Source organism: Lissotriton vulgaris, chromosome 2_1 (genome assembly GCF_964263255.1).
Source record: "Lissotriton vulgaris chromosome 2_1, aLisVul1.2, whole genome shotgun sequence".
NCBI classification, from domain to species: Eukaryota; Metazoa; Chordata; class Amphibia; order Caudata; family Salamandridae; genus Lissotriton; species Lissotriton vulgaris.
In genome coordinates, this window is record NC_141687.1 from 1,370,393,836 (window position 1) to 1,370,465,924 (window position 72,089).

Consider the following 72,089-nt stretch of genomic DNA (forward strand, 5'->3'; position numbering starts at 1 on the left):
GCTCTTATTCTACATGTCCTCTTTCAGGGAATAGCCCACGCTCCTTTATACACATACTATGATGGTGTTACTCTTTCTATGGGTTTCCCCAAAAAAGGATTGATTTATTCTTAAATCAGCTTTAATAATCTTCGACATTTAGGTGTAAAGAATTTGTTCCCACGTCAACCAATGAAAGGGACCATCATCAGGACCGAAGTACTGAATTAGGACTCGTGTATGAAGGAAGGTTTAATACTTTGTGATATGGCTAAAGGCCAATTAATATCTTGGGAATGGGGAAGCAGAACACTGTCCACTTCCAATCATACAGAGTCAAGCAATGACGCTGTGGCTGCATGATTCTTTCTCGCTCAACCCGAGCAAACACAGTCTCAGGTGCGGCCGGTGGGGGGTCAGGTCCGGTTATGGATACCGCGTTCCAGCAGCTCTCTGCCATATTACAGGGGCAGAAGTGTGTGCCACTGCAGGTAAGCAAAAGGCCACGGGGTTGAGTCTGTGACGTCGAAGGATACTATGGCTTGGCGAGAGCTGGTTTTCATTCCCCTTCAGCACTTACACCAGTGCAGACTATAAAAAAATTACGCCGCCCGACCCCACTCGTATCTCAGGAGGCAGGAGGTATCTCAGGAGGCAGTAGTTTAACTAAATTAAAGAGTGCCTGGCTCAACTCACAATGTAGTCACTAGTAACTTTCTAGCCACGTGGTTTTGGGTGCCTAACGCACAGATCACACCACAGCAGGCCTGTCACAGAGTCATCCAATGCTGCTCTGCTGAGTTATGCTGCTGACCAGTGTGAACTTCTGTTACAGGGCACAGGCACCATAGCTGCCAAGGTTTCAGATTGCTTATGTGTTACATTTTCCTGTCAGTGTACTTATGAGTGACATTCAATAACTGGGAGTGACACTTTCTCGTGAACAAAACCAAGCAATGAATGGAATGGAAGGGATTATTTACTGCAGAAGTTCAGTTTGCGTCCATTAGCTTTTCAAAAATTAAAACAAAAGAGCACATCTCAGACACCTGTATGCAACTATCTGCTCCTTAAGGCTTCCCAGTCAGCCCCACTATTCCTGCTTGATGACGCAAACTAGGGCGTATCATTCTTTAAACAGTCATCCACTGTAAGATGGTAAAGGAAGCACTACCACGTTCATAGCGTAAGTGAAACAACTTCTATCATGTAGTGAGAGGAGTTTCACAAATTTTCACAAATAACCCACCAAAGTTGTTGTAGTGAATATTTCTCCATCTTTGGCCCAACCACTGCTAGAGAAATGTTCTATTCTGACATCAAAACTATTACGAATGGTCTTTAAACTTATGAATAGTTTGAGCCCTCTGCATTTTAGTAAAAGAACACCAAATCATGTAGAATTGCTACTGGTTGTTTACTGCGTAGTTCCCATTGGGAGGGATGAAGGGGGGCAATCATGACCGACTACCATTTTGTGTGTGTAAAAGGCCGCTTTATTTGAAACAGGTAAACATCACATATATAAAAACTGGAACCGCCTCACAAAACTAACACCTCTCTAAACATCGAGTTACCTGACCCCTTAGGTTTTGTCTCCCCCCACCCCTACGATCCCCACATGATACATTCCCCCCACCCTGCATATACAAATATACAATTCCATTACATCCTCATGCATCCACTTTTCTCCCCTACATCCTAACTCCAAAACTTGTCAATACCTACAGACCTATCTGCCTTATTGCAACTGTAACTAAGCCCCTCTAATGTAACTCCAAAACTGTTTACCCTCACCGCTCCCGTTCCCCACATCCCCAAACATAATGATAAAGACCCAAACTTGGCCAACATCAACCCAAACTCCGCCACCCAGGGAAAGTGGGGTAGATGATTACACCTCGCCTCCCCCCTTTTCCTGCCCCCCCAGCCCCCCTTTGTTGATGCAGAAATTGAGACGCCAACCGCCTGCCCCCACTCACGGCGCACCCCCCAACAAACGGGCCTCCCTGACCCATGCAACCTGAAACCATTCAGGATTGAGACCAGCTTACCACCAAATAAGCTATCCCGTGCTTGCCACTCGGCCCCCTTTAGAAACGAGTGCTCCGCCATCCAAATCAACAACGTCCCGAGCTAAGAAACCATTCCCGACCTGCACGAGCAACACTTGTCAATAACTATGCCCACTCATCGACCCATTGCACGTTCAACAGCCTCCACTGCACTCTTAACGCCGATACCACTGCAGATCATCGCCACCAACGTGTAATGTCCCCCCGGCCCACCACTGTCAACGCGCTTCCGACGCCGCCCCACTCTGAAACCGGCACGTACCCTACCGACTGCTATCCGCCCCCCGCCCTTGCCTGATGCTTCCACCCCGCTAACCTCCCTGACACGTACCGCCCTGCCCGCAAAAACCGCTGTGTCCCCCCAGCACATGAATTTCCGACACTACCCCCATGTGCTTTGCCACCAGAAACTCTAGCAGCCCCGATCTCCGCTGCTGCTTGTCTGCCGGCAACCATGCCTCCAGCAAAACCGCGTCCACCAATACCCAAATATTGACCGCGCCATGCCGGCCCCCTGTCTTTGAATTTCCAACCCTGGCACTCTGTGCCATGCCTCAATCACCTCGAGCCGCTCAACATCCGCCGCTGCTTGCCTGCCGGCAACCGTGCTTCCAGTAAACACCGATACCAGCTCAATACCCAGAATTGACCGCGCCGTGCATGGCCCCATTGTCTTTTGACGTTCCAACATTGGCACCTCGTGCCTCGCCTCCCTCCCCTCGAGACGCCTCAACATCCGCCGCCGCTTGTCTGCCAGCAACCGTGTCTCCAGCAACACCAAGCCCAGCTCCATACCCAATTTTGACAGTGCCATGCCGTCCCCACTGTCTTTTTACTTTCCAACACCAGCACTTTGTGCCTCGCTTCCATCACCTCAAGTAAGCACCGAGACCCGCTCAAATCCAAAATTGACAGCACCGTGCCTGGCCCCACTTGTCATTTGAAGTTCCAACACTGGCACCTTGTTCCTTGCTTCCCTCACCCCTAGCCGCCTCCACATCCGCTGCTGCCTGTCTGCCGGCAAACGTGTCTCCAGCAACACCGAGCCCAGCTCAATACCCAAAAATTGACAGCGCCGTGCCTGGCCCCACTTGTCTTTTGAATTTCCCCACACTAGCCTTTGTGGTTTGGCTCCATCACCTCGAGCCGCCCACATCCTCGCTGCTCGCTTGCCGGCAACCGTGCCTCCAGCAACATCAAGACCAGCTTCTTACACAAAGGTGACAGCGCCGTGCATGGCCCCCACTGCCTTACCCGACACCAATGGCACCCCAAGGACCTCCGTGATCTCCTAAAACCTGTACAGACCACCTGGCAGTTCGTGGAGTCTGGGGCCCCGCCCCGAAAAAGAGTCATCCAGGTAGGGCTGAAACTCCTCAGTGTCCCGTTTGTTCCGTAAAACCATTGCTGGAATCTACGAAACCTTCAACAACGCGCAGGACCTCGCGCAGGCCATCGGCAATCCGTGTCCACCTCCCTAATGAACAGACATATGGCAAGACAATATTCCCCAGGAACTGGGCCTAGTCACAAACCATAATATAAAGAGGTCCTTAGGGAATTATTTTAAAGTTATTTTTACCTTCCACTGTGTCACCATAGTGAACAACATTCCACAACGCTCCAGGGATTATTATCAAATCAAATTATTGCAGTTTGCATAAGATACCTACGAGCATATTTGTGACCCCTAGTGAACCACATTCCATAACGCCCTCGGGATTATTATCAAATCAAAATGTTGCCGTTTCCATAAGCTACCTAAGAGCCTATCTTATGTGTATCCCCATATTAAGCCATATTTCATTCATGTCTGGCGACTAAAATATTTACAGCTGCCAGGTTTACCATGTGCGGTGTTGTTCGACCCTTACCCCACCCTATATGGTCAATATGTGCACATTCGCCATATAACATTATTCCTCCCTTATATACCTAATCCCAATACCATGCTCAGTAGTCTTGTATATGGAAGAGTGTCATAGCGTTGACGGTTCGGTCCCACACACCATTATCTCCGATACCCTCGTCAGGACAAGTGTTGCACCATGAATCTATTGTAAAATCACACATGTACCACCACAACATATTTACGACCAATCCCCTAAGAACATGTATATGTATCGTCTGCCCACCACATACATAATGCCCCCAAGCGCATAATCATAATGTCCCTGCACCTCTTCCACTCCCAACGTGTCCCGCGTGTACGAAACCCCACTACACCATTACAGATTCGTGGAGTCAAACGTAACCCAGGTCTCATACAGCTGTCCAATCAGTGGTGCCGCACCACCCTACTATGTGAAATGCCCACTCCTCTAACATCCATGTTAGCTCCTCATTACTCACCATCACGGCCGGCAACTAAGACCTAAACGTCTGTTCCTAAAAAGGAACCAAAGTCCTCACCGCAACCACATGAAGTTATACATAGCATCCTACTGCTGTGTAACCATGCACCACTCCGATTATCCTACCTTCCGCCTCTCTTTGAGCCGAAACTAAAATTGAACACATGTACTCAACAGTACCGATATTCTATCATGGTATGAGACCTTAGCGCCCCCCTGAACGAATCCAACTGTACTTACATCCCCTGTACTTGCCCGTGCAACCTCGCAAGGAAACGTAACGTGACAAACTAAAGTAATGACCGAGCTCCGTGCGTAGCGCTGTACAACCCCACAAAAAAAACCCCAGCCACGGTAGAAACTTACAGACGCATTGTTGCCTAAATCAGTCCCGCCCTCACTAAACTCGCTTACAACAGTCCAGTCTTCGCTGATGCGGTGCAGCTACGCTATGGTCGCTCCTGCGATTACGTGACCACTGCACAGCAAACGTGTCGGCCATAATGGTATGGAGTTTAACGCCTGACTTTGCCTCTAACCAAACGGGCACGTGGCTAATAGCCCCCATATCCCCAACTTCTCTGCAACAACTTTGGACCACCTTAAAGGCATAGAATTACTGTTGCCTTTTACCCTGTCTAATGTCTCTCTTCCCACCCGCAATAGAGATCTCTTATGTGGCTACATGACCAGACCTCGCACAGGCGATTAACACAACCTCTTGCCCGACCATGCGAGCCACCACCTCGGTATAACAACCTACCCACTGCTACCCCTCAGGGGTACTCCTGATCCCCGAAACCCCCTTTTTCTGTCCCTTAATGGCCGCTTGTCTGAAAAAAGACAATAACCATAACGCCGCGTCCTTCATCTGTAGATCTTGCGATATCTTATTCTTTAAAAAATATTGGAACTAATGTGTTGGGAAAGAAATATACCACAAACTCCTGTCCAATGTATTTCAACATCCACAAACTCCTGTCCAATGTATTGCAACATCCGACCATAGCTTTGCATAACCACAGGACTCCTCCATTATTTCCACAACTAGACAAATATTGTCCAGCTAACACCACCTCCTCGTTCTATCTAAGAGTGACTTAAGCTTACCCTTGCTGCCTGCGTAAGGACCACCCCATCCTCCCGGTAGACTGCTTGTTGCAGGTTGCCAATCTCTCCTACCCTACTAGCCGAATACAGTGAGGTTCCCAGAAAACCTGATGTGGTAATGACGAACTCCTATGGTAGAGATAGTACAAGTGTGATTAAGCGTGTATAATGAAAAGCACATGACAATGAAATGAATATCCTTGGCCCCAAGGACGTGTAAAGCTTGCCCGCGAGCATTCCACAATTGTAGCCCCCAATGTCATCCGCATTGTCTTATAAAAGGAGACGAAGCCCTCACCAAGTCCCCAGCTGAGTTGATTGGTAAATGTGCAACGATTTCATTTGCGGACCACTATTTTATCTTTGAATACCAAGTCTAGTCAAGTATTCCTCCGTGCCGTTGCTCCCTGGCTGCTGACGATCCCCAAGCCGCTGGGGGCCCTGTGGGTGGGAGGGACTGGCGAGCCCACCTGGGGCTTTCGTAACCAGCCGCGTCGAGACCCTCGCCTACTCCGGGCCTGCTGCAGGAAGCACAGCTCTCCCTTCTCCTCGGTACCGTCGGGCCGCCCCAAGCCATACCAAGTCTGGAGCCCCACGCCGGCCGACCCCCTGCCAAAGAAAAGGTACTGCTGGTGTACTGGGACCCTGAACCGCGTGCCCCCCCTCCCCGCCCCCCCATCCCCCCGACCTCCTCGTACCCTCCCCATATTAACCCCCCCTACTCCCGGTCCCCTCCCCCGGCGAGCTCCCCCCCGCCTACCCATCCCCTCCACCGGCACCCCTTGACCCGAACCCTCTAAACCCTTTCCGCTCCCTTTCCCTGCCCTCCTGGGTCTTATCAATGCCGCAATGCGGGGGAGAACCCCCCGCATGCCCCCCATTACCGCCCTTCGGTTCCCCTCCCCCCACCCGACCACGTGGGAACACCCCCCCTCTTTCCCGGCCCCCCAGGACCATCCCACCTTGCGCCCCCTAAGCACCCTCCCTGCCAGCCCCCCTGTCCCCCTCTCATGCCAGGCAGGTGAAGTGCTCTCCTGGCTCCCCTTCTGTGGTGGGCTGCCTCCCCTTGTCGACATCCCCTTTTTCCCCCCTCTCCGCCCCAGTTCCCTGCACGCTCTCCCTCCCGCCCCCCGATCCTGAGGCGTGCGCTCCCATCCCTCCCGCCCCCTTTCCCGCCCAGTGCTCCAAACGCCCGGGAGGCCCCGCTCACCAGCAGAGCCTCTGCGACCTCTCCAGCCGCGCCAGGGCGGCCGCAACACCCCTCCGCCTCGCTACCTGCCCACGGTCTCCTGCCGCCCCGCCCTCCCCGCCGATTCCATTCCTATGGACGGCGAGGCGCCACTAGCAGCACGCCTCCTCCGCCCTCCCTGCATCATTGTTTTTCCCCACACCGCCTGTCACAAAACAGGGCTGCGCTCCTGGCATCCGCGCAGCCCTGACCCCTACCTGGAAATTCGCAAACTTCCGTGGCGGCACGCAGGCGATGGCCGCCGCCGCCACGCCGCGAAAGCACGCCGCGCCGGGCGCCCACCTCGCCCAGCCGGGTAGTGCCTCGAGGACTCGCCCCTCGCCAAGCCCCCCGCCCTAAAACTAGCGAAAGCTGCCCCAGAAAAGCCTAACAAAAAGCTCCTGACTAAAACGTTCCCAACAAGCTGCTAACTACGCTCCCAGCCACCAGGTTCCAATACCTAAAATGGTGGCTGGGCGGAAGTGTAAACCCCCTATATAGCCCCTTTGGGCTTGTTAGTATTATTTGGGCTGCCTTTGGGCTATCCCAGGCAGCCCAAAACCGCGGCAAAATGGCCGCCCCCATGATTCCCACTTCCCCCTCCCAAACCTGCCCGGGGGGCAGACCTCGCGGCTCGGCTGCCCCCCAAGTCCCCCTTTTGCACCATTTAGAAATTTGTGACTTATCAAAAGAAGGATTTCGCGTCTCTCCGATGACTCATTTTTGTACATAGATCTCCGAATGACAATCACCCCATTTTATTTGCATATGGTGTTCCAATTCAGAAAGCAGTGTAATCTATTGTGTCATAATACGGCTACGTTGTAAAAGAAAAGAAAAGTCTAAGGGCAAACTAGGTAGGTTTACGTTTAAAGTCTTAAATGACATTTTATTTCACATATATACTTGTACAAGAAAACACCTCGAGAGCGTGACGCTACAGCAGTTTCTGAGCTGCAGTGTGGTTAACCTTGAAATCTCTGAAGCCGGTGTACAGAAAATACATTTTCGTGCCTCCCAGATAATTAACACGTAGTTGTATCAAAAGCTCTGTTTGTCTTTCCACGCAGCGATTCTGTAGGCAGAATCCCTCTCCTTCCACTGAACAGAGGGAGGGCAGGCCGCAGAAAACCCTTCCCTCGTTCAATCCACATAGATACAGCTGCCTTTAGGGTCTGGAAGTAAGGCCCGCTATCCTGCATTGCTCGTTATTTCTATTGTTGTTTCTATCCTAAAGCAGCACACATTTGAGTCAGTAGTAAGTTAACACATCACACTGCATGTACTTATCTTTACATCGGCAACACTGCACACTTGCTGGCAGCTGCAGCCCGCAACTCGGAATCAAGGCAGCCCGGCATGATTGAATCTGAGGGTTGCTGGTGTGATCTGGGCTGGCTGTAGCTGAGGCAGCTGAGGAAGCACAGAGCACTCCCAGCGACCAGGTGGCGGACTTTTAATAGAGCGAGCAGTGCCAGTCAACTTTCTCAGGACTATGCCTCGGGCGGCAGGAGGACGCGCCTATAAAGAAGACCACACTAAATTCAGGCACACTTACTTTGCTGACGCTCACTTGCAGACAGCAATTCTGTTCCTCGTGGCCGCAACAACTCCTGCTGCAAGTCAAGCCTGGTGTGGGGGCTGGCCAAAAATGGTGCCCAGGGCAGTCATTGGCATCGCTTACGCGCACTACAAGATTGACGGCCCTGGGACCCACAGGAACACTAAAACTACTGTCCCCAAATACATTTTAAAGACCGCCCGATGAACGGGCTACCAGTGCAGTTAGGCCGCCGCCCCCAAAGTAGTGCCGCCTGGCACCCCCCCAGCTACGCCAGTGGACTTAAGCCCTGCGAGTAGAAACCACTCAGTTGCAGATTTTGAGGTTGATGCTCCTGGTCTTGTTGTTGATAGTGTTCTTAATGTTGATTTTGGCTGCTGTGAGCCAACAGCACTACCCTAAGGTTGTGAACTTGAAGGCTTCCCCGCAGTACCTGCGAGCCGGTGCAGTGGGCCACTAATTCCCTGTCGCTCTTTTTTTAGCACACTGTCTTGCTCAGCTATCCATGTTTTCAATTTTCTAATATCTCTGCCTGAAAAAGGAATGAAAGTGGAAAGTAATGGTTTGTACCAAGGATCAAGAATTGTGGCACAGATATAATGTTTGGAGGACACAATGTCCCTTTGCACCCTATATTAGCAGACAAGCGAAGGACTAAGCTCTCCATTGAGCCAGACACATGTTTTGTTTCCTCTAAACATGTGTACATTGCAGACACCTCCATTAGCTGTTCCTGTAGAATGTGCAACAACTGGATAGCTTGGCCCATGGTATTGTCCTCTTTGCTGACTACCCATGTGAACAACTCACAAGGAATCAGCCTCTCTGTCAGGCATTTGACTAGGCCCCATCTCAATCATCATGCCTTTCAGAGTTGCATCCCCTCTTTGCATGACATATTCATTGATAGGTTTGTACTGCTTAAACAGGTGTTCAATCATGTAATAGGTGGGGTTCCAATGTGTTCGCACTTTCGGTATAAGTGCTTTAACTGGAATTCTATTATCATGTAGAATGACCCTCAGCTGTTTCCGGCCTTTAACTGAATTAATGAAATGAGTGCAGACTCTTCAGCAGGTGGACAGTAAGTTACTTAATTGGTCTTTCTTTTGTGCGAAAGTCCTTCACAAGGATGTTGATGCAGTGTGCCAAACAGAGGACCCTGATATAACCGACATGGCCTTAACTATATTACAGCTATTGTCCATGGCAACAATTCCAATCCTAGGCACTCTTGGTCACAGGCATTCAAATACCTTGTTGCTAATGTCTTCCAAAATATTTGCAGCTGTATGAGATTTCACCATGGCAAACGTCGCTACTGTTGCATGCTTCAAAGCAGCGTTAAAAATCTCAGCAGTGTCAACACCTTCGCATATTTCTTCTCTAGGCCGAAACAAAAGAGATCCATTGCACAGTGATACACATGTAATCAGTCGCTTGGCAACTCTGGGAAAATAGGTCTAGCTGGGAACCTTCAGTTTTGGGGAAATGGCTGCCACAAATTCAAGAAAAACCACCCCTTCAACAAAAGAAAAAGGAAGAAGGTCCAACATTAACAATATAGCCACCTTTACATTGTAAAAACGGGCCACTGGTTGGCTGCGTTCATATTGCCCCTCCGGCCTAAACATGGCAGGAAGAGTAGCCTGAATTTCTTTTTTTTCCTTATGCTACTGATACAGGTAACTTCTTGAAAGCAGGCATTGGTAGTCTCAATACGCTTTTCAGTGCAGCAGTCACTGTCCTCTGTTGCCTTGGTGTCTCAACCTTGTGCCATTGCGATGTTGTTGATATGGGAGATACTACTGCATTGCTAGGGAGAGGGCAACTGTGTGTAATGAAGATGTCTTCCTCTTCTTTACCTTCCACTGAGACCGGATCAGATTCGAATTCCCTGCTCAGACAGTTTTTACCCCCTTCACCAACAGCACTAGCAGTATTTAACTATTAAGTGTGTCTCCCATCGGATTGTATGGTGATTTCTCAAATGGGTTGTTTGGCCCCGGTAAAATAGTTTGTACCAAGCTTACCCCGACTAACACTTGCTCCACAAAGGGAGCATAAGGCAATGTTTACCTCCTTCTGGCTAACTGAAAAGAAGTTCAAAACATGGGAGCTCAATTTTTCGACACTGGTGCCAATGTTGGATGAACTGGCGGAAGGTGGGCATTTTGACGTTCGACTTTCTGCATGGTGACTGCCTTGTCATCATCCTCCTCTTCTACATCTGCCTCCATAACTCTAAGGCTTTCTGGAGCCTTCCTTTGCCCAAGCCAAATTTCATGGCGTGTCTCGCTCTCAGACTGAGACAGGATCCAAGTGGTGTCTAGATCATCAGAAGGGGTATTTAAAGAAGATGATGCACCACTAATCCGCCTTTTTCTAGATGGAGATCTTGAAGACAATGCATCTTATGGAGCAGATTGCTCTACTTCCTCAGCAAGATGCTCAATCTCCGGACTGTGCCTACTTTGGGATGGACTACTATTGGCATTGTGGATGTTGTTGTTATCCACTTCCCTGAGTATCCTGCAAAGATTGGGTAATACTTTGTGATAGCGATAAGTCAGTTTTAACATCACTACTCATAAGCGTTGGCATGATTAGGCTGGCTGCCTCTGTGACAGACATGGGCTTGGGCCTAGACTGAGTGTGTCCACTGATTTGGAGGTGCTGTTCCCAGCTTGCTCACAGAGACCAATGTGGCAGGCACAGTTTTTTGTTTCCCAAAAAAATATCTGAGGCGACATACCAGTGGTGGTGATGGTAAGCTCATTCTTCTTCTAACTGGTGACTTTCTTGGTAGCCATTTAAGCACCTTTATTTGGGGCCATCTTAAAGCTGTCAGTTAGCAGTGGCACTTAGCTTCACAAGTTGATGAGATGTCTGTAGTAGATGAAGGACCGCAGGAGACAGCAGGAAAGTTCAGGAGTCCTTTTATTTCAAGTGCAGGAGGAGAAACAAGAGCGGACTCTTTTAAGCAGAGGTTACAAGTAACTGCCGGGGAACCGTGGAGTGCTGACGTTTCATGTGGGAGTTAAGTGCGTCAGTGATGCGGTGTCTAGGCATTGCTGGGCCATGGGCCGTAGGTGTTGCTGAAGGCATACGTGACCTGAAGCAGCTGGCTGTGACGTCACTGATGGGCCGAGGTGCTCAAAGTCAGCCCTTCTTCAAAAATGGATCAAGAGGCTGGAAACGGAAACGGATCCTGTCCGCTCTTGTCACAGAGGAAATGCTCGGAACCTCAGCATCATCCTCGACTCCTCCCTCTCCATGAACCGCCAGATCAACGCTGTCACCTGCACTAGTTTCAACGGCCTCCGCATCCTCCACAATACCTTTAAGTGTATCCCCTCCAACTGCAGAAAGACTGTCACCCACACACTCATCACCAGCAGACTAGACTGCTGCAATGCCCTTAATGCCAGAATCAACAAAACTCTCCTGCACAGATGCCAGACCATCCAGAACGCTGCAGCAAGACTCATCCTCGAGACACCACGCCATGAGCACATGACCCAACACCTATGAGGCCTCCACTGGCTCCCCGTCGAGAAGAGGGTCACTTTCGAACTACTCACCCACGCTTACATATCCTTTCACAACATCGGACCCACATACCTGAATGAGAGAGTATCCTTCCATGTACCCAAGAGGAACATCTGCTCTGCTGACCTTGCCCTGGCAGAGGTCCCCTGCATCTGCAGACACAGAACAGGTGGGAGAGCCTTCTCCTACATCACAGCCAAAATATGGAATGACTCCCTGTGAACATCAGACGCTCACCGACCCTGCACACATTCAGGAAGGACTTCAAGACCTGGCTCTTCAACTGATCTGAGGCTGCCCCCCCCCCCCCCCAGTGCCTTAAGACCCTCATGGGTGAGTAGCGAGCTTTACAAACCCCTGATTGATTGATTGAAGAAGACTTTGCAAACTTCACCTGGAGAGAGAGATCATACCACATCAACATAGCATTTGCAGTACTCATACACTAAAACATCAGTAATATTCACAAGATTAGCAGATGATGCAATGCCAGAAATTCCCATGGCTCTTCCCATAGGCATTTCATGTGATCTCAAACCCATCTTGCTCTTCAGAGTGGTTCTCATGCTAAGTAAAAATAAAGGAAGAACATCTGGCCATTTCAATGATGAAGAAGAATACACCTTGGATAATTTTGCTTTCATCATCTCTTCAGCCCTTTCCACACTACTGATGCTTTTGGGTGATAACTATAATGGAACCTTTATGCTATCTTTACTGCTGTACAACTCTTCTTTCATTCTTAAATTGTGTGCAATTGTCTGTCTCTCATAAAGTTGACAAATCAAATCTTGGGATCAACTCCCTAAGTAAAACTTTAACAACTGCCATAGCAATGCATATACTCTTTAGATATGTTGTAATTCATTTTCGGAATAAACAGACCCTAATATATACTTAAACCTGTTGGAAGGTGGAATTCACTTACATATATCTCGCCAGCTGCAGTAGCAATGAGTCTGATAAAACAAACCTCTCATCTGTTTATTTCTATAATTTCTGTTCTGCTCATCTTGTTTACACCCTGATTTTTCCACCAAGGCATCTTTTTCTCATGTGATGCCTCATTCTGAAACTGACTCAATTAATCAGTTATCTGAATTGTCACTGAATGAAAGGCATCTGCAACTTCCAACATCTTTCTCACCTGCTTCTGAACTGTCATCTGGAATTGGTATTGTGCCCGACATAAAAGCCCAGCATTTAGCAGTATCCTCCGAAAAATTATTACTAAATGTAACTATTTCATTGTTTCTCTTATATGCAGCAAATTTCACAATAGCAAACCTTTTGGCAATTTTAAGACATTTAATAAATCAAAAATAGGTGGGCCATTCTTAATCGAGGTGCCAGCAGACAACATAAACCCCTAGTGGGGCTGTGACTACATGGAATAATGGACCACTCCAAAACCATATTGCCTATTTGTGTAGATAGTACAATTCAATTCATTGGCTATTCAGCATGCACTTGTAGGGACAATCAATTCAGCTATCTGTGGTTTCATTACACAAGGATGATGCTTCCACAATGCAAGTCAATGTCCAAACTGCATTTATTTTTCGAAGGATTCTATGATGGTCTTTCAAACATGAACCTCTCACAAATAAAATAAAATCAGCCAACTCCAAAGGCCCATCTTGAATGTTTGGTCTTGGCTGGGTACATACTTTTGTTATATCGATGAAATCATGGTCGACATCATTATTTTTTTCCTTATTAATTTAATCTTTTCAAATTGGCAAAAAGAAGGGCAGATTGTAGTATAGTATACAATCTTGTAGACACGTCTTCTGCAGCTCAAAATTATTTGTTAATATTTAGTGAACTGGCTTCTTATTAGGTGCTGAGTGTATGTGTGAATCAGCAGTGTTTCAACTGAGTGTGGTACACATATAATCATTGTTTGACCCATTATGATTATTTTGCTCAGTGGAATGATCAATACTGTTGCAGTAATGTTCCTCATACACCAAGGCAGATTTGGCACCTCTGGGTATAGTGTTGAAGAAAAATGTACAGTTGGCCTCTTTACATCACCATATTGTGGTGTGAGAACAGAAAGTGTGCACCCTTCTTTTTCAGGACAAAATAGATAAAACTCCCCATGGCAGATACGATAGACAAAGAATGGCTCAGCTTTAGGAAGGGTTGTATGCATTCATCATCCCAGGGTAATGGATCAGTCAATGTGCAAACCAGGTGGGTTCACAGCTCTACTGGACTCAACCCACTAGGTTGGCAAAACCCAGGAAAATAACCCTACTCTTAATGCTCTTACACATTTGTGGAAAGTCCAGAAAATGAAGACATAACACTATTCGAATTAAAGAACAATTACATTTAATTGTTGAACGTCTCAATACAATATTAATTTAAGTAGTTCTTAATTTTCATTTTGCAAGTTTGTATCTTCACATACGTAAATTTACTTTAAAAATTCAGTATTGCTGTTTTAAATGTTATTGATACAGTACAGTTATCCATTCATAACAAGTGCTATATTTCGTTTCTTTGATGTTGTACAGCTAACATGTGTTTTGCGGCTTAAAGTGAACTGCCACTTCTTCAAGGCCTTATCAAATCTCACCATAAGCTAATTCCGAAGCAATAACCTACAACAAACTGCAAATATTCTCTTTGCGTTCCACAATCACAGCAATCCCTCCAAAATGCGCCCATTATAAAAAAGAGTCTATATACCACTTTTAAGAGTATCCAATGCTTTTAAAAAAAATTTTACACCAATTATCTGAACGGTCAAAGATTCACCAATTTGTGATCCTAAATTTCAACATTAGATTAAATACCTCATGTGTCTTTAGTAGTAACAAGAAGAAATAACAAGGCAAAATCAAGATATTCTCCTCGGTAATCCAATCTTGGGCAGGCATGCCATTTTGGCACAAACATGTGTTTATTAATTCTGGATTTGCATCAAAATAATTAGGTGGATGCATGGGACTGCTTATGCTCCACCCATATAAAGCATACCACACAGTGGAACCTGGAGCTATATATTATTCATCAGACAACTTTATCTGTAACCATATTTCTCTATAAATCTTTGCACAAACCTCATATAATCATCAATATTCTCATTAAACATAAACCCATGATGCATTACAACAATGCACATTTATATTGCATTTAAATATATCACAATTTCACTTGTCACTTGCAAATTCAACATGACCTGATTTAAATCTTCATCTCAATGTAACATATGTAGCATGACATCTCACAACGTGTAAAAATCATATTAATAATTACCAAGTCCACTCATTAGATGTCACGCCCTTGCAATAATCCAATAATCCAAAAATCTCCAATATTTCTCCAGATTCCTGCTAAACCAAAAATTTCATTAATCCGCTTAATCAGTGTAAATTAGCTTAATTAACCCCTTCAATGCTCATGGTGGAGCGGTTCCGTCATACGCATCGGTTGGGCTGTGCTGATAACGCAACCGCTCCGTCATGAGCACAGCCCCTGGGGGGAGCACTGGCGCTCCCCCCAGGGGCATCGATTTTGCCCCCACTAACAGGGATGACAGCGGAAGAGTTTCCGCTGCCACCCCGACCCCCCCACGCTTCCCCATGATGTCAGCCTGCACAACGAGCGCCAACGTCATCAGAAAGCGCTGGATGCGCTGGAAACCATTTGTGTCAGCATGTTCAGAGGAGAGTAGGTAGGTTTGAGCCTTCGGTGGGGCGGTGGGGGCCATTTCTTGGTGCCTTGAGGCATCGGGTGGGGAGGAACCAGTGTTTTTTCTCCCCTGATGTCCCAATGCCGGGCATTCCTGGTGCACGATCGCGCACAGCGTTGCAATCGTGTACCGGGAATGCCCCACTAGACACCAGGGATTTGTTTTCTGGGACTTTTTGTGTGCACATGAAGCGACCCTTTGGGCAAGGGTCTCTTCCTAAGGGGGAGAGATAATTTTAGACTTTTCTGACCTACCTGGGGATCGACTGCTGATTTTTGGCAGTTTGTGGACCGGGGGGGGGGGGCAGAAAAGCCCACTAGACACCAGAGATTAGTGATTTATTTTTTTGCGCACAGGATGCGACCCCTTGGGCAAGGGTCTGGGGTACAAATAATTTTAGACTTTTCTGCCCCCCTGGGGACCGATCAACCGATTTTTGTCCGTTTGTGGACCGGGAGGGCAGAAAAACCCACTAGACACCATGGATTTCTTTTTCTAGTGAAATCGGAAGCGTCCCCTTGGGCAAGGGTTGCTTCCTAGGGGATAAATTTAAATCAGACTTTTCTGCCCTCCCAGGGACATATTTTGGCTGAAACTGGACCAGTGGGGAGGCAGAAAATCCTGCTAGAGCCAGGGATTTATTTTGGGACAAAATCAGAAGCGACCCCTTGGGCAAGGGTCACTTCAAAGGCCTCTAAAAATGGTAGAAGTATATTATGCCCCCTCTTGGGGCAGATCGTTTTTTTTATTTGGCATCTGCTAGACACCAGGCATTATTATTTTTTTAAATAGAAGCGACCCCTTTGGCAAGGGTAACTTCCAGGGGGCCAAATTTATTTAAAAATTACATTCTGCCCCCCCCCCCCCGGGGACAGATAGCCTGATAAGCCCGCTAGAGCCAGGAAATTGTTTTTTTAAAAATTGGAAGTGCCCTTTTGGGCAAGGGTCGCCTCCAGGGGCCATATTTTTTTTTAAAGTATATTCTGCTCCCCCTGAGGGCAGATCAGTTTGTTTAATTGGCCTTTCTGCCCCCAGGGGGGTGGGCAGAAAACCCCACTGGACACCAGGGAATGTTTAAAATTGTAAATGGAAGCGACCCCTTGGGCAAGGGTTGCTTCCTTATGGGCCTAATTAATTTGTAAGTCTTCCCCCCGCCCCCCGGGGATAGATCACCTATATTTTTGGCGTTTCTGGCCCGGGGGGGCAGAAAAAGCCAACTAGCGCCAGGGATTTAAAAATAAATAATTGGTTGCTACATTAGTTTATGTATATTCAGCCCGTTTATTTAGCCTTCCCCCCCCATTTGTGTAGTGACATAGCCTGTTATAATGTGTATTGTTTTTATTTCTTGTGAACTTTAAAGTTTTATTTCCCCCTTTTTGTTCTAGTTCAAGGCTTTTGCTCTTTAGACTGTTGCAGGTTGCGGTTTTGTTACTGGTGGTTCTGCTGTTTGTGTAGTTGCATGTGTTTGGTAAGATACTTTTTTTGTACAATGTAAATGTTTGTTTTGTGAGCATGGGCGAAATTTGCGAATTCGCAGTCCGAGAATTCACGCGAAAGCGAATTCGCGATCCGTAAAATTCGTGAATTTGTGCGAATTTGCGGATTTTTTTGGCGTGTTCGTGGGTTTTTTGCGTATTCGCGGGCCACTTGCAGCGCACCGACCGCGAACTTACCCATGCGGTCATACATGGGCGTGGCCATCTTGTGCGCGTTGCGTATTTCCGTTTCCGGGCGCTATTGGCAATCTCGCGTTGTGTGCTGCGTGGTATTACGAGTTCACGTGTGTTTTTTCATACTCGTGGGGGAAATATCGCTCAAACTTTCCCACGCGGTCCTCAATGGGCGCGGCCATAATGTTTTTCGTTCATTGCTATGGTTCTGGGCATTTTTTTTCTATCCAGCTTCAATCTTTGCCATCCTTTGTTTGTTTGAAGTTTTTTTGGATCTTTTTTACTTATTATCGATCCCTCTATTTCTCTAGATCTATATTTTGTGTTTTCTTCTACTTTTGGTTACTTTAAAACTACTTTTTTTACCTCTTCTTTTATTTACTTTTTCCCTATTTTCTTTCCTATTTATTATTTCAATTCCTGTCCAGGACCATGGCAAAGGGAACCGGGAAGGAGAAGGGGAAGGGTCCCGCACCCTGTACCCGGCTCCCATGCGGGCGATTGAGGGGGGAGCAAGTCACAGTGTTGTGTTTTATCTAGGACCCCGATCAATATTGTGACCTTATGCCCCTATACGGCTATAATCAATGCATATCCCTATAATGGCATAAACGATCAGAGCCATATTTCAGTAACTCGTCTCTGCAGCTCATTAAAAAGTACATGACACAGCAGAAGCCACTTCCTTAGATTCCTAGATAACACTCCGAGTTCTTTCAACAGATAAAACCCCCAGCAACCTGGGAAAGCCCCGCTTGCTTTGTTTTCATTTGTAATAGAACTCTAACGAGCACTGTAAGAACGACCAGTTCTTAGTGACATCTTTATTGACGTCTTATGTCCAAAAACTTACGTCAAACAAGGCACCTTTCAGGTATAAATAATACCAACGTTGCCTTAAGCAAACGCGATGGTGGTGGTGAAGCTGTCCCTTGCAGAGCCCAGCAGATGCGATAAGCCCACGGACGCTGCCCCTCCTCCTCCTTGACGGGCAGAGAGAGACACTGTCTTTTCTCCTGCCGAGAAAATACAGCTCTGGCGTTTCCAGCCTACCCTCGCGGGTAACTGGAATATCGAGTCCTGAGAGGAGATACCAGACCTCCAACATTCTATTCCAGAGGTACGGTGTTGACTAAACCCTTAGAGAGAATTCTTGAAGCAAACCCTTGACAAAACCAACTTAACTTAAACTGTTACTTACTCCCTCCCAAGTATTAGGCTTAGGTCAGGTACACCGGGGTAAGCGTAGTTAGAAGCACCAGTTGAGGTTGTTAGCCAAATGTATATATGAATGTATATATTGTATTCATTTTAACTATCGTATGGCTAAGAAACCATATCAATGCTTTTACAGTATTATTTCGCAATACTCCTTTTACTGTACGCACTCTTTATAATAACAAGTCTTGCAATTGTGGCAATTCATTTCTCTTGCATGAGAAGAAAGACTGTTCAATAAGTAATACCTTTTATTGAAAACGCCCGTCTCTCTATTCTCTGCATACTGGTGAAAGTAATTCCTGCACAACTGACTGAGTGAAATAGCTGTCTATTGTTTCACACGACTCTAGAGATTGACTCTTATTCTGAGGAGCAAAGTTGTCATGTTTATGCAGTTGTTGGAAAACTGAATCCCTTCTTGTCTGAGCCAGGGAAGCTGATCACTTCCTATTCAGTCAAGAAAGTTTCCAGTGACCTCTGAGCTAGTTGGTACAAACCCAATTAAGTCTAACATAGTCAGTAGAGACATAGAAGACCGCACTTCTACGTCTACACTGCTGTTTATGTTATTCCAATGCGTAGGGCCTATAGGGAAAATAGGAACTACACTACAACAGCCCGGGAGATCTTCAGCATGGAGGAGGTGGCTGCACTGGTTTATTATGTGCAGTGCCGCCTCCCCAAGACCAACGCGGCAGGCGGCAGGATCGCTAGCGGGTACGGGCTGAGGGAGCGTGGAAAGCTGTGGGAAAAGGTGTGCCGGACCATGTATAAACACTCTCGGGTCCGGCGCACCTACAACCAGGCCACGCACTGGTGGCCCGACCTCCTGTACCGCAAACACGACCTGCTCGACCCTCTAGGTGTCGAGATCCCCGGGCTTGGTGAGTAGTAGTAGCTATTTAATCACTACTCTGTTTTCTCCTGCTCTATGTGTTATCATATTGCAAATTTTTGTTTTTTCCGAAGAGCAATAATGCTGCCGATTACATTGTAGGTAAATTATGTTTCAAAATCTTCTGTGATTGCAGTTCAGGTGCACTGCTCTCCTGCTCAGTGGCGGTGCTACTATGCTTATTTGTTTTCGATTTTGTGCTCATTTCATTGGCCTGAGTAACTATGTATTAGTGTACTTTACAGAACTGCGTAAAGCTAGACACTAGGGGGCAGATTTACAATTACTGGCGCATCCCTGCAAATTAGCAGGAATTCACCAGTAATTGTGCGTCACGCCTTCACCACCCATGGTGCGCCGCATTTACAATGCGGCGCACCATGGGGCAAAAACAACACAGAAGCGTCACGCATCTGTGCCTTAAAGGCGGCGCATTGCTGGAGTTGCGTCGCAACCACGATGCAGCTCCAGCAATGCTCTGGGGTGCCCTATCTCCCCGATGCTGCATCAAGCCGTACGTCTGCTTCAAGCAGGCGCAGGGTTTTGAGTGACGCAGCTTTGGCCTAAAAGTGACTGAGTGAAATCTTGTAGATTTCACTCAGCCACTTTTAGGATGCGTTCCAGCGCAGGAACGCCCTCCCTTGCACCAGAACGCCCCCTGATGGCGCAGGGTTTTACAACGTGATGCATCTCCCAGATGGGTCACGGTGTTAATATACCCCGCACCATGGCGCCTCTTTTGCACTGCCGCTGCGTCACAAAAGTCACGCAACGACGGAGCAAAAGAGCGACAAGGGACTGGTAAATCTACCTCTAGAGACTCAAGTCCAGTCCTTCCTATGTACACCTGACACTATGAAGAGATAGTGGTGGTGGATTGATAGTTTGAGTATTTTAATGACTGGTTATGTAGTAGGAAACGCACTTATTAGTGTTCTCACTGGTCTCCAATCACAATGGACTTCGTCTGTCACTTTGCGTGCTGCCGAGTGCTGCCTGCCAGTCCTAGTCGAACCTTTTTGTAGTTGGTTTAGTGAGTTACATAACTTTCCAAGTCGCCAGTCCGCGAATCCAGCAATACTAATATCCTAGTAGACAACATCAGATAGGTCAATAAATGTAGTGAAATTGTCTATTTGCTATTTCCCCGTAATATTTTGTTATTGTTCTTTTGAAATGTTTGATTTGGTTGACAACAATCATCCATGTTTGGGTCTTTCTTTCGTGTTGTACATCAGCTCCCCCCAGGGGCAAGAGGACAGAGCAGGAGGTAGCGGCACCGGCGGAGCGGAACAGGAAGGCCAGGATCGGTCCGGCGAGGACTCCTCTGCTGGCCCCACTAAGTTTTCATGTTAATATTAATAATTATACTTCCCTATCTATTAGAGTACCTATTTTTTACTAACGTTCCTCCTTTGATTTTTTCTAAATCGTCTTTGATCTTCTTGTAGACTGTTTCCAAATTCTTATCCTACCTCTACTATGACTCCCTGTGGTACTACTAGATTATTATTATTAGTCTGTGTAGCTAACTAAGCTTTCACAGTTGGCAAAAGGTGTTAAACGAAACTCCCATTCTATTCAGCAATAGGTCTATGCACTGAGTGCAGTCCTCTGGGTTGTCCATAATGTTTTTTGAAGTCTTCAAAATGTTTATGCTTTCACAATTTCCAACAATAAAATGTCAATGACCACCAAGAAAGATTAAGATACTAGTTTTCTTTTTGATTGGATAGGAGGACAATCCATACTACTATTGTTGCACGGACAATTCTGCACAAACAGAACTATGGACACTAAATAGTGCATTGTTTATCAATTATAATAGGCGCAGTTAGACTTTACAAATACCTCAGTCATAATAGAATTTGAACCCCCAATCTCCTTACTGACTAGCTAGTGTGGCAGAGTCATTTCAGGTTTACAACCCCGTTCCACCGACTCCGAGACTCAGGGGGAACTACGCCCACAAAGTGAACTATAGTTCACGCATGAGAATGCGCTGTGGTTGGTGTGGGGGCCTGATCAATTTCCACTGGGTCTCCGCTCCGGCTGCAGCCTGACCTGAGTGGTATGTTTTTACTGGTACCGACGGGTGGTGGGCGAGACCACAGTGGGTTTGTTGGTCGTGTCCGCCCTCAGCACAGAATGCTGCCCCTTAGGAGATTCAAACGTTCTCCTAAACCCGCTTCCCCTTCTTCTCTCCCCCTCTCACCCCCTTCCCCTGCTTATCTTTTACAGATACTTGCCTTACAGCACAGGTCCCACGAGAACAGTCTGTGGGGACCAGCACCAGATACTGAGGGTAAGACCGCCAATGATTAGTACTTTTGCCCCCCCTATCCTGCTCTTAGAGCACATATGGCGTCACATTCCTCATAGTACCAACTAATATAACTTGACATATGCATGAGTCATGGAATATCTGTTGGAAACCCAATGTGGCCAAATCTGGCCGTCTTTTAATTTTCTAAAGATGTTAAGAATCCCTTTGTCTCTCTCTCTCTAATTGTTGATTCACATACCCCCGTTGGGTGAAAATCAGCGCTCCGCACAAGGGGTCTATGGTCTCTATCCTTATATACAACTTTTATATTGACTTTTGATACGCATGAGTCTACGGAGAACATTTATTACTTTATTTATTTCTCTCCCTTTAGGGTGGATTCCTACGCAGGACATCCTCCTTCTCCGGTCTTCGACCCCCCAGGTTGTATATTCCACACTCCCCAGCCCGCAGTGGGCTCACTATAAGTTTATGAGCACAACCTAGGTCCTAAAGAATTGCCGATAGGGCATGAAACATGTTGACCTGATCATAGGCGAGGGTTGAACGGGACCAATCCCCATAGCTTTTGGGTCCCGGTACCCCTCCCTTCACCAATTTTAACAAGGTAGTTAGCTACATGAATAAAGTTATCCTAGTAGACTATACTAACCTTTTTTAACACACATCCCTTCACGCTCACTACTTCACCACTTGGGCCCCTCACACACACTCGATCAACGGCCAGGAACAAAAGAACTCCACAAAAGCGTAGCACTTCGTGCTACCCGTCTAAGCATGGGCGAATTTTGCGGATCTCGCGTTCGCGAATTTTGCGGATTTGCGGATTCGCAATCCGCAAAATCCGCGAATTCCCGCGAATTTGCGGATTTTTTTTTTTTTTGTGTTCGCCCGTGTTTCTGCCAGTTCGCGAGGGTTTTTACAATTTCGCAATTTGCGAACTTACCTGTCGGGTCGCAAGTTTTGCGAACTTGTTGTTTCTACATGTCCAGCCTGTTTGGGACACTCTTCTTCATCACTGCCACTCTCTGTCACCACTGCCACTCTCTGACTACTCATGCCACCCTCTGGCCCACCCATGCCACCCTCTGTTTCATCACCACACCCTCTGGTTGTCCAGTGTACATTATTTTCGGCAAAGCAAAGCACACCTTCCCTGCCTCAAGTGACCTGAATTAATTTGGGGCTGATTAATGTGTCACAGAATATTTTTTTAGCTGGCACCTGCTTCCTTAGTGCGCCCTGATTAGTGATCTTTTGCACTTGCTAAGTGCTTTCATTGTTGCAAAATTAGTTACAACACCTGCCCTGCCCCAACTGACAATAATGAATTAGGGGCTAATTAATGTGTCACTGAAAGAATTTAAAGTTCCAGCCTGGCACCTGCTTGTCTGCTCCTTTAGCTGTAAATCAGGACCTTTGTGGCATACAGTTAAGGTCAGAGCAGGGTCACACAATAGTTGCAAGCAGGCAACCGAATTCTGGAGGGCCCCCTCAGGAAGCAATACAAAGAATCGTTACAAATCATGAGGTTGACCTTTTGCACCTGCTCATTGCTTTTGCTTTTGCTGAAATCGTTTTGCGGTTTTTTTCGCGCTATTCGCGGGGCGCGGCGTCGTGCGAAACCGACCGCGGAAGCCGCCAATTCGTGCAAATGAGCATTTTATTTTTTTGCGGCTTGTTGTTTCGCGAGTTTTTTTGCAGTATTCGCGAGCCGCTTGCAGCGCAACACGCGAATTTACCCCAAGGTCGAGTACGGGCGCGGCCATTTTGTTTGCGTGACGTATTTCCGTTTCCGCCCGCTATGTATAATCTCGCGCAGTAAGCGCATTGCGAGTAGAGGTTCGCACGAGATCGCGCGGGAAATCTAGAGGTTCGCACGAGATCGCGAGGAAAATCTCGCGCGAACTGACTTTCGCGCTCGGAAACGGGCGCCGGCCATCTTGTTTTTCATTCATTTCCTGTGTCTGGGCATGGTGTTTAATCCTCTTGATATCTTTCCCATCCTTTGCTTGTTTTCAGTTTTTTTTTTACGATTTTGCTTCTTATCTATCCCTCTCTTTTCCTAGCTGTATATTTTTGTCTTTTCTGCTATTTTTCTTTACTTTTAAACTACTTTTGTAAACTCTTTTCTTTTCTTCTTCCCTATCCTATTCTTTCTTAATTTTCTACTTCTTCCTACCTTACCTGCCCAGACCATGGTCAAGCCAGGCGCCGTGAAGCTGCCCAGGCACTTGAGGGCCGCAGCGGCGGCGGGGAGTAGTGCTGGACCCAGTGGCAGGACAGCAGGCGTGAGATCGAGGGGGGAGCAGGTGACGCGCCGGGAGATATTCAGCCCGGAGGAAGTGGGCGCGCTGGTCTACTTCGTCCAGCGCCGCCTGCCCAGGACCATCGCGGGAGGCGGCAGGATCGCGGCCGGCGGCTACAACATGCGGGAGCGCCGGAAGCGGTGGGAGAAGGTGTGCTGGGCCATATCCCACCTCTACGGGGTCCAGCGCACCTACAGCCAGGTCACCCATCGCTGGACGGACCTCCTGGACCGCGAGCGCGACCTGCTGGACCAGCTCGGCTTGGAGATCCCCGGGCTTGGTGAGTAGTAGTAGCCATTGGCATTTAATCACTCACTACTATGATGTTTTCTCCTGCTCTGTGTTGTTGTATTGCAAATATTTGTTTTTTACATGGAGCAAGCCAATAATGCCGCTGATGACGATTACATTGTAGTTAAATTATATTTCAAAATCTTCTGTGCATTTCAGGTGCACTGCTCTCCTTCTCAGTGGGGTTGCTACTATGCTTATTTGTTTTCTATTTCGTGGTCTCATTGGCCTGAGTAACTATTATGTATGAGTGTACTTAACAGAACTGCGTAATGCTAGACACTAGGGGGCAGATTACATTTACAAGCCCCTTGCGCCACGTTTACGTTGCCTTGCGTGACGCAACAGCGGCGTAAACGTGCCGCATCCCTGCAAGTCATTTACAGCATGACGCATCTAGGGAGATGCGTCACGTTATAAAGCCATGGGCCTGCACCACAATGGGTGCGTTCCTAGTACGCAGGGTGGGCGGTCCAGCGGCTGTGCGCCTCGCAAAATTGCCTGCGTGAAATCTACAAGATTTAACGCAGGCACTTCTGCGACGCTGCTACGTCAATTCAATTCCTTATGTCTGCTCGAAGCAGGCGAAAGGACTGACACAGCATGTAAAGTATTGGGTGGCCCTGAGCATTACTGGAGTTGCATTGCGTTGGCGACGTGACTCCAGCGATGCGCCGCTCTTACGTGACGAGATGCGTCACGCAAGTGCCTACCCTTGCGCCAGGGCGCGCCGCATTGTAAATGAGGCACATCTGCCGTGTCGCAAGGGTAGTTTTGCGTGACGCATTTGATCTGGCGCATCTCTGGAGATGCGCCAGAACGCGTAAGTAAGTATGCCCCTAAGGGGCAGAATTGCAATTACCGTCGCATCCCTGCAAAGTAGCAGGGATGCGCCATTAATTGTGCGGCCCGCTACCACCACCAAACATGGTGCGCCGTATTTGCAATGCGGCGCCCCATGGGCCCAAAACGTCACCGAAGCTTTACTGCTGGAGTTGCGTCGCAACGATGGCGCAGCTCCATCAATGCTCTGGGGTACCCTATCTCCCCAATGCTGGGTCAAGCCGTACGTCTGCTTCAAGCAGGTGCAGGGTTTGTGTGACGCATCATTGTCCTAAAGGTGACTGATTGATATTTTGTAGATTTCCCTCAGCCACTATTAGGATGTGTTCCAGCGCAGGAATGCCCTCCCTTGCGCCGGAACGCCCCCTGATGGCGCAGGGCTTTATAACGGGATGCATCTCCCAAATGCGTCACGTTGTTATAATATTATACGCCGCACCATGGCGCCCTTTTTTGTTTAGCTGCTGCGTCACAAAAGTCACGCAAGAACGGCGCAAAAGAGCCGCAAGGGCTTAAATCTGCCCCTTCCTTTGTAACCCTGACAATAAGAAAAATAGTGGCGGTGGATTGATAGTTTGACTATTTAAATGACTGGTAATGTAGCAGGCAACTGTTAGTGTTGTCACTGATCTGACTGAAATCACAATGGAGTTTGTCTGTCACTTTGCGTCTTGCCTGCGGACTGCTGCCTGCCAGTCCTAGGTGAACGTTTCAGTACTTTGTTTAGTGAGTTACGTGACTTTCGAAGTCACAGGTCCGCAAATAAATGAAAAGTAACCATAATCAATATAATTTCGCGGAAATATTTTGTTATTGTTCTTTTGAAATGTTTGATTTGGTTGACATTGACAAGCAACAATCATCCATGTTTTCTGTTCTTTCTTTCATGTTGTACGTCAGCTCCCCCCAGGGGCGAGAGGAGGACACAGGAGCAGCAGGCGGCGGATGCTGTTCATCAACAGGGCCAGGATCGGGCAGGCGAGGGCTCCTCTGCTGGCCCCAGTAAGTTTTCATTTTAGACTAGTACCTATTTTTCCTAGCGTTCCTCATTTGACTTTTTTCAACATTGTCTTTGCTCTTCTTGTAGACTGTATCTAAATTCTTATCCTGCCTCTACTATGACTCCCTGTGGTATTACTAGATTATTCTTATTAGTCTGTCTGTGTAGCTAACTAAGATTGCACGGTTGGCGAAACTCCCATGATTCTAGTCAGCAATAGCTCTATCAACTTAGTGCAGTCCTCTGGGATTGTCCATAATGTCTTTTGAAGTGTTCTATCTGGACTCATGCTTGCAAAAATTGCAAAACCTTTCGCTCAGTCACTCTAGTCTGGAGGACCAAAAAACACAGATTGTATTTAAATTTAAAAGCTTTATTAAAAGTAAACACATTTATTAAAATGAAGTCATAATAAAACTAAACGTTTAACTGATAATGGAAAAGTGGTTAGTGCTGACGATTAATTGAAGACATTTCTTGTGGTCGAGCCGAGCTCTCACCTGGTTTCAACTTGATCTTGTTGTTAGAAGTTCATCTTCTGTCTGTGTGGAGAAAAATGGTGCGTGTTAAAAAATCAGCCTTCATCAGTTGTGCCAAAAAGTGCAGCAAGACAACCTTCCCTGGAAAAAGGGACATTTTTTTTAACTTTAACGTAGACAGTCACAAATTACATTGTTTTCACATGTCTTCATTCCTAGACCAAATACTAGTGACTAGTGAGTGCTTTATTCTAAGATTCTTAAATGTACTTTGTAGGTGGAACATCTGGTGGCGGGGCCAGTGTGGTGGTGGTGCTCGACACGGAGGCGGAGGGCAATTCATCAGGGGAGGAGGCGGCGGCGGCGGCTGTGAGAGTTGAGACGGTGGTGGCGGCCAGAGGTAAGCTCTTATATATTCCTTACTTATTGAGATTGAAGACTAGCTGGGAAGGCAAGAATATGAGATGCATGGCTGGGTGAATGATGAAGCAATGATGGGTGGAAGGACAACAGCCTGGGTGGGTGACACAGAAACTGTATGTGTCCATATACCTGGATCATGCTACTATCTGACTCTTAGATAGCATATGTGTATCTAGAGCAGGGGTACTCATAGTACGGCCCGCGGGCCGGTGGTGGCCCGGCAAGCCTTCCTTGGCGGTGCGCAGACCTTGCAGACAATCACTGCTCCCCCGGCCCCCACAGAGCAGAGGCTTTTTTGTATTTCACCTGTTAGCGCCCCTGCATCTCCACTCTGACAATCACTGCTCCCCCGGCCCCCACAGAGCAGAGTGGAGATGCAAGGCCACAAAGAGGTGAAATAGAACAAAGCCTCTGCTCTGTGGGGCCGGGCAAGCAGTGATTGTCAGGGTGGAGAAGCAGGGGCGCTAAAACAAACAAAGCCTCAATAATATGTTAATGGTCTTTTAAAGACCTGTTAAGTACTTTGGTGTTGTTGTCTGTGTGTGCGCGTTGAGGAAGCGGTCTCAACCCGGGCTGAAGGCTGACACCGATAGACACACACACAGTGAGATGACAGAGGGAGAGGGAGGGCAGGAGGGAGAGAGAGATGGAGGGAGGGCAGGAGGGACAGCAGGAGGGAGAGAGATGTATGTAAATGCTGGGTCTGGTGGCTCAGTGGATGAGGGCATCTGCTGCAGGGACCTGTGTGCAACCTCATGGTCACAAGTTATCGTTTTGCTTTAGCCCCGCCCCCTCTGACTCCGCCCCCACCAGTGCGGCCCTCGGCCCCAAACTACACTGTAAATGTAGCCCCTGAGAGAAAGTTTGTGAGTACCCATGATCTAGAGAGAGTAGATGGTCAGTGGATGAACTAAGTGTAACTTTGAAGAGCATGTAACACTGCACCCGCACGTCCGTTCCAGTGTAGGAAAGGCAAGGAAAAGAACTTTTAATTTTGTCCAAATACTACCATAAGTAGTAGCAGTAGTTTGTATTGCAAGCACTGCATAGATCCGGTTATTATGGTGGCCACTCCCTACCTCTCTTAATAAGTTTAGTAGTACTCAGTCATTCATGTGTGGATGTATCACTGCCTGTCACTCAATAAAAAGCAAAGCACCTAAAGTCATCCCATATATAAGCAAAAACATCCCATGTGAAGTGATAGATAATCAGATTATTTATCTTCTTCAATTTTCCATTTCTAGTACTCATTTCCACTGTAGGGTGAAAGTTAAATTAATTAAGCAGTAGCCCTTGAGTTGTAACAGAGTATTCTCAGTGCCACCCGTAATAGAAAAGTAAGAGATTCACCACCTGCATGTACTGGACGGGTACAGTAACGCAACGGCAACGCAAGTCTAGGTCACTCCTCATGGCGTGCGTCTCTTTTTCTCGGGTGCAAGTTTACCGCGCTGGCATTATGCCGGCTTGCAGAAAATAACGTACCAATTTTCCAAAACAAGAGACAAGAAGAAGAATAAGACTGGTGTACTTTCATAGTCGACTCCAATGGAAGTCCACAGTGCTCATAGAATTTGTTCCTTAAACTCCCACTAATGTTAGAGCAAGGATGAAGAAGTGTGAGGTTAGATAGATACTGGCCTCAATAGTTATGTAATGCGCTTGCAAGTTGCTAGTTGTACTGCAGCACACATTTCTGCTGAATGATTGAGTTAATCTTAAAGAGCATTGGTTACAGACTATGTCTTTCTTTCTTCATATAGGTTCTCCTTCCAAACGAACAAGGAGGAAGGAGCTGGCTAGAGCGGCCCGGCAACGGAGAATCGAGGCCACTGTTGCGGAATATCGGCGGCTGGTGGCCCTGGAGGACGAGGAAAGTGTGCGGTCGACAACAACAACGTCGTCTGCATCGGCCTCCGTGGCCTCACCGGCTGCCACCCAGCACAGTGGTCCACCGAGACTGAGCCGGGCTGCCAAAGGCAAACGCCACCGCCGAGCAGCAAGGCCAACAGCTGCTTCTCACAGGCCTTGCACCTGCAAGGCAGTGAAGGCACGCCTGCGCCGCACTACCCTGATGGTGTCCCGCCTTCAGCAGGAGCTCGCCTTGCTCCGCGAGGAGCATGATGCCCTGGCCCAAAAAGTTAACAGCATCCACCCATAGTGTCCCTTGCCCCTTTTTTAGAGACTTTTGGGGGGTGGGAATTGGGAGTTGGGTTTTTGGGGACTTTTGAAGGACAATCGTTGGGGTTAGGGAGGGTCTTGCGGGAGATTATTTTGTTAGGGATATAAATATACTTTTTCAAACTTTATCTGAGCATACCTGTTTTTTACTGCTTGCCTGGTGGGTGGGGGTTTAACGTTGACTGTTTTCCTGAAAGTTTAGTTCCATTTTCTTCCTTTAAGTGTAAATGCCCAAATGTTTTCAACACTAAGTGCCTCTCACAGACTAAGTGAAGTGAATCCAAGAGTCCTAGGACTTTAGTAGTACTACCTTCAGTCTCTCGTCTCTCGTACTAATACTCCATTATACCCCCAAACCACCAAACGCTTATCTTACCTGTAATTTGTGTTTGAAAGTAGGGCTAGGCCCAGGGCTGGCTCCACGGGAAACACCGAATAACGTTGGCAATCTTGGTCGGATAAAATTTCCTCATAGCGGTGGTACTAGTGGTGTGACACAGTGGCAGTTGCATGCCTATGAAAAAAAAGAAAATGAAATCTGGTTTGTCCTCCTGAGCAATTCAACGGTACAACTGAGAATATAGCAGGTGACAGAAGTACAGTAGAGCAGTGCCACATTGTAGCCTAACAAATGGTAAAGTATAACTACTAATTCGGTTGAAGTTCTTTCACATTAGCAATGGTTCTTTGTCAAGCAGAGTAAGAATATATCATCGACAACTGTGGAAAGAAAGAATGCGACAGTACAGGGCCTGTGTGGAATTATTGATAACTATATTCAACATAAGGTCTCTGTAGCCAGATACCCGAGAGCCTTGCTGGTCACTATAAATCTATTCACAACAACACTCAATGGGGTTGGTCTGGAAGGTGTCACGTTTACTCCCCGTGATCCAGTCGATGCAAATATGGTTCCACCTCCAAATGTCACCAACACCCAGAAGTGTAAACACAGGGTGTTCGAGGCATTAGGCGAGGGAGAAAAATAACAAACTAAAATAAAAAATGTGGGATGGGTAAAGGTAGGGTCAGCAGGGAAAGGATACCTGTAAGAGAAGACAAGACAGGCATCAGTGAAGTGATGTCCTAACATACAAGGGTACTCTCATATAGTCTCACTAAATAGTCTGCAAGTCTCCCGCCTACTCATGGGAAATGTAGTTTCATAGTACGGTAGGCGCTTAGGGGCTGCGTAACCTGACAGAAGGTATAGTAGATAGAAAAGGAGAAATTGCTTTTTTTCTAGGTGTCCCCTCACTCACCAGGGTTGCCCCTTGGTGACATGCTTCATCATTGGGGCCATCCCAGTCCTCTACGGCCTGGGGCGTGCTGCGACTTGCGAATTACGTAGGAGCACTTACAAATGACTATGTGTGGTGCAGATAGTGGAGTGGACTAAGTGATGTGTTAAGGGATCAATGTAGAAGCCGAGAGAGAGCAAAGAAATGCAGTCACAGTCAGAGAAAAAGGCAAGGGATACTGTATCTATGTGGTTGTAGTGGTCCTGTTGGAAGTGGTAAGTAAGTTGCCCGCAGAAAAAAAATCCTCCTATTAGCGGCACTCCTCCATTGCAGCCGACGCTTCGTCCACCGATGTTGGTCACCAGAAGACACCCTGTCCACTGCCTGCCTGATGCTGAATTGTGGCTCGCTACTGTGAAGCCTGACTCCATCCTTTTTTCCCCATTGCAGAGACTGAAACCCGGCCTGTAATTATTCAACGAAAAACAGGAAGTGATATAATATTACAACACCACTGATAAATAAATATAAGGTATGTAGGCTGTGGAGTGCAAAAAGTCACAATTTGTTTTTCCTAGTAGACAGACAGTACAATGTTTTTGAAAGTGCGTACTCTGAGTCACCTTTTGAAGGATAAATAAGTATGGGCAAATTAATGTAGCGGATCTTGCCCCTCAAGCTAGGTGTACTGTAAACTGTGTTTTAGAACAAAAATAGATCTTCCTAGCAGTGCTCCCACCCAAAAAACGAGGCCTAGCAGAAAACTGGAGACAAAACTTACTTTGAAAGTAAAAGTAGGCCGAAGTACCCTAATTACCCATTACCCCCCGTGGATTGTATTCAAACCACTTGCAAGCAACCAAGCAAAAGTAGCCATAGCCAGCATCGCTCCAAGACTCGAAATCCCCCCCACTCAAACACATGCAATAGAAATACTGCTAACCCTAACGAACCCTAAGTTAAGAATAGTGGCAAAGGCTTTCTTTAACTATGCCAAATCCCCCCTTTCCCACCATGGATTTTCTTCAAATGACTTGCAACCAAAATTACACATGCTCACGAGTGCTCTAAGACCCCAGAACTCAGTTTGAAAAATCTAGAACACCCCGATACACATGCAATCCTGCTGCTAGGGCTAACCCTAACGAACCCTAAGTTACAAAAAGTGCCAAAACTAAAGGCTTTTCCGCGCGGATTTTGTCCCAACCACTTCTACCCGGTATTAGACCTTCCCAGGAATGCCCCAAGACCCGGCAACCCACCCGCCAAGAAGCATAACACCCCCAAACAGGACAAAAGCAAACTCTCATACTTGCAATATTTCTGGGCCTTCGGTCCAAACGCGCTGCGTAGCTAGGCCATAAGTCGGGGTTGGCACGACGGATTTCCTGAAAAGCAAATGCAATCAAGATTAGAGTGTCCCAGCAGTGCTCCCAGACCACGAAACTCACCCGCAAACACCAGGAAGCCCCCCAAACAGGCCCCCGAAAACGCTACATAGAGCAAAATGTCTGAAATAGCCCAAAAAAAATCGGCCTGGATTTTGTCCCAACCACTTCTACCCGGTATTAGACCTTCCCAGGAATGCCCCAAGACCCGGCAACCCACCCGCCAAGAAGCATAACACCCCCAAACAGGCCAAAAGCAAACTCTCATACTTGCAATATTTCTGGGCCTTCGGTCCAAACGCGCTGCGTAGCTGGGCCATAAGTCGGGGTTGGCACGACGGATTTCCTGAAAAGCAAATGCAATCAAGATTAGAGTGTCCCAGCAATGCTCCCAGACCACGAAACTCACCCACAAACAGACGGAACCCCCCCTAAGAGCACCTCAAAGGCAAGCAAGTCATCAAAAACACAAAAAATTTTCCGCCTGGGATTTGGTCCAAAACACTTTTATCCGGTATTAGAGCTTCCCAGCAATGGCCCCAGAGCCGTCAACCCAGGAGAAAACGAGTAGAAGACCCCCAAACAGCCAAAGAGCAAAAGTACAAAAATGGGGACTTAGTCAATTTTTCACAAATTTCCCAAATCACTCCGCTCGCGCTCTGCAGCTAGGCCCTAAGTCCCCTCTGCCACCATGGATTTGCTTCAAACCTCTTGCAAAGTAAAGTAGATATAGCCAGCAGTGCTCCCAGACCACGAAACTCACCCAGAAACACCAGGAAGCCCCCCAAACAGGCCCCCGAAAACGCTACATAGAGCAAAATGTCAGAAATAGCCCAAAAAAAAATCGGCCTGGATTTAGTCCCAACCACTTCTACCCGGTATTAGACCTTCCCAGGAATGCCCCAAGACCCGGCAACCCACCCGCCAAGAAGTATAACACCCCCAAACAGGCCAAAAGCAAACTCTCATACTTGCAATATTTCTGGGCCTTCGGTCCAAACGCGCTGCGTAGCTAGGCCATAAGTCGGGGTTGGCACGACGGATTTCCTGAAAAGCAAATGCAATCAAGATTAGAGTGTCCCAGCAGTGCTCCCAGACCACGAAACTCACCCGCAAACACCAGGAAGCCCCCCAAACAGGCCCCCGAAAACGCTACATAGAGCAAAATGTCTGAAATAGCCCAAAAAAAATCGGCCTGGATTTTGTCCCAACCACTTCTACCCGGTATTAGACCTTCCCAGGAATGCCCCAAGACCCGGCAACCCACCCGCCAAGAAGCATAACACCCCCAAACAGGACAAAAGCAAAATCTCATACTTGCAATATTTCTGGGCCTTCGGTCCAAACGCGCTGCGTAGCTAGGCCATAAGTCGGGGTTGGCACGACGGATTTCCTGAAAAGCAAATGCAATCAAGATTAGAGTGTCCCAGCAATGCTCTCAGACCACGAAACTCACCCACAAACAGACGGAACCCCCCCTAAGAGCACCTCAAAGGCAAGCAAGTCATCAAAAACACAAAAAAATTTCCGCCTCGGATTTGGCACAAACCACTTTTAGTGCTTCCCAGCAATGGCCCCAGACCCGTCAACTCACCTGCAAAGAGGTAGAACAACACCCCCACAAGTGCTGAGTCTTTCTTCATTGGGCGTAAACCAGCCCTCTGCTTTGATGGAAATAGGAGTCTGGAGGAGGAGGATAGAGGAGCATGTTCTTCTGAACTTGTGAACCTGAGGAATGCAGACTGCGGCACCTTCAAATAAATTAGCAAACAAGTGAAGACAGTTCTGCTGATGGGCTTGTCTTTGTGATTATCTGATTAAAGTTTGAATTATATTAACTGTGCACAACAAAGAAAGACAGACACACAGGAATAAAAGTGAAGGATGAAAAAGAAAGTTATTGATTCGTTGTCTCATTTTCAGGGCTCGAAGTCGGAATCACAGTCCAGGAATAAGAATAAGGCTTCGTCATCATACTCTGCGAATTCAGCCCGGGTGAGGTCAGTGCCACCTGACAGAGTAGAAATTCCCTCATCTATGGTGCTGGCCACCTCCTCTTCATCCGGCACGCTCTCTCGTACTCTTATATCTGGTGGTATGAGGTGCTGATTCATCTTGATCATTGTTAACCTCTCCACATTTTTGGGCGAGAGGCGGCTCCGTTTGGGAGTTACAATCCCACCAGCCGCACTGAAAACCCGTTCAGAAGACACACTTGCGAGTGGGCAAGACAAGTAGTTTAAAGCCAGGTTGGTGAGCTGTGGCCACAATTCTTTTTTCCCATGCCAATACGCCAATGGGTCAGAATTAACATAGACCTCTGTGGAGTCATTCAGATAGTCCTTCACCATCGACTCAAGGTCCTCCTCCAAGGTTCCTCCACTTTGCGTAGCTCTTGCTGTGCCTCTGACCTTTTGAGAACCAAACCCACGCAGAGCTAGCCAATCCTCTTCAGCCTCCAATGTTTCTGCTGTCTTTCGTGCAGATGATGCGGTTGCCGGTGTCTTTAACGGCTGAGAGGTCACTTGTGCCACAGCCACAGGTGCAGAAGTGGATTGTTTTGACTGGGGATGGCCTGCTGATGTACTGCCATTTCCTTCAATTTCCAGCCGTTCTGTTTCAAACTTCTTGGCTGACAAGGCTAGCCAACGTTTGTACTTTGTAACATCTTCATCAGCAAAAGGAAAGAATGCTCTGCCTGCCAGCGCCTTTTTGTAGCGTGGATCCAGAATAGTAGCACAAATGTAATGCTGTTCTGAGTGGATCTTTTGAAGACGTTCATCACCTTGTAGGAGCTCTAATAATTTCTCAGCCAGAAGCAAAGAGTCTTTCTTTTTGTCATCTTTTCGAAACACAGAACACACCTCCTTCAGTTGGTCCTCCAGCATGTACAACAATGGGATAGCTTTTCCCAAATTAGAGTCCTCCTTGCTGACTGCACGTGTGAAGACCTCAAAAGGACGAAGCATGCGTGTTAGGCTTTCAACTATGTTCCATTGCGGCCCACCCATCCTCCGCTCCTCTATACCCTCTTTCAAGAAATATTGATCGAGTTGCGTATACTGCTCATACAGACGCTCAAGCATGTAGAAGGTTGAGTTCCAACGTGTTACCACCTCCTGGATGAGTGCTTTCACTGGCATTTGACTTTGATATAGCATGCTCCTCAGCTGCTTGCGGGCCTTAAAAGAATGCCTGAAATGCTTGCATATTTTTCGGCAGTTCTCCAATACACTGTACGCTGCACTGCGTTTATTATCCAAGAATTTTTGGACAACCAGGTTTATACAGTGCGCCAAACACGGCACTCTGAAATAGTAACCGTCCCTCATGGCCTTAACTATATTGGAGCCATTGTCTGTGGAAACATAACCAACCTTGCGTTTTAGTGGGGACAGACAGTTAAGGACCTTTGTGTTAAAGACATCCAAAATGTTTTCTGCTGTGTGACGTTTCTCCAAACCAAACATGGCTAGTGTTGCATGTTTCCGAGCACCTTTAAAAACAATGTTAGTGTCAACACCTGAGTTTAGCTTTGCTTTAGCCCCTGAAAAAGAGACCCAGTGTGCAGTGATGCACATGTAATCAGCGCCTGCGCCACTGGTCCACATGTCTGTTGTCAGATGTATAGTGTGAACAGCACTCTTCTGCAAAGCTGCCCCAATCACCTTCAGAACATCTTCATGTAGTGCTGGAACCGCAACTCGGGCAAAATAGAACCGGCTAGGAACCTTCCATTTAGGGCAGAGCGCTGTCACTAATTCTAGAAAACCAACCCCTTCTACAAAAGAAAAAGGGAGAAGGTCCAGAGCTAGCATTTTAGCCAGCTTAGTGTTATACAGACGGGTCATTGGGTGGTTGCGTTCATATTGCGCTTCTGTAAACAACATCTTTTTAATGTTGCCCTGGACCAATGATTTACGGGATGATGATGATCTCTTCGACCCAGTTACGCTCGCTGATGAACTTTTCCGCATTGATGTCTCACTCTCTCCCACACTCTTAGTGTGGCTCCCATGGGGTGTGCTGCTGACATGGGAACTGGGTGTAAGTGAAGTGTTTGAATCGTCTTCTACCTCGTCATCAGCAGATGACAAATCAACGTTTTCATTACGTGCAATTCCGGCTTTCTTGACCGCCTCTAGGTGCGGAAACCATTCGACAGGGTGCCTTCTCTCAAGATGACCTCTCTGGCCTCCGGTACCATAGTTAGAACCAAGCTTACCACGACTAAATCGAAGCTTACAAAGGCTACAAATGGCTACGTTTTCCTTTTTTGGGCAAACACTAAAGAAGTCCCAAACTGGAGACTTGAAATGTCTTCGGGGGCCGGAGGAGGCGGCGATACTGGTGGTGGTGGTCCTGCTGCTAATGACAGATGAAGTGGAGGATGTGGATTGCCGAACTTCAGTACGTTTTGCACTTTCACCACCACGAATTGAGGTCGAGGACGAGGTGGGTACCTTCTTGCGAAGAAATATGGAAGCGGTAGGTTTTGGTGTACTACTTAACTCCAAATCTAATGATTCCATTTCCATTGCCTCCTCGCCGACATCGTCATCACGCTCAGCAGCTTCTCGGGATAGGGTCAAAATGTCTCTTTGCTGCATGCCCGGTGGGGCTGCAGTGACCTTTGTGATGACTGGCTCGTCGTCATCGTGAGAGGCTTCATCACCAGCAGTATCTGTCACTTCTTGTTGAGCCTCATCACACTCCATAGGTTTGAGTTTTTGGACGACCTTCCTTTTACGCTTAGGTAACGGTGTCAGATCATGGTGTGCCTCTGCCTCACTGTCAGACCGCAGTTGTGGTTCCCAAGACAGATCACTTGCACCAGAACGAGGTGGGCTTGAAGAAGATGTAGACACCCCCCTTGATCTTTTCCTTGCTAGGGATGTGGAAGACAATGAATGATCATCAGGAGGAGTGGCTTCCAATGATACCTCAGCTTCATTGTCGATTTCCAAATGTGCCCCTACTTCGGGAGGAACAACTATTGTGGGCACTTGTGAACGTCCATGCACCTTTGCTTGCGCATCTCCTTTTGCTGCCTCTCCTTCCACATGTACTTGGGCGTGTACTTGCACATGGTGTTGTTGTTGCGGCTGTGGTTGTTCAACACTTGTCAGATGAGTTACAACAACCTGTGTTGATTCAGGGACATTGCTGCTACTTTCTTGCGATGAGCCAACATCACTGGTCGATGGTGATTGGAGAAGTACACTGACTGCCTCTGAAGCACTCAAGGGCTTTGACTTAAGTTGGCGTGGTGGTGGAGGCACTGAACCCAATGGAGCAGGGGTGCTGCTCTCAGGTTGGTCCCCAGCAGATCCTGCTGCTGCAGGCGTACTTTTTTTTTTGCTCCCAAAAAAAGTGGCGGGTGGCACACCAGCCTCCTTGGTAACTTGCTTCTTCTGCTCCTTACTAGCAACTTTCTTGCTAGAGGAGCTACGGAGAACTTTCTTTGGGGCCATCTTCTTCAGAGCAGGTCAGACAGCAGGCCGCAGTTGCACGAATTGTAGAGTTGTCTGAGGCCAGACGTGACGTCGCGTGACGTTATGCTGCACACACACACCGCTGCAGGACTTCTTCCTGGCACTGGTGGTTCTCTTGAGTCTTGTGCACCTAAAAAAAATGGAAGACAGAGGAACATCAGTTCAGTTATAGAGCACAAAAAAATCGAAAAACACTGCAAAATCAGCACAATCCCAATCCATCCATGCCCTCCATAATGTTTAAATTCAAGACAACCCACAGAAAGACTAGGCCCATGCAAGACTCACTACCCCTGGCATAAATAAAGGTTGAAAAGTAGGCAAAATGGTTGGAGGCCTAACAACAAAGCCTGCATTCAAAATGGCCACTTGCCTGCCAGCACATGGCCAGTGCCTGTAGCTGCACTCAAAATGGCCACCAGCCACATGGCATGTCCCTCCCCATGAACACCCCCAAAAATCGAAAAACACTGCAAAATCAGCACAATCCCATTCCATCCATGGCCTCCATGATGTTTAAATTCAAGACAGCCCACAGAAAGACTAGGCCCATGCTAGACTCAAATACCCCTGGTGAAAAGGCCACAAGTACAGGCCCAAAAATCGAAAAACACTGCAAAATCAGCACAATCCCATTCCATCCATGGCCTCTCCATGATGTTTAAATTCAAGACAGCCCACAGAAAGACTAGGCCCATGCTAGACTCAAATACCCCTGGTGAAAAGGCCACAAGTACAGGCCCAAAAATCGAAAAACACTGCAAAATCAGCACAATCCCATTCCATCCGTGGCCTCTCCATGATGTTTAAATTCAAGACAGCCCACAGAAAGACTAGGCCCATGCTAGACTCAAATACCCCTGGTGAAAAGGCCACAAGTACAGGCCCAAAAATCGAAAAACACTGCAAAATCATCACAATCCCATTCCATCCATGGCCTCCATGATGTTTAAATTCAAGACAGCCCACAGAAAGACTAGGCCCATGCTAGACTCAAATACCCCTGGTGAAAAGGCCACAAGTACAGGCCCAAAAATCGAAAAACACTGCAAAATCAGCACAATCCCATTCCATCCATGGCCTCCATGATGTTTAAATTCAAGACAGCCCACAGAAAGACTAGGCCCATGCTAGACTCAAATACCCCTGGTGAAAAGGCCACAAGTACAGGCCCAAAAATCGAAAAACACTGCAAAATCAGCACAATCCCATTCCATCCATGGCCTCTCCATGATGTTTAAATTCAAGACAGCCCACAGAAAGACTAGGCCCATGCTAGACTCAAATACCCCTGGTGAAAAGGCCACAAGTACAGGCCCAAAAATCGAAAAACACTGCAAAATCAGCACAATCCCATTCCATCCATGGCCTCCATGATGTTTAAATTCAAGACAGCCCACAGAAAGACTAGGCCCATGCTAGACTCAAATACCCCTGGTGAAAAGGCCACAAGTACAGGCCCAAAAATCGAAAAACACTGCAAAATCAGCACAATCCCATTCCATCCATGGCCTCTCCATGATGTTTAAATTCAAGACAGCCCACAGAAAGACTAGGCCCATGCTAGACTCAAATACCCCTGGTGAAAAGGCCACAAGTACAGGCCCAAAAATCGAAAAACACTGCAAAATCAGCACAATCCCATTCCATCCGTGGCCTCTCCATGATGTTTAAATTCAAGACAGCCCACAGAAAGACTAGGCCCATGCTAGACTCAAATACCCCTGGTGAAAAGGCCACAAGTACAGGCCCAAAAATCGAAAAACACTGCAAAATCATCACAATCCCATTCAATCCATGGCCTCCATGATGTTTAAATTCAAGACAGCCCACAGAAAGACTAGGCCCATGCTAGACTCAAATACCCCTGGTGAAAAGGCCACAAGTACAGGCCCAAAAATCGAAAAACACTGCAAAATCAGCACAATCCCATTCCATCCATGGCCTCTCCATGATGTTTAAATTCAAGACAGCCCACAGAAAGACTAGGCCCATGCTAGACTCAAATACCCCTGGTGAAAAGGCCACAAGTACAGGCCCAAAAATCGAAAAACACTGCAAAATCAGCACAATCCCATTCCATCCATGGCCTCCATGATGTTTAAATTCAAGACAGCCCACAGAAAGACTAGGCCCATGCTAGACTCAAATACCCCTGGTGAAAAGGCCACAAGTACAGGCCCAAAAATCGAAAAACACTGCAAAATCAGCACAATCCCATTCCATCCATGGCCTCTCCATGATGTTTAAATTCAAGACAGCCCACAGAAAGACTAGGCCCATGCTAGACTCAAATACCCCTGGTGAAAAGGCCACAAGTACAGGCCCAAAAATCGAAAAACACTGCAAAATCAGCACAATCCCATTCCATCCGTGGCCTCTCCATGATGTTTAAATTCAAGACAGCCCACAGAAAGACTAGGCCCATGCTAGACTCAAATACCCCTGGTGAAAAGGCCACAAGTACAGGCCCAAAAATCGAAAAACACTGCAAAATCATCACAATCCCATTCAATCCATGGCCTCCATGATGTTTAAATTCAAGACAGCCCACAGAAAGACTAGGCCCATGCTAGACTCAAATACCCCTGGTGAAAAGGCCACAAGTACAGGCCCAAAAATCGAAAAACACTGCAAAATCAGCACAATCCCATTCCATCCATGGCCTCTCCATGATGTTTAAATTCAAGACAGCCCACAGAAAGACTAGGCCCATGCTAGACTCAAATACCCCTGGTGAAAAGGCCACAAGTACAGGCCCAAAAATCGAAAAACACTGCAAAATCAGCACAATCCCATTCCATCCGTGGCCTCTCCATGATGTTTAAATTCAAGACAGCCCACAGAAAGACTAGGCCCATGCTAGACTCAAATACCCCTGGTGAAAAGGCCACAAGTACAGGCCCAAAAATCGAAAAACACTGCAAAATCATCACAATCCCATTCAATCCATGGCCTCCATGATGTTTAAATTCAAGACAACCCACAGAAATACTAGGCCCATGCAAGACTCACTACCCCTGGCATAAATAAAGGTTGAAAAGTAGGCAAAATGGTTGGAGGCCTAACAACAAAGCCTGCATTCAAAATGGCCACTTGCCTGCCAGCACATGGCCAGTGCCTGTAGCTGCACTCAAAATGGCCACCAGCCACATGGCATGTCCCTCCCCATGAACACCCCCAAAAATCGAAAAACACTGCAAAATCAGCACAATCCCATTCCATCCATGGCCTCCATGATGTTTAAATTCAAGACAGCCCACAGAAAGACTAGGCCCATGCTAGACTCAAATACCCCTGGTGAAAAGGCCACAAGTACAGGCCCAAAAAGCGAAAAACACTGCAAAATCAGCACAATCCCATTCCATCCATGGCCTCTCCATGATGTTTAAATTCAAGACAGCCCACAGAAAGACTAGGCCCATGCTAGACTCAAATACCCATGGTGAAAAGGCCACAAGTACAGGCCCAAAAATCGAAAAACACTGCAAAATCAGCACAATCCCATTCCATCCGTGGCCTCTCCATGATGTTTAAATTCAAGACAGCCCACAGAAAGACTAGGCCCATGCTAGACTCAAATACCCCTGGTGAAAAGGCCACAAGTACAGGCCCAAAAATCGAAAAACACTGCAAAATCATCACAATCCCATTCAATCCATGGCCTCCATGATGTTTAAATTCAAGACAACCCACAGAAATACTAGGCCCATGCAAGACTCACTACCCCTGGCATAAATAAAGGTTGAAAAGTAGGCAAAATGGTTGGAGGCCTAACAACAAAGCCTGCATTCAAAATGGCCACTTGCCTGCCAGCACATGGCCAGTGCCTGTAGCTGCACTCAAAATGGCCACCAGCCACATGGCATGTCCCTCCCCATGAACACCCCCAAAAATCGAAAAACACTGCAAAATCAGCACAATCCCATTCCATCCATGGCCTCCATGATGTTTAAATTCAAGACAGCCCACAGAAAGACTAGGCCCATGCTAGACTCAAATACCCCTGGTCAAGGCCCCAACAACAGGTCAAAAATCGAAAAACACAAAATTTTACAAAAAAAAAAAATCGAAAAACACAGAAAAATCAGCACAATCCCAATTCATCTATGGCCTCCATGATGTTTAAGTTCAAGACAACCCACAGAAAGAATCAGTCCACCCACCACTGAGTACCCCTGGGAAAAGGCCCCAAAACAGCCCAAAAATCGAAAATCCCAAAATTTTAGTTGCAGCAACTGTAATGCCCCAAACAAACTTACTTGTAAAATTTCTAATCCAACAGTGATCCAAAGAAAGTCAAAAAGGCCTCAAATCCAAAGATCCAGCAGCATCCACAAAAGGTAATCCTTCCAGGTCCACATCCGAATGAAAAGTGACCAGGAGATGGACAAAGCACTGGGAGGAGCCTGCTGAACAGGAACAGGAAGTTGAAGACTATGGGGCACTTCCTTCCTCCCACCCCCCTGCCCCCCTCCCCAAAATGGACTCCTCGCTAAAAAAGTGCAGGCAAATGTCAAACTAAGGAGTTATTCACATAAAAATCATCATTTCTAGAAGGTTTATGCTGCTTGCTGGTGGATTTCTTGTGCAGAATTGCAAATTTATATTTTCGCGCGCCGCATCTCAAATCTCGCAATTGCGAAGTACCGCGAGACGTGATCTCGTCGTACTCGCGTTGACAAACTATCGCTGGCAAGCCGCGATGACGTAATCGCGCTCGCCAATTCCCGCGGGATCACACAGCAAGATCCAAAATGGCGCAGCACTCGCAAACTATCGAAAAAAACAACTCGGCAAACGATGATAAACGCCGCGCACCGCAAAAATTGTATCACCAACGCCGCGCGCCGCCAAAAAAATCCGCTGCGTGCGAATTTGCGGATTTTGCGGGAAATCCGCAAATCTCGCGGATTGCGGATTTCCCGAAAATCCGCAAAATCCGCGAGCGGAACGGATTTTCCGCCCACGCTTACCCGTCAGGCATTTCAGCGCCGGCCTGACGCTGGAGCAGGAAGCCGATGATGAAACGAGACAACCATCTGGCAAAATGACAGCAGTCATGAAGCTAGTAAGTTGTGTGAGGCATCCCTAGTTCCGACAAGGGACACCTTTCTCTGACTCTTTTATATACCTTAACTTAGAGAGAGGAAGAGAGACCACCCCATCATACTAACACTACCCCCTGGGGAACTTTGTACATCATTTGGTTATAGAGTCATTTACCTCTCTAATTCATCGATGATTGATCCCCAATGATGATTATCCAACCCAGGACATAAGACTACGGAGTCAGAGTCCAGAACTGTAAGAGCCACGGACTCATGCTTGCAAATTGCAAACCCTTTCGCTCACTCACTCATGACCAAAAGCCACAGAGTCTATGTAAGTTTTAAAGCTTTATTAAAAGTAAAACATTTATTAAAATCAAGTTCATCATATAACATAAACGGTAGATTGAAAATGGAAAAGTGCTTAGTGATTTCACACATTAATTGTGGGCGAGCCCTCACCTGGTTTGAACTTCAAATCTTCTTTGTGGTGCTGAATCATTGCTGACTCCGTCCTAGTAACGATGATCTGATCTTGCTCTTGTTCTTAGAAGGGAAGCCTCTGTCTGTTATGAGAAAAATTGTGCTTGTTAAAAAGCAAGCATTCATCAGTTGTACCAAAAAGGGTAGCAAGACAACACCCTTCCCTGAAAAAAGGGCAATTTTTAGTTTTGACTAGACAGTCACAAATTATTGAATTTGTTTGTGTAGTCATAGTGACATTTTTTCATTCCGAGACAAAATACTGGGGAGTGGTGTATATGGCATCTAAGAATCTGAAATGTATTTTCTGGGCGGAACATCAGCACAACCATCCACCGGTGCCGGGGCCAGCGCGGAGGTGGGCACTCCTGGGGCAGAGGCGGTGCAACATCCAGTGAAAACTGCTGTGGGGGATGCCATGGTAGTGGCGGACAGTGGTAAGCTATTATATTCCTTACTTACTGAGATTGCAGACTGCAGAGTGTGCTATCTGCACGGGTATATATGTTGTACAGTACAAGTATACTATACTGTTAAGAAGACTTACAAATTTAGAACTAAGTTTTTATCAACCAGGTAGTAGCTTCCTCTAAATTGACTTCAACTCAGCTGTGAAAGTTTTTTCGAGAATCCAAGTCAGATCAGAGATTAACTTGATGGATGGGATGAACGAAAAGGAAAAGAAGGGTGTAAGTAAGTGTGGAAGGATGAGTGAGTTAAAAGTAATGATGACTGGAAAAAAATGATACGTGTTTGATTGCTGCCCGAGGTGGATGGGAATATGATGAATGGCCGGTTGAAGGATGAAGCAAGGATGGGTGGAAGGAGAAAGGGAAGAGGACTGCCTTGGTGGGTGAAACAGAAACTGTATGTGTGCGCAATATATCCTTTGGTTGAAATTCAAATGCAAGTCAAGCACGGATGCATGGCCTGCGGTTTCCAAAATAAAATGAAAATGTTGTTTTCCCGTGAGAAAAAGTAAGGTTTGTCCAGTTGAGACATTAAGAAGAATGATTGACATTTACTTTGAATGGATGGATGCCTGGATCATGGTACTATCGGACTCATAGATAGCATATGTGCATGTAGAGAGAGTAGACAATCACTGGATGAACTAAGTGTTACTTTAAAGAGCATGTAACACAGCACCCGCACGTCCGTTCCAGTTTAGGAAAGGCAAGGAAAAGAAGTTGTATTTTTTCCGAATACTACCATGAATAGTAGCAGTAGTTTGTATTGCAAGCACAGCATATATCCAGCGATTACGGGGGCCACTCACTACCTCTGTTAATAATTTTAGTACAACTCTGTCATTTATGTGTGGCCTATCAGTGTTCACTCAATAAAAAACAAAGCACCTAAAGTTATCCCATATGTAAGCAAATACATATCCTGTGAAGGGATAGATAATCATATTATGTATCTTCTTCATTTTCCTTTTCTAGTAGTCATTGGCACTGTAGGGTGAAAGTTTAATTAATTAAGCAGTAGCCCTTGTAACAGAGTATTCTCAGTGCCACCCGTAATAGAAAAGTAAGAGCTTCACCACCTGCATGTACTGGACTGGTACAGTAACGCAAGAATGTGTCATCATGGCGTGCGTCTGTTTTTCTCCGGTGCAAGTTGACTGCGCTGGCAGTATGCCGGCTTCCAGAAGTTTACATACCAATTTCGCTAAACAAGAGAGAAGAAGAAGAAGAAGACTGGTGTACTCTCATAATCGACTCTAATGTAGTGAGTCCATAGTGCTCATAGAATTGATTCCTGAAACTCCCACTAATGTTAGAGCAAGGCTGAAGAAGTGGGAGGTTAGATAGATACAGGCCACAAATGTTATGTACTGTGCTTGCAAGTTGCTAGTTCTACTGTGACACAACTTTCTGCTGAATTATTTTGTGTTACTCTTAAAGAGCATTGGTTACAGACTATGTCTTTCTTTCTTCATATAGATGTTCCTTCAAAACTGTCACAGAAGGAGCTGGCTACACGGGCCCGGAAACGGAAGCTGAAGGCGACTGTCGCCGAATATCGTCGGCTGGTGGCCCAGGAGGAGGAGGACACGCAGTCGACATCCACAACATCCAAAGCGACAGCTGCATCCTCCTCCGCGCTCCCTGGGTCAGCCAGTCAGCGCAAGCATCCAGCGGTACGGAGCCGTGGTACCGCACCCTCCCGCCACCGCCAAGTAGCCAAAAAATCAGTTGCCCCCCACAGCACTTCAAAGGCACGCGTGAACCGCCTAACCCTCAGGGTGTCCTACCTTGAGCAGGAGCTGAAGAAAATGAAAATCCTGCTCAAGAACCTCCGCAAGGAGCACGACCACCTGGCCAAAAAAGTACACAGCTGGCGGCATTAGAGGAGGAGAGACTGTCCCTTGCCCCTTTTTTAAAGACTTTTGGGGGGTGGGAATTGGGAGTTGGGTTTTTTGGACTTTGGGGACTTTTTATTTCACAGACATTCTTTGGGCTTAGGGAGGGGGTGGTCGGGTCTTGCGGGATAGTTTATTTTTGTTAGGGATATAAATAATTATGACTTTCAACTTAAACATAGCATTCATGTTTTTACTGCAGTTGAGGCTGGGGGGGGGGTTGACTGTAAGTTTGTTTTCCTGAAACTTAAGTGGCTTCTTGATTCAAATTGTGTAAGTAATTGCCCAGATGTTTACAAAACTAAGTGCGTCTCACAGAGTTAGTGAATTTAATTGTCCTAGGACTTTACTAGTACTACCGTCAGTCTCTCGTCTCTCCTACTACTCCATTATTCTTCCTCCCCCCCAAATGCTTATCTTACCTGTAATTTGTGTTTGAAAATAGGGCTAGTAGGCACGGGGCTGGCTGCATGGCAAATGGCGATTAAGGTTGGCAATCCTGGGCGTATGAAATGGCATCATTGCGGTGGTACTAGTGGTGGTACACAGTGGCAGTTGCAGCATGTAAAAAAAAATGAAACCTTGATTGGCCTGGGCGGAGCATTAGAACGGTACGATAGATACTTTAGCACGTGACAGTACACTAGAAAAGGTCCATAATGTAGCCTTACAAACGCTAAAGTATTGAAAGTATAACCACTACTTGCATGGAATATGACATTGGCTACTGCTACAAGAAGTAGTACTGAAGGTGAAGGACACAGCAGCGTAATCATTTGCCACGTGTAGGAGGATGTTCTTGATGATCAATCCAGTTGATGGGGCCCATGAAAATCTGCTTTGATTTGCCAATAGCCATGGGTCTGTGTTAAGCTGAGTAAGAATATATCCTCAGATTCCTTTACCGGACTTGAAATGTAATTCATTTTCTGTTGCTATGACCTTATCCTCCCCAGCAAATGTGTGGATTTATTGCTGTCATTTACTCACAAATCAATGAAAACCACACAGCCCGGGGGAAGAGGGTTAGGGTTTGGAAATTGGATGGGAATGGGGTTTTTTGGGAAAGTTTTGTTGAGAGAAGAAAAAAAAGCACAGCATGGACAAACAACAAATGAAGAAAAACAAATCTTTGGACACAAAGCTATCCATTAATCTTTTAAGTAATATAAAAGAAGTGCATGCACTACTGCATGCATCAAGTTGCTTGCTACATGGATAGGTTACTGAAAAGTAAGTAGTACTTTCTACAACGTATTAACTATGAATAGAAAAATGCGACAGTACAGGGCTGCAGTCATTATGCGTTTTCACTTGCCTATATCTGCACTCCGAGAAATACTTCGTACATTAAATTAGTTTGAACAATAGCAAAGTAAAACCTATACAATGGCTGGAGAGATGAATTTAGAAGCAGAGAGCAAAGAAATGCAGAGTCACACTCATAGTCAAGTCAAGTCAAGTCAAAGAATTTATATAGCGCACTACATACCCAGAGGGTCTCAAGGCGCTTAGGAAGGGGAGGAGGATTACTTGTCAAATATCCATGTTTTAAGTTGCTTTCTGAATGCTAGGTGGTTCTGGGTAAGGCGAAGGTAAGTGGGGAGTGAGTTCCATGTTCTAGCAGCCAGGTATGAGAAGGATCTGCCTCCCATGGTGGTCTTGTTGATGCGAGGTACAGTGGCGAGGGCTTGGCTGGAAGAACGTAGTTGGCGGGAGGGGGTGTAGAAGGACAGTCGTGAGTTGAGGCATCCTGGTCCGATGTCGTAGAGTGATTTGTGTGCGTGGGTTAGCATTCGGAAAGTGATTCTCTTATTGACGGGTAGCCAGTGGAGGTCTTTCAGGTGACCGGAGATGTGTTCGTTGCGTGGGATGTCTAATATGATCCTGGCTGAGGCGTTTTGGATTCGTTGGAGTTTCTTCTGGAGTTTAGCGGTAGTACCTGCGTAGAGGGTGTTTCCGTAGTCCAGTCGGCTCGTGACCAGAGCATGGGTGACTGTTTTCCTGGTTTCGGTGGGGATCCAGCGAAATGTTTTTTTGAGCATGCGAAGAATGTTGAAGCAGGATGAGGATACGGCGCTGACTTGTCTGTTCATTGAGAGTGAAGAATCCAGGATGACGCCTAGGTTCCGTGCGTGGTCTGTCGGGATGGGTGCTTTTCCAAGGGCTTCCGGCCACCAAGAGTCGTCCCATGCAGAGGGGGATGTACCTAAGATGAGGACTTCTGTTTTATCTGAGTTCAGTTTCAGACGGCTGTGTTTCATCCATTCGGCAACTTCTTTCATTCCTTCGTGTAGGTTAGTTTTGGCGGTGCTGGGGTCATTGGTGAGAGAAAGGATTAGTTCAGTGTCATCCGCGTAAGAGATGATGTTGAGGTTGTGTTGGCGGGCGATGGCCGCGAGGGGGCTCATGTATACGTTGAAGAGGGTGGGGCTGAGTGAGGATCCTTGTGGTACGCCACAGATGACTTTAGTGGCCTCGGACTTGAATGGTGGAAGGCGGACTCTCTGGGTTCTTCCGGTGAGGAACGAGGTGATCCATTCAAGTGCTTTTCCTTGTATTCCGATGTTACTGAGGCGTTGTAAAAGGGTGCTGTGGCAGACTGTGTCGAATGCTGCAGAGAGGTCGAGGAGGATGAGGGCGACTGTGTCTCCATTGTCCAGTAGAGTTCGAATGTCGTCTGTTGCTGCGATGAGGGTGGTCTCAGTGCTGTGTTTTGCTCGGAAGCCAGATTGTGAGGAGTCGAGGGATTTGTTGGCTTCGAGGAAAGTGGCGAGCTGGTTGTTGACAGCTTTCTCGATTACTTTGGCCGGGAATGGAAGGAGCGAAATGGGGCGGTAATTTTTTAGTTCGGTGGGGTCCGCTGTGGGTTTTTTCAGAAGGGCGGTGAGTTCAGCGTGTTTCCAGTCTACCGGGAAGGTGGCGGAGTTGAAGGAGCAGTTGATGACGTCTCGGAGGTGCGGTGCTATGACGGAGTCTGCTTTGTTGAAGATGTGGTGAGGACATGGGTCTGTGGGGGATCCTGAGTGGATGGAGTTCATCAGGCGGATGGTGTCCTCAGTGGAGATTGGGTTCCAGTCGTTAAGGGTGTTCACGGGGGGAGAGTGTTCAGCATATGGTTGGGTGGGTTGGTCTCCGGGTTGGTTGTCGAAGCTGTTGTGGATGTCTGCAATCTTGTTGTGGAAGAATGAGGCTAGGGAGTCGCAGAGGGCTTGAGAGGGGTGATGTCGTTGGAGTTGGCCGAGGGATTGGAAAATTCCTTGACGATGTTGAAAAGCTCCTTGCTGTTGTGGGTGTTGTTGTCAAGTCGATCCTTGAATGCTGTTTTCTTGGCCTTTCGGATTAGTTGGTGGTGAGTGCGGGTGGCGTTTTTGAAGGCGTCCTTGGTGCTAGTGGTTGGGTCTTTTTTCCAGGCCTTTTCAAGGGAGGGGCAGTGTTTCTTGGACTTCTTAAGATCATTGTTGAACCATGAGGCCTTCTTGTTGCCAGGTTTGCTTTGACGTTTTTTCAGTGGTGCTAAGGTGTCGGCGGTGTTGGATAACCATAGGGTGAAGTTGGCGGTGGCTTGGTCTGGGTTAGAAGAGTGGGCTGGGGTGTTTAGAAGGAGCGATGAGGAGATCTGGTCGATGGTGATTTTGTTCCAGTTTCTTTGCAGAGTTGGTTGGAGGTGGTTGATGGGTTTTGGCTTGTTGTAGGTGAAGTGAACGCAGCTGTGGTCAGTCCAGAGGAGATCCGTAGTGTGGCTGAAGGAGACATGATTGCTGGAGGTGAAGATGGGGTCGAGTGCGTGACCTGCGATGTGGGTGGGGGAAGTGACCAGTTGTTTAAGTCCGAGGTTGGCGAGGTTGTCCAAGAGGGTGGTGGTGTTGCGGTCGTTGATCTTTTCAAGGTGAAAGTTGAGGTCTCCCAGAAGGATGTAGTCTTTGGAGGGGAGCGCGTGAGGAGTGATGAAGTCCGTGATGTCTTCACTAAATTTTGCGCGGGGTCCTGGTGGTCTGTAGAGGAGGGTGCCTCTGAGTGTGGTCTTAGGGTCGATGTGGATCTGGAAGTGAAGGTGTTCGGAGTTGGCGAGGTTGGCGTCAGAGCTGGTTGAGATGCGGATTGATTTCTTATGGACGATAGCGATTCCTCCTCCTGTGTGGCCGGTACGGTCCTTGCGAGTGATCTTATAGTCTTCAGGGATGGCAATGGTGATGTCTGGGGCGGAGGAAGCGTTCATCCATGTTTCTGTTAGGAAGGCGACGTCCGGAGAGATGGTGTCTAGTAGATTCCATAGGTCAATGGCGTGTCTGTGGACCGAGCGGGTGTTGAGAAGGATGCATTGTAGGTGGTTGGGGTCGGGAATCTGTGGTGTGGTCGTAGCGGAGATGTTGTCGGTGCCGCTGAATTTGCAGGAGTAGCAGGAGAAAGGTCCATGGGTGTGTCCAGGAGCGGCTTGGACGCAGTAGGGGGCGCGACCGGGGTTAAGGGCTAGGAGGGTGGCGGCATCGTAGGTAATGTGGGAGGGCTGGGCAGCGCGAGGGGCAGGGGGTCTGGCACTGGGCGCGGTCCAGGCGCGGACGGGCGTAGACGGGCTTACCTTTGGCGCACCTTCGGCAATAACATTACTTAAAAGATAAGTAGAAATGAATGGATACTGTTACTGTATGTTGTTGTAGTTGTCCTGTTGAATTTGGGAAGTTGCATGCATCCAGCCATTCCTCTTATTTGCGGTACTGCTCCATTCCATCTGACGCTCCTTCGATCAATGTTGGTGACCAGAAGACACCCTGTCCACTGCCTGCCTGACGGATGCTGAATTGCGGCTCGCTAATGTGAAGGCTGACTTCATCCTTTTTCCCATTGCACAGGGTGAAAGTAGCCCTGTAAATGTTGATGGAAAAACAGGAAGTGATATTAAAACACCACTGAGAAAAAAATATAAGGTACGTACGCTGTGTAGTGCAAAAAGTCACACTTTCAGTTTCAGAATCGACAGTACAATAGTTTTGAAAGGGGGTACTCTGAGTCTCCTTTTGAATGATAAATAAGAATGGGCGAATTTTGCGGATCTTTCCCCTCAAGCTAGGTGTACTGTAAACTGCGATTTCAGATCAAAATTAGACCATCCCAGCAGTGCTCCAGACCCTTAAACCCAGTTGCAAAAATGTAGAAGACTCCCAATCAGACCCCAAAAAACGTGCAATACTGCTACCTGTCTGAGGCCTAGTGGAAAATGGTGACAAAACGTACTTTGAAAGTAAAGTAGGCCCAAATCCCCCCTTTTCCACCATGGATTTTCTTCAAACCACTTGCAACCAAAAGTAGACATTTCTCGACAAGTGCTCCAAGTGTAGATCCCAGAACCCAGTTGCCAAAATCTCAAACACCCCCAAACACATGCAATACTGCTAACCCTAACGAGCTCTAAGTTAAAAATAGTGTAGTTTCTTCAACTAGGCCAAATCGCCCCTTTCCCACCATGGATTTTCTTCAAACCACTTGCAGACAAAACTAGGCATGCCCAGCATTGCTCCAAGACCCCCCAAACCCCCCAAACACCAGGACCACCCCCAAGCAGCCCCCCGAAAACACGAAAGTGAGCAAAATCGCTGAAAAGTGAAACACTTTTTCACCATGGATGTTCTCCAAAACCCTTTTATCCGGTATTAGACCTTCCCAGAAATTCTCCCAGACCGGTCAACCTAGGCGAAAACAAGTTTAACACCCCCAAACAGCCAAAAAGCAAAACCGGAAAAAGTGAGACAGAATAATTTAGGCCTCATTCCCAAATCACTCCATGCGCGCTCTGCAGCTAGGCCCTAACTTCCCTTTGCCACCATGGATTTTCTTCAAACCACTTGCAATCACAACTATCCATACCCAGCGTTGCTCCAAGACCCCCCAACCCCCCCAAACACCAGGAACCCCCACAAGCAGGCCCCCGAAAACACAAAAGTGAGTGAAAACTCTGAAAAGTGAAAAACTTTTTCACCATGGATATTCTCCAAAACACTTTTATCCGGTATTACACCTTCCCAGCAATGCTCCCAGACCGGTCAACCTAGGCAAAACCAAGTTTGACACCCCCAAACAGCCAAAAAGCAAAACCGGAAAAAGTGAGACTGAATAATTCAGGCCTCATTCCCAAATCACTCCATGCGCGCTCTGCAGCTAGGCCCTAACTCCCCTTTGCCACCATGGATTTTCTTCAAACCACTTGCAATCAAAACTATCCATACCCAGCGTTGTTCCTAGACCCCCCAATCCCCCCAAACACAAGGAACCCCCACAAGCAGGCCCCCGAAAACACGAAAGTGAGCGAAAACTCTGAAAGGTGAAAAACTTTTTCACCATGGATTTTCTCCAAAACACTTTTATCCGGTATTAGACCTTCCCAGCAATTAACCCAGACCCGTCAACCCAGGCGAAAACAAGTTTAACACCCCCAAACAGCCAAAAAGCAAAACCGGAAAAAGTTAGACAGAATAATTTAGGCCTCATTCCCAAATCACTCCATGCGCGCCCTGCAGCTAGGCCCTAACTCCCCTTTGCCACCATGGATTTTGTTCAAACCACTTGCAATCAAAACTATCCATACCCAGTGCTGCTCCAAGACCCCCCAACCCCCCCAAACACCAGGAACCCCCCCAAGCCGGCCCCCGAAAACACGAAAGTGAGCGAAAACTCTGAAAAGTGAAAATCTTTTTCACCATGGATTTTCCCCAAAACACTTGATTCCGATATTAGACCTTCCCAGCTATGCCCCCAGACCCCTGCGAAAAAGCAGAACACCCCCAAACAGGCAAAAAGCAAAAATGGGCCTACCTTCAATTCATTTCAAATGCGATCTGCAGCTAGGCCCTAACTCCCCTTTTCCACCATGGGTTTTCTAAAAAACAAATGCAATCAAAATTAGACTGTGCCAGCAGTGCTCCCAGACCCCGAAACCCACCCCCAATAACCTAGAAGCCCCCCAAACAGCACCCCAAAAACATGCAAGTGAGCAAAAACTGAAAAACTTTTTCACCATGGATTTGGTCCAAAACACTTGATACCAATATTAGACCTTCCCAGCTATGCCCCCAGACCCCTGCAGCCACCCGCAAAAAAGCAGAACACCCCCAAACAGGCAAAAAGCACAAATGCAAAAACGGGGACTTAGACACATTTAGGCCTAGTTCCCAGATTACTCCTTGCGCGCTCTGCAGCTAGGCCCTCACTCCCCTTTGCCACCATGGATTTTCTTCAAACCACTTGCAATCAAAACTATCCATACCCAGCTTTGCTCCAAGACCCGCCAACACCCCCCCCAACACCAGGAACCCCCCCAACAGCCCCCCAAAAACAAGGAAATGAGCAAAAACGGAAAAACGTTTTCACCATGGATTTGCTCCAAAACACTTTATTCCGATAATAGACCTTCCTAGCTATGCCCCCAGACCCTTGCAGCCACCCGCAAAAAAGCAGAACACCCCCAAACAGGCAAAAAGTAAACATGCAAAAACTCATACTTAGAAAATGTTCAGCCAACCAGTCAACATTGGTCCAAACGCACTCATCAGCTAGGCCCTAACTCCTCTTTCTCACCATGGATTTTCTTCAAATCACTTGCAATCAAAATTAGACTATCCCAGCAGTGCTCCCAGTCCCCCCGACCCACCCCCACAAATTTAGAACACCTCCAAACAGCCCCCCAAAAACATGCAAAACTGGTATATTCAAAACATGGCAAATAGCGCTGTTGACAAAACATTGCTGTTTTCAGCACTTCCACTACTTCGATCCTCTTGAAACTTACCTGGACAGTCACTTGTTCCAGCGATTCACAAGAATCTCAGCAAGACAGAACAAAATCGAACCACTGCGGCCAAAATTGTGCCAGTTCTGGACCAAAGAACACCAAACCCCCCTAAAACCTTGCAAACATCATTATGAACGAACCTGCATCGGGTCCCGAGCCCTAGACTCAGCGTGAACCATACCAACTTAAACCAAAAAACCCTAGTAAATCGCACTGAACCCTAAACCCTAGATATGCTTTGTCTGTCTCTGTCAAAGAGCCTAGGTATGTTACATCAGCAGGATGCTTCACTCAGTGGTGCTTGCCGTGACCATCTGCATGGCCCTGCCGCAAGCATGAGCCAAAAATCTGTTCCGCTCAAGAATTTGCGATTTTTTGGTAATTTCGCGAGGTTTGCGAAATACCGAAAAACAGCAAATTTTGCAAACATAACGGATGTTTGCCCCAAGCTTGAGGCAGTGCCATGCAGACGGTCAAGGCAGTCACCACTGAGTGAAGCAACCTGATGTAGCATACCTAGGCTCTTTGTCAGACAGACAAAGCATATCTAATTGTATGCAACAAGCCACATAGCCCCAATTTTACATGAACTGCTGCCTGGAGTGGACTCTGCCTGGCATAACAACAACAGTACACTGCCTCGCCCTTGACCACTACATACCATGAATAGACAGACATGTAGTTCTGCTGTAGTAGTTGTTGTAGACTGGTTTTACCTGTTTGCCACTCACGAATTGGCCATAGTTGTTCTGTAAACCTAACTGACGCTGATGATCCATCCATCCCAGTGTGTGACTGTAAAGAAAAAATATATATTATTTAATCAATCATCATGGTATATTGGAAAGTGAGTCCGCTCCAAGGACATTTTGCATATTCTGAAATACAACATAGTGGCACCTGAATTTGAAGTACAATTTGAATTAAACAAGGTAAAAAAAAACTGAGTAGTTGACATGAGTTACAATTACTGTGTAAAAGATTAAATAAGACAAGACATATGATTTATCATTTCATGCACAAAAAAAAACAGCAATTGGTTTCATCAGAGCCAGACAGGTATTGCTGTCCACTGCATGCCATCTTCTCAATTATTCATTATTTGTTCTACTTTTTGTCCGCATCTTCTTCGGAAAGTGAGGGCCCACAGGGCAGCCTCTCCTGTCAATATCAGAAGTAAGTCTGCCAGCAATCAGCAAGCATGTAGTCAGTGAGTAATTTCAGTCCCACTTGAGGGGACTCGTCGTAATCCATCCATCTGCCTTGAGGGAAATGGATAGGGGGAGTCTGGAGGAGGAGTATAGAGGAGCATGATTGAGTTGCGGCACCTTCAAATCAATAAGGAATATAAGATGAAGACAGTGCTGCTAATGGACTTGTTGTGATTAGGTGTTTAGAGTTTTGTTGTGGTAAAAGTTGCAAAACAAAGAAAGACACACAGGAATAAAAGTGAATAAGGACGAAAAAAAGAAAGTCATTATCAGGGTTCGGTGTCAGGGAAGTAGAGCTCGTCCTCAAACTCCATGAATTGAGACGGGAGTAGATCAGGTAACAGAGAAGAACTTCCGTTACCTAAGTCGGTGTCCTCTTCTTCCTGCGTGCATTCACGTACTTTGTAATCTGGTGGTATGAAGTGCTGATTCATCTTGATCAGTGTTAATCTCTCCATATTTTTGGCCGAGAGGCGGATCCTTTTTGAAGTTACAATGGCACCAGCAGCACTAAAAACACGTTCAGAATACACTCTTGCGAGTGGGCAAGACAAATAATTTAGGCCCAGGTTGGTGATCAGTGGCCATAGAGCCATTTTGCTGTACCAATACAGCAATGGGTTCTTATTAACAAAGACCTCAGTTGGGTCATCCAGATAGGCCTGCAAAATCGACTCAAGGTTCTCCATGGTTGCTCCACTTTGCGTTCGATCTGTGGCCTTTGCAGCACTGGAACGAGCAAACCCTTGATGAGTTATCCAATCTGCTTCCGACAATATTATGGCTGGGCCTGGTGCAGGTGAGGATGATCATACGGTTGCTGCTGGTGTCGTTAACGGATGTGAGGGAAAGTGACTCCCTTCGCCCACAGATTCAGAAGTGGAACTTGACGCCGGATGGCCTGCTGATTCAGTTGGACTTCTGCCGGCTCCTTGAATTTTCTGCCGATCTTTTTCGAACCGAGTGGCTGACACAGCTAGCCAATGTTTGTACTTTGAAACATCTGCTTCATTAAAAGGAATGAATGCTTTGCTGGCCACTGCCTTTTTGTACCGTCGATCCAGAATAGTGGCACAAATGTAATGTTGTTCTGTATGTATGTTTGTAAGCCTTTCATTGGCAACTAGGCGGCTTAATAACCTCTCCGCCAACTGATATGCATCTTGTTTTTTTACCAGCATCTCTGAACGTTGAAGACACCGCCTTCAGTTGGTTCTCTAGCATGACCAACAAGGGGATAGCTTTGCCCAAAGAACAGTCCTCCCTCCTGACTTCACGCGTGAAGACCTCAAAAGGACGAAGCATGTCTGTCAGGCTTTTAACTAGCTTCCTTTGCTCCAACTCTAGCCTCATGTCTTTCATAGTAGAACCTAGTCGAAAGACATACTCATTGATTACCATGCACTGCTCAGACAGACGCTCAAGCATGTAAAAGGTTGAGTTCCAACGTGTTGCCTCCTCCTGGATGAGTCCTTTGACTGGCACTTTACGTTTATGTTGAATGCCCCTCAGCTGCTTCCGGGCCTTAAAATAATGGCTGATATGTGTTCAGATTCTTCAGCAGGTGGTCAGTAACTTCCTGACTGTGTTTTCATTTTTCAGGAAATCTTGCACCACTATGTTAATACTGTGCGCCAAACACGGCACTCTGAAATAGTCACCTTGCTGCATGGCCTTAACTATATTACTGCCATTATCTGTGGAAACATAACCAACTATGCAATTTCTTGGATGCAGCCATTCAGAGACCTTACTGTTAAACTCCTCCAAAATGTTTTTTGCAGTATGAGATTTCTCCATGGCAAACATGGCTCATGTTTCGAGTAGCTTGAAAAAGTGCGCCCAGGTCAACAACTGCACTTGACTTGTCTCTAACCCCTGCAAAAGAGACCCAGTGTGCAGTGATGCACATGTAATCAAGGGCTTGGCAACTGGTCCACATGTCTGTTGTCAAGTGGATAGTGCGATCAGCACTCTTCTGCAAAGCTGCCCCAATCACCTTCAGCACATCTTGATATAGTGCTGGAAACGCAACTCTGGCAAAATAGGACCTGCTAGGAACCTCCCATTTAGGGCAGACTGTTGACACTAATTCTAAAAACCCCACCCCTTTCACAAAAGAAAAAGGGAAAAGGTCCAGCGCTAGCATTTTAGCCAGCTTTGCGTTATACAGACGTACCTTTGGGTGGTTGCGTTCAATGGCGCCTCCGACCAAAACATGCTTCTAATGGTGGGCTGGACCGTTTTACGTGATAATGATGATGATGCAGACTTCAAACCTGTTAGGCTCATTGAAGGACTTTTTTGTGTTGGTTTCTGTCCTAGGCTCTTAGTGTGCCTCATACATGTTGCAGGGGTAGAGGGTGTGGGCCCTACCACTGCAGTACTGTTGCCAGGGGTACTGGGTGTACCAGAAAAAATGTTGCTCGATTATTGACTTCAACCCCTTCACAATAAGCCCCTTGTCAGCATCAGATGCAATGTGAATGGATACATTTGGATCAGTTCTACTTTGTTGGGCTTCCTCGATCTTACTTAGGTGCGAATACCACTGGATAGGGTGTTGTTGTTTGAGATGACCTCTCTGGCCTCCGGTACCATAGTTGGTACCAAGCTTACCCCGACTAACGGATACTTTACAAATCAAACAAACAACCATGTTTTCCGCCTTTGCGCTAACAGTAAAGAAGTCCTAAACTGGGGACTGGTGATGTCTGCTGGTGGTGGAGGTGCTACTTTGACTTTCAATGCCAGATGAAGTGGAGGATGGGCGTGGCTGAGTTTGTTTCTGTTGTTCTCTTACAGCACCACTACTTGAGGTCGAGCTGGATAGAGGTCCCTGCCGGCCCTTCTGACTAAAAAAGATGGAAGCTGTAGGTCGTGTTGGTGTGGTAGTTAACTGTGTTGGTGGGGTTACCAGTGCAACGCCATCCACATCCCGCTCAGCAGCCATTCTGGATAGGGTCAAAATGTCTGTCTGCTGCATGCACGCTGGGGCTGGAGTGACGACTGTGATGACTGGGTCGTCGTCAGACTGTTCATCAGCAGCAGAAGACACCACTTCTTGTTCGTCGTCATCACACATAAGTGCCTCACTCCCAGACTGCATTTGTGGGTTCCAATCAGGATCAAGGTCATCAGAATGAAGGGGCCTTGAAGAAGAACTTGTAGTAGTAGTAGCCCTCCTTGACCTTTTTCTTGCTGGGGATCTGGAAGATAATGGATCATCCTCAGGAGGAGTGGCTTCCTCGGATGATAACGCTTGAATATCAATTTCCTGATGTGCCCCTACTTCTGGAGGAACAAGTGGTGTAGGCAGTTGTGCCGCTCCATGAACCTCTAGTTGCACCTCTCCATGCACCTGTCCATGCGCCTCTCCTTGTGCCTCTACTTGCGCCTCTTCTTGAGGCTCTACTTGCGCCTCTCCTTGCACCTCTCCTTTCGCCTCGCCTTGCCCATGTACTTGCGCTTGTACTAGTTGCACCTGTGGTTGTCATTGCGGCTGTGGTTTTTGTACACTCGTCAGCTGAGTTACACCCGGCGTTGATTGGATGGTACTTTCTTGTGATGAGCCAAGATCACTGGTCGATGGTGATCGACCAACCAAAGTGGCTGCCGCATCAGCACTCATGTTCTTGGACCTAACTTGGCGTGGTGGCACTGAGACCAATGAAGCGGAGGTGCTGCTTCCAGCTTGACCCCAGCGGACACCACTGCTGCTTTCCCCAAAAAAGGTGTCTGTGGGTACACCAGTCTCCTTGGTAGGTGGTGCCACTTGCTTCTTCTGCTCCTTCTTTCTGGCAGTGGTACTGGCAACTTTTTTCGCTGAGGCGCTAAGGCCACCTTTCTTTTTGGGCCATCTTCTTCAAATGTCAGAACAGCAGGCCACAGTTGCACAAGTTGCAGAGGTGTCTTGTCTGTGGCCACACGTGATGTCACATTACGTTGTGCTGCATACACCGCTGCAGGACTTCTTCCTGGCACTGGTGGTTCTCTTGTACACCTAAAAGCAATGTATGCCAGAGGAACATCAGTTAGACATCCCAGAAAGTCAAAAAACACACAAAAATCACCACAATCCAATGCCATCCATGCCCTCAATGATGTTTAAATTCAAGCCACCCCACAGAAATACTAGGCCCATGCACCACTGAGTACCCCTGGGCATAATGGTTGAAAGCAAGGCAAACTGGGTGCAGTCCTGAGCACACTGCCTGGCTTCAAAATGGCCCCTTGACCCCCACCACCTGGCCAGGCCCTGCCTGTCCCAGTCCTCAAAATGGCCCCCACCCTCATGGACGGGCCCCAACAACTCCCTATAAAGTCAAAAAACACTCAAAAATCACCACAATCCAATGCCATCCATGCCCTCAATGATGTTTAAATTCAAGACACCACACAGGAAGACTAGGTCCATGCACCACTCACTACACCTGGGCCTACTAGCTAGTGAGGCTTTACTGGCACCCCGACATTTTTAAAAAAATCAACATATAACATTGAGCTAAAATTCCATGACATAAATGAGAATTAAGTTAAAAGAAAATCACATAAACAGTTGTATCATGCACCCATGACTAACCCTGGGCCTACCTGATACTGTGGCTACCCACAATATATATTGTGTTAAAGTTGTGAAAAAAGTTTTAGAACTGTAGTTGCCTCAACTGCAATGCCCCAAACAAACAACAACAACTTACTTGTAAAATCTCAAGTCCAAAAGTGATCCAAACTCCAAAGTCCAAAAATGCCTCAAATACAAATATCCAGCAGCAGCCACAAAAAGTAATCCTTCCAGCTCCATATCCAAATCAAAAGTGACCAGGACATGGACAAAGCACTGGGAGGAGCCTGCTGGACAGGAACAGGAAGTTGGAGACTCTGGGGCACTTCCTTCCTCCCACCCCACCCCAAAAAATGGTCTCCTGCACCTAAAAGTGCAGCCAAATATCAATCTGAGGAGTTATTCTGATCAAAACCATAATTTTCACAAGGTTTATGCTTCCTGCGGTGGATTTCTTGTGCAGAATTGCAATTTTTGCAATTTAGTGAACGCAAGATGTTCAAATCTCCCGCCGGAAGTCAGCTGCGCGCCGCATCTACGTGTTCGGCATTGTTTACTCCCGCAATGTGTGATCGCGGGCCTTTATGACGTACTCGCGTCGTCAAACTCTCGCTGTGCAAGATGGCAAGCCGAGATAACGTAATTGCGTTCGAAAAACTCTCGCGCGATCACACAGCAAGATCGAAAATGGCGCAGCACACGCAAGCCAGGAGAAAAACAACTCGGCGGATTCAGAATCACGGTAAATCAACGCCGCGCACGCGATATTGTATTTTTCAAGCTTGACCAAGCAAAATAATTCGTAGTTTGCGAATTTGCGGATTTTTGGGCAAATTTGCGCGATTTGCGGATCGCGAAATTGCCAAAAATCCACAAATTCGCCCGCGAAACAGATTTTACGCCCATACTTAGTTTTTTGCAAAGTGTGTAATAATACCAGTATGTTTGGCCTATTTTTTGGAGTGTCTAAAATGTTTTGCATTCGTGCTTGATGTGTATTTTGTTTTCTTAAGAGTAATTGTTTTCTTCATCTATCTAGTGGGATATCGTTGATGATTTTTGCTGTGTCTTTGCAGAGTAGGTGCTGGTGAGTGTAGCTGTCCCTTGTAAGTGAATCGTGTAGTTTTTGAGTATATAGATCTTTGTGATAAAGGTACCCATTTTTTTACTTACTTTTCACAGTGCTGGTTGTTGACTTGTTTGTGCAATCTCCTTTCCTAGTAAGAATAATGGCTAGCCGTAGGATTACTGCTCAGCCGGTTGTTGGAATGCTTTTTGATTCTTCCTCTGACCATGGTCCAGAGATTGACTCTGAATCTGAGGCAGAGGTGGGAGGGGAAGATTCAGGCAGTGAGTTTTCTCCCCACATGGCACCATCCGATGATGAAGATACTCTCAGTGTAGATGAAGATACTCTTGGTGCAGATGAAGTGCCTATGTTAGAGGAGGACATTGATGTGCTGATAGTGTGGCAAGAGGCATCTGGGCTGCAGCCTGGGGCTGCAAGACTTCCTGTTGGTATAGTGAGACAAGAGGCAGCTGAGCTGCAGCCTGGGGCTGCAAGGCTTCCTGTTGAAAGTGCTGACCTCTGGGTTGCCCCAGGCATGGTGCAGATGCCATTGCCAGACTTTACTGATGTTCCAGGGTGTAGGGTGAACACTGAAAACTTTTTGCCAATACATTTTTTTCAGTTGTTTATGGATGATGTGTTTTTGGCAGAGATTGTTGAGCAGACTCATTTGTATGCTGAACAGTTTTTGAGGGACAAGAGTGTCAGCCTTAAGCCCTACTCTAGACCTACCTGGTGGACTCCCACAAATTTGGAAGAGATGAAGACGTTCTTGGGTTTAACTTTTTTGATGGGCATGCTAAGGAAGCCATCAATGGCTTCATATTGGTCTACTAGTCCCTTGATGGCAACTGCTATATTTCCGGCGGTCATGAGTCATGATAGGTATTTGCTTCTGCTTTGGATGATGCATTTTGTTGATAATGGGTTAGCTTTGCCACAAGATTACCCGGATTGTGACCGTCCTTTTAAGATTTGGCCTGTCATTGATAACTTTGATGATCGATTTTCTGAGATCTATGCTCCAGGGAAAGAAATTGCAGTGGATGAGCCTTTGGTGTTGTTCAAGGGCCACTTGTTTTTTAGGCAATACATTCCTAGTAAGAGGGCACACTATGGAATTAAGCTGTATATGCTGTGTGACAGTCCGACTGGATATTGCTCTAATTTCAAGGTGTACACCGGTAAGAATTCCAGGATTAACCCCCCTGGTTGTCCGTCCACTTTTGGAGTGACTGAGAAAATTGTGTGGGAACTCGGTGGAGGACTATTTAACAAAGGCCACCATTTATATGTAGATAACTTCTACACTGGTGTGCGGTTGTTCAGGGAATTGGCAAAAGTGGACACTGTTGCTTGTGGCACAATCTGCTGTAACCATAAAGGTTTCCCAAAAGAACTTGTTTGTCAAACGCTTGTGCGGGGACAGTGCAGTGCGTTGCGTTGTAAAGAGCTTCTAGTTGTGAAGTTTTCAGACAAGAGAGATGTCTACATGTTGTTTAATGAAAGCACTGAATCAGTGACTGTTTGGGGTGAGGTTGCTGAAGTGCGCAAACCTGTGTGCATTTTAGACTATAATAGGCACATGGGTGGTGTTGTCAGAGTAGATCAGAGGATGAAACCTTGTGCTGCTCTTCGTAAGGCTTACATTTGGTACACGAAGTTGGCTATCCATCTTTTCCACTTGGCAACCTTTAATGCTTTTGTTGTGTTCCGGGATTCTTGTCCTGAGTCAGAGATGACTTTTGTTAAGTTTCAGGAGTCTGTAATAGGCAGACTTGTTTTAGTGGAATAGGCAAGTGTTCCTAGAGTTGGAGTGGTGGAGGATGTTGCTAGATTGAAAGATCGCCACTTTCCTGATCACATTCCTCCCACACCCTCAAAATACTTTCCCAGTAGGAGATGTAGAGTCTGTTGGCGAAGCGGTATGCGCAAGGAGACTCGTGTGTACTGCCCCGAGTGTCCTTCTAACCCTGGGCTGTGTGTGCCTGCTTGTTTTAGAATGTACCACACACAAAATAATTTTTGGGAGCATCCATGAGTTGTAAAGTGAACTGCCTGGCCTCTATTGTTTAATAATTTTTGTTCAATTTCAAGGTTGGCATTTGTGTAGTGTATTAAGTTTCAGTTTTTGTTTTAGTAGATTTGTATCTATTTGCAATTTATTTGTGTTTTCTCATTTATATAAAAAAATTCCTAAATGTGATGGTGGTTTGCATGGAGTGGCGCTTGTCTGGCGGTGTGTGTGGTCTGGTGCTTGGCTGGCGGTGTATTTGGATTGGTGCTTGCCTGGCGGTGTGCCTGGACTGGTGCTTGGCTGGCTGTGTACGTGGACTGGCACTTGACTGGTGGTGTGTTTGTACTGACTCTTGGCTGGCAGTGTGTTTGTACTATCACTTGGCTGGCAGTGTGCATAGTCTGGTGCTTGGCTGGCGGTGTGCGTGGACTGGTGCCTGACTGGGAGTGTGATTGGACTGACGCTCGGCTGGCGGTGTGTGAGTAGTGACTTGATGCTGGTCACTGCACACCCTGCTAGCTGAGCACCACTCCATGCAATCCATCAGTTTGTGTAGTTGCTGTGTCAGGAATGTGGGCATGTGAAAGTGATGGGCCCTTGAATGGTGCTGTCTGCTCGTGGGAGCGTTGTAATGTGATGGGTCCGCGGCTGGCGGTGTGAATGTTTTGTATTTGTCACACGTATGAAAGGTGTATGAATGGCCTGTAAAGAGGTTGTTGCCTTGTCGTGGCTTTATAGTTCACGAGCTGTGAGTAAATGGTTCAGTTTCTCCTCCTTTCAATTATTAACAGTGCATTTCCTTTTTGTGAAATCACTTGCTAATACAATTGTATATACTGAACCATCACTCACCCTCGTGCCAAATACAACCAGTATGTGTGTGTGTTTGAGGATTAGATGGCTGTGCAGTAATATTTGTCTTTTTTGTCTTTCTGAAGCAGGTTGTACCTTGTCCCTTTTTGTGAATGTTGTGATGTGCTGCTTGCATGCCTGGTGGTGTAAAGGGTCGTCTGTGTATCAAGTATAAAAGGTGTGTGAATGGCCTGTAAAGCGGTCGGTGCCTTGCAGTGGCTTTACAGCTCACAAGCTGCAAGCCACTGGTTCGTTTTTTTGGTCCATTTAATTGACAGTGCATTTTATTTTTGTGAAATGCCATGTCAATAAAAATGTATATACAGAACCCTCACTCGCCCTCGTTCCCAATCCAACCAGTATGTGTGTGTGTTTGTGGAATAGATGGCTGTGCAGGAATCTTTGTCTTTTTAGTCTCTCTGCCAAGGTGTACATTCCACCTAAGAATAACCTACCAACTGTAGATATTGTCGAAAACCCATGGGAGTACATGGTGATGTCTCTCTGGTGAGTTCTAACAAGTTATTTTATCCACAATGTACTGCAAACCTCACAATATCTGTCACATTTTCCTTGCAATATTGTGCCAACATTTTCACACTGCAGAACTAAACAATTAATGTTTTCAAAACGATCTGGTTTTGCAAGGGAGTCACCTGGATTTATGGCCCTGTGTTCTGCAGCCATCCAGGGAAACCTACCAAACCTAGACATTTCTGTAAACTAGACACCTGGGGGCTTCTAGGGAGGTATAGCTTTCATGAATCTTCCTTCTTTAAGACACAAGGGGGACCCAACGGATAGCTAAGTACCATGGGTATAACTGCGTTATAGTGAACAAAGGTCCTTAGCTTATTTAAGAATCAAAACAATACAGTATAGGAACACAATGGAAAGCTATACGATTTACGATTTCCAAACCCAGCCGGGAAAGGAGTTTATTTTTAGGAAGCAATGTCCAATCTTTCAATACAAACGAAAAAACATGACACAAGCCTGTGCCGTACCGAAAAGAGGGACAGGAAAGATAGGATTAGGGTGAAAGGGGTGTCTTTCAGGCAAAGGAAGAGAGCAAGGACAGGGCACTGTAAATAAGTCAGAGATCAATAACAGTGTCGCCTGGAGTGGAGTGTACACAATCTCATTTAACAATATTATAAGTGTAAACCCACTCATAGGTGTCGACGTTTCGATCCCTATTGCTCAACTAGATACATGGGATCATCATCAGGACTTTTATAATGAACAAAGCATGCCTGAATGAGATAAAGCCTGTTAGGAGAAACGAAGAGAAAAAGAAGATTTTTTCAAAAACTTAAGAGTATTTTACACATATATGCCAGCTTTGTAACGATTTCGCAGTGTGTGACCAAGTGCAAAGTGTTTGTGCCCTAATTGAGAACATAATAACAGCATTTACAAACTCCTCGGAATCGCAGTGACATGCGTGAAAAAACTGCGTCAACGAGCTGTGCCGTGAGAGTGACCAGTTCAGTATATAGTGTATTAGGGAGATTGGATTTCCATTGTTAGGTGATAGTGCCGGTTTTGAGTCGTTTTAATAGTTACGTGACTAAGGGTGGATGTGCGACTGGGGGACGCCCTTTGGGTTCTTAGTAGCCATTGGTATGTTCATACCTCAGTGAATCAAGGTGAGAAGCCTCACATGGGAGGTGTCCTTCATTCCAGAGTGGAGCGATGATGCTAAAATGGGGGCAGAATTATAAAAACGGAAGTTATGAGTCTACCGGTTCACGAAGGCAGTGAAAAGTGATTTTGATTTAAAACCTACCACGTAGTTACAAGTCGTGGAGGTCTTTATGGGGGTCCAGACGAATTGCTAATTACAAGAATTACGGGTGCAATTCGTAGTTCGTTTTCAACTGCATACGATGGCAGCACTGAAAATAAAACAGGAATTAATTATCAGGGTGAAAAAGTCAAGGGGCTCCGAACTAAGATGGTAAGATATTGAAGGACCTACCTTACTTCACTCAACGTGAGAGCGGGGAGTAGCTTTTACCGTGTAGGCAACAGTGGCCGTACACGCGGAGTGCCAACGGTGTAGCGTTCAGACACTGTAACAAAATCAAGGAGGGAATATCAGTGCATGGCTTAGTAACGGGCCATGAACCGAGTCGGGATTAGTATTTCAAAATTACTTACAAAGTCTAAATGAAGACTCGTCTCTCCTGGGGCTGCTCGGTCAATGCCGGTTGCAATGCAGCGGTCTGCGTGTGCGAGCGGACTGAGTACAGCCACGCTGGTCACGTGACCGCTATTGCGAGTGCCATTTTGGAAAGGCAAATTGTATCGGTGGGGGCCATCTTGGAGTGGATGGCTGGAAGGGCTAATGCTATAAGTGTGAGGGGGTGCACGGACATATGGACAGTGATGGTGAAAGTGTGACATTAAACACTGTGACAGGTGTAAAAATTACATATCACGTTTAGCTCCCAAATGTCCAGTTTCGTTCTTTCTTTTCATATTTCATGTATGCATCCAATTATGCATTTCAACATAGCACATTTCTTCTTTTAAATCCAAAATCGTTTTTGACAACGTTTTAACATGCTGACATAGCGCTCATTCTGTTACTGTTTCATGGTGCTGTTCAATCACAGCAATGTAGTCCAGTCCTCGCTGCGATTGAGCCCTGTGTGGATGGTATTGAATTGGATGATGGATTTCAATTCCTCACGGTTTAGTAACTGCTGTAAGTTGCCACCTCTCTGTGGTAATTTAATGGATTTCAGGATGGTCCACTGGAGGTCATCTGCTGTGTGGTTCATGCTGGCAAAATGTTCACCCAAGGGGGCGTTGGGGGTTCCGCACCTTATGCGACTCCGATGTTGGCTTATTCTAGTTCTTATTTTTTGTGTCGTCTGTCCCACATACATAAGGGGGCAAGGACATAGAATCGCATAAATCACATTGTGACTGTTACAGTTTGTGAAATCCCTCATGTCAATTGTGATGTTATTGTGACTAAACGTGCGCCCCTCAAGTGTCAGATCACACACAATACATTGTCCACATTTAGCGTGACCTCTCAGCGGGGGCAAGCCCCAGTTTGACTCAATTGTATTCATGGGAGGTGGTGCTGGTAGGGCCGCTCGAACAAGATGGTCTTTTATATTTCTACTCTTTTTGAACGCAAACCATGTTTTGTCAAAAGCTAGTTGGCCTGAATTTAGGGTTGGCCAATGCCGCAAAATTGTTTTGCGGATTTTATTGGAGATTGGCGAAAAGGTTGTGACACAGGCTATTCTCTCTGAACTGGGCCTAGCAAGGGGTTATCCAAGCAGAATAGTAAGGAATGCCTCAAAACGGGCATGGTATTGTCCCAGGGAAGTCCTGCTCCAACCTAAGACTAGGAATACAATTGAGTCAAACTGGGGCTTGCCCCCGCTGAGAGGTCACGCTAAATGTGGACAATGTATTGTGTGTGATCTGACACTTGAGGGGCGCACGTTTAGTCACAATACCATCACAATTGACATGAGGGATTTCACAAACTGTAACAGTCACAATGTGATTTATGCGATTCTATGTCCTTAACTTACAGCAGTTACTAAACCGTGAGGAATTGAAATCCATCATCCAATTCAATACCATCCACACAGGGCTCAATCGCAGCGAGGACTGGACTACATTGCTGTGATTGAACAGCACCATGAAACAGTAACAGAATGAGCGCTATGTCAGCATGTTAAAACGTTGTCAAAAACGATTTTGGATTTAAAAGAACAAATGTGCTATGTTGAAATGCATAATTGGATGCATACATGAAATATGAAAAGAAAGAACGAAACTGGACATTTGGGAGCTAAACGTGATATGTAATTTTTACACCTGTCACAGTGTTTAATGTCACACTTTCACCATCACTGTCCATATGTCCGTGCACCCCCTCACACTTATAGCATTAGCCCTTCCAGCCATCCATTCCAAGATGGCCCCCACCGATACAATTTGCCTTTCCAAAATGGCACTCGCAATAGCGGTCACGTGACCAGCGTGGCTGTACTCAGTCCGCTCGCACACGCAGACCGCTGCATTGCAACCGTCATTGACCGAGCAGCCCCAGGAGAGACGAGTCTTCATTTAGACTTTGTAAGTAATTTTGAAATACTAATCCCGACTCGGTTCATGGCCCGTTACTAAGCCATGCACTGATATGCCCTCCTTGATTTTGTTACAGCGTCTGAACGCTACACCGTTGGCACTCCGCGTGTACGGCCACTGTTGCCTACACGGTAAAAGCTACTCCCCGCTCTCACGTTGAGTGGAGTAAGGTAGGTCCTTCAATATCTTACCATCTTAGTTCGGAGCCCCTTGACTTTTTCACCCTGATAATTAATTCCTGTTTTGTTTTCAGTGCTGCCATCGTATGCAGTTGAAAACGAACTACGAATTGCACCCGTAATTCTTGTAATTAGCAATTCGTCTGGACCCCCATAAAGACCTCCACGACTTGTAACTACGTGGTAGGTTATAAATCAAAATCACTTTTCACTGCCATCGTGAACCGGTAGACTCATAACTTCCGTTTTTATAATTCTGCCCCCATTTTAGCATCATCGCTCCACTCTGGAATGAAGGACACCTCCCATGTGAGGCTTCTCACCTTGATTCACTGAGGTATGAACATACCAATGGCTACTAAGAACCCAAAGGGCGTCCCCCAGTCGCACATCCACCCTTAGTCACGTAACTATTAAAACGACTCAAAACCGGCACTATCACCTCACAATGGAAATCCAATCTCCCTAATACACTATATACTGAACTGGTCACTCTCACGGCACAGCTCGTTGACGCAGTTTTTTCACGCATGTCACTGCGATTCCGAGGAGTTTGTAAATGCTGTTATTATGTTCTCAATTAGGGCACAAACACTTTGCACTTGGTCACACACTGCGAAATCGTTACAAAGCTGGCATATATGTGTAAAATACTCTTAAGTTTTTGAAAAAATCTTCTTTTTCTCTTCGTTTCTCCTAACAGGCTTTATCTCATTCAGGCATGCTTTGTTCATTATAAAAGTCCTGATGATGATCCCATGTATCTAGTTGAGCAATAGGGATCGAAACGTCGACACCTATGAGTGGGTTTACACTTATAATATTGTTAAATGAGATTGTGTACACTCCACTCCAGGCGACACTGTTATTGATCTCTGACTTATTTACAGTGCCCTGTCCTTGCTCTCTTCCTTTGCCTGAAAGACACCCCTTTCACCCTAATCCTATCTTTCCTTTCCCTCTTTTCGGTACGGCACAGGCTTGTGTCATGTTATTTCGTTTGTATTGAAAGATTGGACATTGCTTCCTAAAAATAAACTCCTTTCCCGGCTGGGTTTGGAAATCGTAAATCGTATAGCTTTCCATTGTGTTCCTATACTGTATTGTTTTGATTCTTAAATAAGCTAAGGACCTTTGTTCACTATAATTCATGAATCTTCCAGGACTTCCCTACCCAGAATCCCTTGCAAACCTCGATTTTAGCTGAAAAAAATCACTTTTCTCAGAAATTTTTGCGTGGGAAAGTGTGGCATCACAGGGCTCACACAAATTTCCTACCACCCAGCGTTCCCCTGGGTCTCCGGATAAAAATGGTGCCTCACTTGTGTGGGAGTCCCAAGTACCAGCGACAGCCAAGGGCCCAAAACGTAGTGAGGCAACTTCAAACTTGCCTATCTCCAAACCACCTGGTTTTGCAAGGGGGTGTCACCTGGGTTTTTGGCCCCGTGCTCGGCGGCCATCTAGAAAAACCTACCAAACCCACACATTTCTGAAAACTAAACACCCGGGGGCTTGTGTGGATCCCCCAGTGTTTCCCTACTTAGAATCCCTTGCAAATCGCGATTTTAGCTGAAAAAATCACTTTTTTTCACATATTTTTATGTTGTAAAGTGTGGCATCACTGGGCTCACAGAAATGTCCTACAACCCAGTGTTCCCCCAGGTCTCCCGATAAAAAGGTGCCTCATTTGTGTGGGAGGCCCAAGTATCTGCGACAGCCAAGGGCCCAAAACCTATATTGAGCTTTGCCAGGGATTCTGGGTAAGAAAACTTCGGAGGATCCACGCAAGCCATACCTCCTTGGAAGCCCCTGGGTGCCTACTTTCCAGAAATGTGTGTGTTAGGTAGATTTCCTTAGGTGCTGGCAGAGGTAGGGTTCACAGACTACAGCTAGGCACTTTTCCAAAAAGGGTCATTTTTTACTGCAAAATTGAGGTCGAACCATGTTGCGTTTTGCGCCGTTTTCCTGTCGCAGGCATTAGGCCGAACCACACAAGTGAGGTACCAAGAATTTGGGGAACGCTGGGTGTGTGGAAATTTGTAGCTCCACGCAGATTCCAGAACTTTCCACCACAGAAATGTGGGGAAAATGTGTTTTTATTTTACAATTATTTAGGTTTGCAAGGGATTCTGGGTAACAGAACCTGGTGGGAGGCACTCAAGTCACCCCATCCTGGATTCCCCTGAGTGTCTAGTTTTACAAAATGTATACGTTTTCTAGGTTTCCCTGGGTGCCGACAGAGCTAGGGTTCAAAAGCGGCAGCTACACACTTTGCCAAAAAAGGGTAATTTTTCACAGCGAAATTGAGATGTGACCACTTTGCGTTTTGCTCTGTTTCCTGTCGCAGGCACTAGGCCGACCCACACAAGTGAGGTAACATTTTTCTTGCAAGACTTTAGGGAACGCGGGTTGGGTGGAAATTTGTAGATCTATGCAGATTCCAGAACTTTTCTACCACGGAATTGTGGGGAAAATGTGTTTTTTTTGTCAATATTTTACGTTTGCAAGGGATTCTGAGTAACACAACCTGGTGGGAGGCAGTCAAGTCATCCCATTCCGGATTCCTCTGTTCCTCTGGGTGTCTAGTTTTCGAAAATGTATAGATTTGCTAGTTTTCCCTAGGTGCCAGCAGAGCTAGGGTTCAAAAACGACAGCTAGGCACTTTACAAAAAAAGGGTCATTTTTCACTGCGAAATTACGGTGTAACCATGTTGATTTTTGCGCCGTTTCCTGTCGCAGGCAATAGGTCGACGCACACAAGTGAGCTACTATTTTTTTTAAGACTTTGGGGAACGTGGTGGGGGTAGAAATTTGTAGATTCACGCAGATTCTAGAACTTTCCACCAGAGAAATGTGGGAACAATGTGTTTTCGTCAATTTTCTGTCATTCCAGCTATCTTCAGCCCGGCTTGCTTGGATCCAGTGGTGTGGAGAGCATGGGACTCACGTCTGAGCATACCCATCCCACTCGGGGTGACAAATGCAAAAACCACAGTTGATGGACAGAATGCAGAACAATATCATACATTCACCCCAGTACAGAGATCTGGGCCAAAATCCATCGTTTTTTTGGACTCCACACCACCCCAGTTCAGACATAGCCAAATGCAAATCAGTCTGACCCAGTGCCACTTGGGAACAGTCCAGGCCGAACTGCCAAGCCATGCCTTCCCTGGACCGGAAACAAGCTTCTGAGGACCGGTTTCTGGCATTCTAGCAGTCTTCAGCCCTGCTTGCTGGAATCCAGTGGTGTGGAGAGCATGCGACTCACGTCTGAGCATACCCATCCCACTCGGGGTGACAAATGCAAAAACCACAGTTGATGGACAGAATGCAGAACAATGTCATACATTCACCCCAGTACAGAGATCTGGGCCTAAATACATCGGTTTTTTTGCTCTCCACACCACCCCAGTTCAGACATGGCCATATGCAAATCAGTCTGACCCTGTGCCTCATGGGTACAGTCCAGCCTGAACTGCCACGCCATGCCTTCCCTGGACCGGAAACAAGCTTCCGAGGACCGGTTTCTGGCATTCCAGCCATCTTCAGCCCAGCTTGCTTGAATCCAGTGGTGTGGAGAGAATGGGACTCACGCCTGAGCATACCCATCCCACTCGTAGTGACATATGCAAAAACCACTGTTGATGGACAGAATGCAGAACAATGTCATACATTCACCCCAGTACAGAGATCTGGGCCTAAATCCATATTTTTTTGCACTCCACACCACCCCAGTTCAGACATGGCCATATGCAAATCAGTCTGAACCTGTGCCTCATGGGAACAGTCCAGCCCGAACTGCCAAGCCATGCCTTCCCTGTACCAGAAACAAGCTTCCGAGGACCGGTTTCTGGCATCCCAGCCATCTTCAGCCCGGCTTGCTTGAATCCAGTGGTGTGGAGAGCATGGGACTCACGTCAGAGCATACCCATCCCACTCGGGGTGACAAATGCAAAAACCACAGTGATGGACATAATGCAGAACAATGTCATATATTCACCCCAGTACAGAGATCTGGGCCTAATTCCATTGTTTTTTTGCACTCCACACCACCCCAGTTCAGACATGGCCATATGCAAATCAGTCTGACCCTGTGCCTCATGGGAACAGTCCAGCCCGAACTGCCAAGCCATGCCTTCCCTGGACCAGAAACAAGCGTCTGAGGACCGGTTTATGGCATTCCAGCCGTCTCCAGCCGGCTTGCTTGAATCCAGTGGTGTGGAGAGCATGGGACTCACGTCTGAGCATACCCATCCCACTCGGGTGACAAATGCAAAAACCACAGTTGATGGACAGAATGCAGAACAATGTCATACCTTCACCCCAGTACAGAGATCTGGGCCTAAATCCATCGTTTTTTTTCCACTCCACACCACCCAAGTTCAGACATGGCCATATGCAAATCAGTCTGATCCTGTGCCTCATGGGAACAGTCCAGCCTGAACTGCCACGCCATGCCTTCCCTGGACCGGAAACAAGCTTCCGAGGACCGGTTTCTGGCATTACAGCCGTCTTCAGCCCGGCTTGCTTGAATCCAGTGGTGTGGAGAGCATGGGACTCAGGTCTGAGCATACCCATCCCACTCGGGGTGACAAATGCAAACACCACAGTTGATGGACAGAATGCAGAACAATGTCATACATTCACCCCAGTACAGAGATCTAGGCATAAATCCATCATTTTTTTGCACTCCACACCACCACAGTTCAGACATGGCCATATGCAAATCAGTCTGACCCTGTGCCTCATGGGAACAGTCCAGCCCGAACTGCCAAGCCATGCCTTCCCTGGACCGGCAACAAGCTTCCGAGGACCGGTTTCTGGCATTCCAGCCGTCTTCAGCCCGGCTTGCTTGAATCCAGTGGTGTGGAGAGCATGGGACTCATGTCTGAGCATACCCATCCCACTCGGGGTAACAAATGCAAAAACCACAGTTGATGGACAGAATGCAGAACAATGTCATACATTCACCCCAGTACAGAGATCTGGGCCTAAATCCATCGTTTTTTTGCACTCCTCACCACCCCAGTTCAGACATGGCCATATGCAAATCAGTCTGACCCTGTGCCTCATGGGAACAGTCC

General features: G+C 46.8%; 1 protein-coding gene across 1 annotated transcript; it reads left to right on the forward strand.

Annotated features, from left to right (window-relative positions):
* Positions 1 to 26,816: 26,816 nt before the first annotated feature.
* Positions 26,817 to 29,686, forward strand: LOC147732605 (uncharacterized). Its single transcript, XM_086958833.1, has 2 exons — positions 26,817 to 26,966; positions 28,756 to 29,686. Exons 1-2 carry the CDS (start codon positions 26,831 to 26,833, stop codon positions 29,151 to 29,153), a joined length of 534 nt encoding a protein of 177 aa, XP_086814959.1. The 5' UTR covers positions 26,817 to 26,830; the 3' UTR covers positions 29,154 to 29,686.
* The last annotated feature ends 42,403 nt before the right edge of the window (positions 29,687 to 72,089 follow it).

Excerpts from the sequence above, each read along its gene's own strand:
- LOC147732605 (XM_086958833.1), top strand. The coding sequence starts at position 26,831 with ATGTACTTTGTAGGTGGAACATCTGGTGGCGGGGCCAGTGTGGTGGTG. Across the intron at positions 26,967-28,755 it reads GACGGTGGTGGCGGCCAGAG|GTTCTCCTTCCAAACGAACA; the intron begins GTAAGCTCTTAT and ends TTCTTCATATAG.